Source organism: Protopterus annectens, chromosome 3.part0 (genome assembly GCF_019279795.1).
Source record: "Protopterus annectens isolate FY-2018-M chromosome 3.part0, PAN1.0, whole genome shotgun sequence".
Taxonomy (NCBI): domain Eukaryota; kingdom Metazoa; phylum Chordata; order Ceratodontiformes; family Protopteridae; genus Protopterus; species Protopterus annectens.
This window is the reverse complement of record NC_056731.1, coordinates 416413785-416485873: the sequence shown is the minus strand read 5'-3', so window position 1 is coordinate 416485873 and position 72089 is coordinate 416413785.

Below are 72089 nucleotides of genomic sequence, written 5' to 3'. Positions count from 1 at the left end.
TTGGCTGGAGCCATCAGAATCTGTGGGACCGGACTGGCCTATGGTATGAACTTGTCCACAGAGTGAACACCTTGGGCCACCATGACCGAACATATGATCAGGTCAGGCATAAAGCCACTGACCTGATATGTCGTGCCCGGCATAGGGCTGCTGCCATAGTCAGGGACCGTACTGCTACCGGTGGGGATCCAGCCACATAGGCCCCACTTACGGCAACAGAAGACCTCCTTGCCAACCTTGGGGTAGACCCCACACAACAGCAAACACGTGAAACACCAGTTGTGGAGGTGGGTGGCACCCAGGCAGCAGGCAAGGAGCGTCCAGGTCAGACCACAGTGCACATCCATTTAATCATGTAGCACTCACACTGTCTTCTATAGAGTATCTAGATGCATATGTCAGTTAAAAATGCATTAGTGGGTGGGGTTTAGTAATGCACACAAGTGCACATCTATGTTGAAGGACAGCAAATTGTGTACTATCATAGCATGTACTGTACCTGTGCAGAAATGTAGCATTCAGATTGTACCAATGCCAAATATGAGTCTGATGACAATACCTCTCCCCAACAACTGCATAGGTCCCTCTGCTCAGCACGTGGACAGCAGCCTGAAGCCAGTGAGTGTGGGATTTTCCTGTTTTGGCTCACCAGTACCCCAGGCATGTTAAGGTCATGCATGTGACTATGCACACAACTGTCACTCTCAGCTATTTGGGAATATCTGCATGTTCACTTGTGGTGGGGTTAACGGCACTGCATCACAGTGGTCATCACAGGGGCTTATTTGCAGGAGATGTCACATATCTGTAGCATACTATTGAACTACAGTCCCTTACCCAAAAAGCATTTAACACAGTAGAACAATGTTTTTTATACCACTGCCTCCTCCTGAACCCCAAAAAACTAAACTTTTACTTTTCACTCCAACCCAAAAGTCAACCCCAGCATATTTCACACTCATATCTAATAATGGCACTCTCATATCTCCTGACCCAACCACTAAAGTCTTAGGAATAACAATAGATAGCAACCTTAACTTCGATACTCATATAAACAGCACAATAAAAACAGTCAACAAGAAATTGGGGTCCTTCTATAGAATCAAACCCTTTGTTACACCATTAGCCAGGACCGCTATAGCCAGAACTCACTTAATCTCCACTCTACTCTATGCTTCACCTATATACACTAATCTTTCAAAAAACAACCTCAACAAACTGGCAATTTCCTATAATAATATTGCTAGATTTGCCACTGGCTCTCCTTTTAAAACTCATCATTGTCTTAATCTAAAGCAGCTAGGATGGCCAGAGTTTCAAAATCAGCTTCTATTTCACCAGCTTGCTATTGCCCATAAGACTCTGTATCAACCCACCAATACTCCAATACTCTCTACTCTCATTACCCCTTACAAATTTATGCTCCTCAAATAAACTACTTATTAGTACTAGCGGATCCAACAACTCAGCAGGAGACTCTCTGTTCTCTAATACTTTTGGAAAGCACTGGAACCTTCTTCCCACTGAACTCCTATCTCTGTCCTCAATAACACTTTTTAAGCAGAAACTAAAACTATTTCTTAGTACACATTGGTTATTTCCTTGTACTAACCCTGACTAACTCTTTTTCTTTATATTTATGAATACTCTTCACCTTATACTCTACTGTACTAACTACTGACTTATCCTTAATGAACCATATAGACCATGACATTGCAATTTAAATCTATGTATATAGTAACAACTTTTTATACATTACCTTTACTGTTTGTGTTATGCTCACTATGAGTATTTTACTTTTATTAACAACAGGTGTGTTAAGCTTGTACTGTTGCAATATTATTTATTATATTGTGTGTGTGTGTGTGTGTGTGTGTGTGTGTGTGTGTGTGTGTGTGTGTGTGTGTGTGTGTGTGTGTGTGTGTGTGTGTGTGTGTGTGTTGGAGCTTTTCTACCCGGGCCTCTACTGAAAATGGACATGTATCCAGTTAGACTAGCCCGGTCAACAAATGTAAAATAAATAAAATAAATAAATACTTCACAACCTGTCATTGCAAGACATCTGGACAAAGACTGTCAAAATGGGAGGACTAAGGCCCAAAACTATTGACATATTGTATAAATTAGTGTTATACAGTGCATATAAATGGTGTACACATCTGTTAGAGTGCCAGGTATTTGTGATATACAAAAATGAGAGCACAATAGACAATTTCCAAATCCTTCCAACATTTCATGTGACCCGTAACATGTACAATTCAATTGTAAAACAAACAAATCTGTTAGGGGAACAATTATGACACATAACAATCGTACAAGAATCTAGATGCATACATGTGCACAGGCTGAAGCTAATACTGTGTTGAAGCAGCTTTTGATATAACTACAGCAATATGTCTTATTGGGTACACACCTGCCATCAATTATAGAGTCCCTTTGATTAACAGCAAATAATGATTAGCTGTCCTACCAGGATTATCCTAGCATTTACTCAGTTGCCTGCTACAGCAACAGCCATGGTTTGATAAAGCTTAAGAAGCAGCAAAGGGATCTCATTTTTGAAAGGTATCAGCCCGGAGAAGGATACCAAAACATTTTCACAGCATTGCTTATGCCATGGAACACAGTGCAGACAGTCATCCAAAAGTGGTGAAAATATGGGGCAACAGTGACATTGCGAAGAAGTGGACATCCCTCCAAATTCAATGAGAATACAAGACCAAAACTGGCCAGGGAGGCTGCCAGCAGACCTACATCAACAGTAAAGGTGTTCAGGAATCTCTGGCAAGTACTGGGTGTGTACTACATGTGAAAACAATCTTCTGTAGCCTACATATGTCTTGCCTATAGGGTAGGGTTGGAAGATGGAAGCGGTTTCTCACAGCAAACAACATCCAGGCCTGGGTAAATTCTGAAAAACAATACATCAGGTCCCCAAAATGCATGTGGGAAAATGTGTTATGGTCTTATGAGACCAAGGTTGAACTCTATGGCCACATGTCTGACAGGTTTATTTGGCACAATAACAACACTGCGCATCGCCAAAACAGCACCACTCACATGGTAAAGCATGGTGATGGCAGTGTCCTGCTTTGGGGTTGCTGTTCACAAGCTGGAACTGGGGCTGTAGCCAAGTTGGAGGGTATTATGGACAGTTCGAAACACCAGCCACTTTTGGCTCCAATCCTTCTGGTGTCTGCCACATAGCTGTAGATGGAGAGGAATTCCAATTTTCCACATAACAATGACCCAAACCATGCATCCAAATCAACAAAAGGATGGCTTCACCGGAACACATTCAACATTCTACACTGGCCCAGCCAAAACCCACACCTACAGTCAATAGAAAATCAGTGGGGTGACCTGAAGAGGGCTGTGCACAGGAGATCCCCTTGCAATCTTACAGAGTTGGAGGCATTTTGCATGGGAGAGTGTGCAAATAATGCCAAGTCAAGATGTGCTATGCTGATAGACACCTTCCCAAGAGGACTGAATGCTGTGATTAAATCAAAAGGTGCTTTAACTAAGTATTAATTTAAGGGTGTGAACACTCATGCAACCAGCCTATTGTACTTATTTCATTTACCATATGTTAACCCTAACAGATGTGTACGTTCTTCAATTGGATTGCACAGGTTATATGTCACATTAAATGCAGGAAATGTTATGACATGATTTCTGAGGTCTCATGTGATATATCACACAAACCTGGCATGTTAACAGGGGTGTGTACACTTACTATATCCACTATAAGCTTAGAAAGTTGTTAGAGTAACCGGCTTTGTTTTAACATACATTTACTGCAGGTTATGAAGTCTGAAACTCAAACTATGACATTAATTAGTGGCACCAATCCACAGGTCATCCCAGTAATGTATCAGACAAATACAGGAGTTATGAGGAACAGACCAAGAATATGAGCCACACATCTAGACATTCAGCAAAACTCTGTATAGCTGGGAGGTATGTTCTGTAGGAGTTGCCACTGTGCTATACAGGTGCACATCAATAATGTTTACATGGGTGCAGTGTGTGCTAGGTGAAGGTCCCTCACCTACTAACACCACTCACGTATCCCAGAGGTGTATATTATTAGTAACAGTGAGTGGAAATGGCTGCACTGCATGATGCTGAGGCCTGCTCCAGAGTGTGCATGTTGTGGTCTTGGTCTGACTGTGTGTCATGAAAGTCACCAGTTGGCTAATGTGAGGTCTGTGTAATGCCTTTGAGCCACCTCACCTGTATGTGTGTGTGTGTGTGTGTGTGTGTGTGTGTGTGTGTGTGTGTGTGTGTGTGTGTGTATGTGTACTAGCAAACCTTCTAGTGCAGGTAATAATTTACATATGTTGTCTTCTCCTTCTCCTCACTGGTGGACATGGTGGCCATGGTACCTCCTGCTCAGAATCTGATGTCAGTGTCCCTGCAGACTTTGACCATGATGATGCTCCTATTGAGGCACAGGTGGAGTTGTCAGGGGCTGAATCTGTGCCATCAGTTGGCATCCCACTGTTAACACCATCCCCACACACAGTCACAATGCCCACACATACCCTGTCACCAGTGGCCACAGATAATGGACAGTTGGCAGGTGGTGGCATGGAACAGGCTAGTGTGGTAACTATGGCAAGTGTGAGTCCATGCACTAGTCATAGCCAGAGTGTTGGCAGATGGGCAGGGGTGCTTGGAGGAGGATGGCTGTCCATCAAGCTCGTTGCAAGTGCCACAGCAGCTGTCACCAGATGCATGTTTTGGGCCATCATGGAGGCACTGGCATGTAATGACTGCAATACCAGACGTATATGTAGGGTCTTGAATGAACATTTCTTGGTGTCTGTGGCGATATTCATCAACTCACTGAGGCTGTCTGTGAGAATACTGAGGCCATGAATAGATGGTGGGATAAGACCTTGGCAATCCTCAACCATGGCATGTCTGTGCTAGAGCATGTGGTAGGAGAATGGCATTGGTGACATGGACGTAGTTCAGTGCCAAAAACAGCTGAGAGTCTACGGAGCCATGCAACTTCACACTCCCATAGCGGCAGTGACACCAGCACTACCAAAGGGGGGTTGCTGTCCACATCACATTGGAGTAGGCCATGGGCATGTGGTCCTGGCCAGTCCCATCAGGGACACAGATCCAGCAGACAGCAGTCACCATCAGGAAGCAGTACTGCATCTGGCCTTGGGCCTGCTGGTGTCAGTGATACCCCTGGCAGGACCAGTCCCATGTCCATGGCTGGAGACGGTGAACTGGACACCCTGCCATGTATGGTCCACAGCTGTCCAACATACCCTTGTGTAGGGCAGCAACATGGTGTGACTGTGTGCATACATACATACATACACACATCTGTATCACAGGCAAGTCACCTCCAGACACACACAGCACCTCTGCACAGCCCATCTATTGGATACCCCTCCAAACACACACACATAATGTCAACCATATGGCCCAGCCTAGGCCTCTGGCAAACCCACACCACACCCTGTGGATATGATGTTACTTGTGCCACATCCCTGTCATCCATAACATCAATGCAGGGACATTCTAATATGGGTCTGATGCACAGGGTGAATATAGTACAGTGTAGCTATGTAATACTGTGTAAGGTGCTGTCGGCTTGCATTTGTTATGGGTACACATACAGGTGTATGTACCTTATTATCCAGGATGCATTATGGCTGTTAGTACCACTGACTGAATGAAGTCTGGCATGCTCTATTCTGTTTGTGTTCCAGGTGTCTGCATGTCTGCAGGCTGTGGCCCTGCAGATATTCCCAAGAGAGTGTATGGCAGAATGGGAATACAAAGATCACGTCATATGCAAGGTACATCTTTATATGTACATGTACCAGGTGTGTATGCATGCAACAGTGTGTGAGGGACACTGTTGTTAGACAGTGTAACCTTGCACACATACCCCTTGTCACAGACAGGTAGCTTTCAAACATGTCACTTCAGTGTTGTGTAGTACCACAGGCTCATACATACAGAAAAGGTTACTACAGTACTGTCAGCAGGTCCCTCACAAGAGTAGCCATTACATTAACTGCAATAGATTCACCTGTCAACACCTGTTGGCTCTGACATTTCTTTCCCATACACTCAACCCTGATGCAGTTGTTGAGGGCACGCATGATACTGTGTATGACAGGTTTATGGTATGTATTTCTGGATTCACAGGGTGGAACAGGGAGACAAAATGGTATATCCTCTGCATACACATAGTAAGGACTGACACAGGGGATGTGCACACAGTAACATAAACACAGTTGGCAATAGACAAATTAGTAAATCTACACTTCCACCATGATGTACTGTACTACTACATACACATGACATGCCCCACATAGATTATATGCATGGGGCATAACACACTACCTCTTAAAACAGGTAATGTTTTGAATGCCTTCATGGATGGTGAGATAACCCACCAGATATAGCATCTGGAATCATGTATTGCTCCTACAAACCTGTAAAAGTGATGGGGTAGCAGACATTGTATCAGCATGATGTTTCAGTCATGTATGATACCTGATGCTAGCATGTGTGTCACTACACTCACTGTGGATGATTTGGCAACAATATCACATACATGGGCATTGTTAGGGGACACAGACCACATATAGGTTGCAAACATTTGGATATTCCATAGACATCTGTACAGAGGACTGGTAATGCATACACAATGGTTTAACATACTGCATATGAGGCAGATGCTGTTAAGATGCTATATAAAGTAATGCCATCAGGAGGTGGTAAACAGGTGTAGATGGTACACACATCAAAATGGTATCAGCCAAACAGGATATGATCTTCACCCAAACACACACACACATACACACACACACACACACACACACACACACACACACACACACACACACACACACACACCAGTATTGAGATTAGAACTCCTACAGTGTTACGCAGTTATCAGATGTGCCACAGAGCTTATATAATTTCATCTAGTCCCAAAGTATGTCTGAGGTGAATGACATAAGCAGGCCTAGTAAAGTAGGGTGATGGGAAGTATGCAGGGTAGTACACAACTCAAAATGGTATAACACACACAGTATATGATTCTCACACAAACACTTGGCAGTATTGAAATTAGAACCCCTACCTATCTAGTTATATCTACTATAGTGTTACGCAGTTATCAGATGTGCCACAGAGCTTATATGATTTTACCTAGTCCCAAGGTACTTCTAAGGTGAATGACATCAGCAGGCCTAGTAAAGTAGAGTGATGGGAAGAGTACAGGGTGGTAAACAATTCACAATGGTATAACACACACAGTATATGATTCACACACAAACGCACACACTTACTTGCCAGTATTGAGATTAGAACCCCTGCCTGTCTAGTTCTTTGTACTATAGTGTTACGCAGTTATTGCATGCACTACAGAGCTTACTGGGCTGACAACTGGCCAAAGGTGCTGATAAGGGGAATGACATCAGCAGGACTGATAAAGTAGGGTAGTGGGTGGGAAACATATCAAAAGACTTCTTCCTATAAACTTACACACCCACAAACACATATGCCGGATTTGAGAGTAGAACCCTTACCTATCTAGTTATTTGTACTATAGTGTTACACAGTTACCGCATGCACTACAGAGCTTACTGGACTGACAACTGGTCAAAGGTGCTGATAACTGCACATCTGAGGTAAACTATTACAGGTGCTAGAAAGTCTGCCTTTAGTTTTTCACTTAGATCTTGCTAGTTCTTTCTCTGTTGCACTTCAAATAGCCTAATAGCTTTGCACTTCAACAGTTTTTTGTATCAATTATTCTAGCACACCATCAAAAGTAGTCATTCCTCATGGAATTAACTTCAGTACTTAATAGTTATGACCACTCCTCCTGGCATGATTAAAGTGCAGTTCTCTGTGCTTTTGCCCATTAACCTGATGCACTTGGGCATTCTGAGGCACTGTTTCAACTGCCTCATGTACACAGACAACCCTCTCCTCTAAACTCCCAACACTCAGACTTGTGAGAGATACCCCTATATCACCAAACTGGAAGATATGCACTCTCCAGCGAAGACTGGACTAGCTGGTCAAGAGAAGGGTCAACACCTTCATAACACCACATGGAACATATACCCCTCCAGAACACCAACTATCACAGCTCTGACATACAAACAAAAACCACACACCCACCATCACAGAGGCTCTCAATAGACATTTACCCAAACAGCAGAGTCCACCAAGACAGGCACCCACTCGACCACCACAACACAGCACAAACCACAGGATACATATGTCACCTACACAGTGTGCCCCTCAACCTAAGCCCCTAAGGCTAACCACATTGCACAATACAGTAATCATAGATGACTCAATAGTGAGGTACACAGATGTCCCACTCACTAGATTGAATATGGAGAAGGTAAAGTCAGCTGTCTATCAGGTGCCAGAATCCAATACATAGCACACCCAGTCAGGTCACTCCACAACGACTACAAGTATCACTCTGTCATTGTCCATGCATGTGTGAATGACCTGAGATGCTCCTCCCTGGACTACATGAAAAGAGACATGGTGGGGCTCTCAGATTATGTGGGCCAGGCAGGTATGACAGTAGACCTGAGCCGTATGCTACTGTCACCCAGAATGATACTGCAGTACAAACAAAAAATGATTGACTTCAACAATTGACTTAAGTGTCTGGTGTCATACTCAGGGCATCCAGTATCTGTCTGCTTAGGATGACATGACTGACAGACCACGATGGCTTGCCAGGGATGGCCTGCATCTGTCACCCCTGAGTTTCCAGGTACTGGCTAAGTGTTTTGCCACCCCTATAGTGCCTTTTTAGGCAGTGTTCCAAATCAAATTACCACCGTAACATCTATAAATAAATGCAACTGAGGGTCATGCTGCTCAACAGTAGACATCTAAACCTCAAGATGCAGTCATTCGAAGCACTCCTCAAAATTGAGTACATTGACATTTGTGCTGTAAAGGAGACCTGGTTTACAGCAGCAGTCACCACCCCTGCACTACCAGGCTATAACTCATTCCGCACCTGTCAGCCCCAAAACATGGAACTTGCTGAACAATAAGAACTCCTATATTGAGCCAAGAGATATTGCCAACATTCTTGCCAACACATTCAGTGCCAGCTTTACCCCACTCTTTCCCCTAGGGAACAACCATAATGCCAAAAGAATGGCAGGCACCCTGGATTACTGCAGCCCAGGTTAAACCTTCATTGTCAATGGGCAAGAATACAGCTTTCATGGGACCCAAAAATATCCCTGGCTGTGTTCTACATGAACTACAAAGATACCTGGCACCACATCTGTGTGCCCTGTTCAGTTATAGCCTCACCTCAGGCTTTGTCACTCCAAAATGGCACACTGCTACAGTCATCCCTCTCCATAAAGGGGTAGCAATTACAGATCAGGGAATTAGCCCATTAGCCTGATGAGTCTGATATGTACAGCTATGGAGCACATAATCAGGGACCTGATCAACAAAGATATAGATAATCTCCTAACTCTGGACCCCACACAGTTTGGCTTTGTGAAAGGGAGATCATGCCTGCTCAACCTGGTTGACTTCTTTGAGTCAGTTATCAGGGCTGTGTATGATGGGAAGACACTGCATACATCCTGCATCAATCTGGCCAAGGCTTTTGATACAATTCCTCAGTCAGGAATTATTGATGAACCCACCAAACTAGGTATCAACCCCTATATCACTAGGTGGCTTGCAAATTGGCTCACAGATAGAACACACAGTGTGAAAGTAGTGAGCTCCAAGTCAGACTGCCAACCAGTCATGAGCAGAGTCCTACAGGCATCACTCCTAGGTACTCTGCCATTCAGCAACTACTTCTCAGGGGTCCAGGACAACACAAAGGAACTCTGGCTGACCAAGTTCACAGATGCCTGCAACCTGGGAGCCATCATTAAATCCACAAGTGATGCAGACATCTTACAGAAAGGCCTCACTGAGACCCATGACTGGTGTGGAAACCATGGCCTGAAGCTTAACACCACGAAGTGCATCATCATCGCCTTTGGTAAAAACTCAGTTCCCACTAAGCACCACATCGATGGGAGCACACTGAACACTGTAGGTGTTATACGAGATCTGGGGACAAAGGTTGACAGCAACCTCTCCTTCAACCACCACATTGCCACTTCTATGTGGCACATCTCATTACCAAGGCTTTTGCATCCAGGAAGAAAGAGGTCATTGTCTCTGTGTACTCTTCCCTCATTAGACCAATCATCAAGTATAATGGCCCATTTGGCATGTACCTCACTAGATACCTGCAACAGCTGGACAGGCCACAGAAGTACCTCACAAAGAGGAGCATAGGCATTACACACATGTCCTTCACAGACAGACTCAAAAGATCTAGCTATTCTCTGTCTCATATAACCTACTTTGAGGCGATCTCTGCTTGACTTACAAAGCCATGTCTAACCCAGCTCTTTTAGAAATGCTACATCTAAAGACATCCCAGTCCCTCTGCACCACACACTGCAGAGACCTCAACCTCATTACCACAATCAGCACAACATGCAGGAGGGAAAGGTTCCTCACCCAGAGACTCCACATGCCCTGGAATAGACTTCCCATACATGTCAAGCAGAGCACCTAGCTGACCCAGTTCCAGAGAAATCTTGATGAGTAGATGGGTAATAGAAAGTTCACCCCAGGGATCACGCCAGTGGCTCTACTTGAAAAAGGCACTGGGAACTGTTAGGTGACACAATGGCAGTGCAGTTCTATGGGCTAGGCTTGTAAAGGCTCCAGAGCCATTAGCCTAGTACACAGCTATGACCCTATAAGGGGAATGACATCAGCATGACTGATAAAGTAGGGCAGTGGGTGGGTAACTTATCAAAATACTTTTCCCTACAAACATACACAGTCACACACACACTTATACACCCACACACACATTTGCTAGATTAGAGTAGAATCCCTGCCTATCTAGTTATTTGTACTATAGTGTTATGCAGTTATTGCATGCACTACAGAGGTTACTGGGCTGAAAACTGGCCAAAGGTGCTGATTAGGGGAATGACATCAGCAGGACAGATATAGTAGGGCAGTGGGTGTGAAATGTGTCAATAAACTTCTTCCTACAAACATACACACTTACACACCCACACACACATTTGCCAAATCTGTGGGTAGAACCCCTGCTTATCTGGTTATTTGTACTATAGTGTTACACAGTTAGTGCATGCACTACAGAGGTTACTGGGCTGACAACTGGCCAAAGGTGTTGATAAGAGAAATGACATCAGCAGGATTGATAAAGTAGGACAGTTGGTGGGAGACTTATCACTTTACTTCTTCTTATAAACATACAGACACACACACACACTCATTTTCCAAATCTGAGATTAGAACCCCTGTCTATATAGTGATTTGTACTGCAGTGTTATGCAGTTATCACACGTGCTACAGAGCTTACTAGGCAGACAATTAGCCAAAGCTGCCAATAAGTGGAATGACATCAGCAGGACTGATAAAGTGTGGCACTGGGAAAGTGCTGTGGGTGTGAATGGCCTAAAACTGTTTCACCTACGAAGAAACACACACTCCCTCACTCTCGCATACACAATTGTCTCACACACACACACACACACACACACACACACTCTTACCAGTATTGGAATTAGAACCCCTACCTATCTAGTTATTTGTACTACAGTGTTATGCAGTTATTGCATGCGCTACAGAGCTTATTGGGATGATTGGTGAATGACATAAGCAGATCTTGTGAAGTAGGGCAATGGGAAGTGTACTGAGTGGGAAGAGTCTCGTAATACTTAGACCTATGGACACACACACACACACACACACACACACACACACACACACACACACACACACACACACACACACACACACACACACACACACACACACGTGATGTGATATTATAAACCCAACCTCAGTACTGTTACACAATGGGGCTCATCTTTTATGCTGGCATGTGCAACTGTTTACAACTGGTATGCCACTGTCCACAGCAGGACATCACTCTATACCATTCAGGGAATCAGGGTATCTGTGTGTGTGACTCACTCTGTCTGTGTCCCCCTGTGTCTCTTTCTCTCTCTATCACTGGCTGTCTCTCACTTCCCCACATCTATGTGTGTGCATGCTTGACGTATGTTATCTGTTGCCCATATGTATATACATATATTTATATATATATATATATATATATATATATATATATATATATATATATATGTGTGTGTGTGTGTGTGTGTGTGTGTGTGTGTGTGTGTGCATGTATCTCATGCAACAGATGCAAATATATCACATATGGGCCACCTACAGCTAGCTGAGGGTAATCCTGTGTGTGTGTGGGGGGGGACAATTGAGGTGTACATAGCTGTCTGTATGCACAGACATATGTACACAATGCAGTCATATATTCCAATGTGAGTTACAACATGTGCTGTGATTCTCTAAGTGTAGGGGCATGCCCAGTGTGACCTTCTATAGTTAGAGTGGGTCTCTATTCCAGAGATAGGTATACTCCAGTCCAGGGTACACAGGACTTTCCTCAGGGTACTTGTTTTGTGTAGCATGTCATGTCATTTTCTGACATATCTGTATCTGACACTGCAAAGTATTGTGTCATTACCTAGTGCCAGACATCCTCAGATCATCACAGTGCTTTACCAGAGAAATACTAGTTCTATGATGCATAGACCAATATTATGAGGGCAGCTATATACATTCCTGCCCAACAAGGTCATTTGTGAGGTGTGGCTACAGCCAGTTTAGTAATGACATGGCTGTGTAAACAGTCCAGCAACCTGGTGATATACTGGCTGGGGATCTCTTGCTTGTGTGGTATCTTTCTAACTTGAAATGTCATATACTTGTGTGGGCATACCTCTGACCTGTACATTTTTTGGCAGGTTGTCCAGGTGTTTGGCTGAAGGTCTCATCCTTTCTACATAAACTTGTGTTTTTATGGCAAGTTAGTTACATATAATTGAAGAGTGACGTTACAAAATAATGACAGACATCACTGTTTCAGACTACATAACCGTCATACAATTCTTCTGCAAACCCATCATCCTACCAACTTTCTCAGTATGTAAGGGTGATATTTGCAACACATGCCTATCACTGTGCCTTTTTGTTCCACTTTTATTTATGCCCTTGTCCAGACATCTTGCTATCAGAGGTTGATAGTTATGGGTGTGGGTACAGAGTGCATTCTACTGTGCAGGCATGTCCATTATATGTAAAAGCAAACATAAGTAAAAAGGAGTATTGAAAATAACCACTAGCAACAGTATCAAAAAGCACTTATATTCACAAAAGTCTTGGCACCTCAGCTACATATCCTTCAAGATGTCACTGATATGTCTAGTATATTTCACATAGCACTGTGACTTCCAGGTATGTCAGTAGCAAAACAGTGTGTGTCACTGACATGCATAACAGATGGCACTGCAGTTACCTTCACATGGCCCTGTCAAAGACAGCACTGTACCTAGAGCACTACAAGACAACAGCAAGGAGAACATGCTGGCCAGATCCAGACAATATTAACCACACATACGCATAGCTCATTGACTCCTGCATATTGTGGACAGGCAACATGTTTTCATGTGTATTGGTACAACCCTGCCAATGTGTGCTATGCTGCTATTTCCCTGCAAACATACATGTTACTGCATTTGTGTGGGTATATGGGCGGGCACACCTGTCAACTGTACACATTTGCACAGACTGTGCTGATATTTGCTTTACATTTTGGTATTTACTATACTATTGTGCCCTGTCATGGGGACTTGAGGCATATCAGTAAAGAGAATAGGTCAGATTGTAATGGCATACATTTGAGTTTCAGACTTCTTACCCTTTGTAGCCTTACTGCAACTGTGGGTCCTGCTGTGCTATCACTGCGTGAGTCTGTAGCAGGGTAATTCAACATTGCCACCATTAGTGTGCCTTTATCAGACATTTATCTGTGGTTTTCTATAGCTGACTTACTGTGTGGGTGTGAGGGGTGGGTATGGGGCCCCCACACTGACATCCATGCCTGTGACCTATGACCCTCCAGTTAGTTGCCCCCACAAATATACTGCAGTGGGATTTGCCACCTTGGGTACTACTGCATAGTGTGTGGAGGCCAGTTTTACCCAGACATTTCCTGGTGTCCCACACAGCTGTCAGATGTGTGCTCCTATCCTAGTAGGCCACCCCATTCCCTTGCATGCATGCAGCATTACCATAGATATGCTAGCAAAACATACTAATCCATTCATTTATAGTTCAGAAGACTGACTTACCCTGTACTTGCAGCAGTTGTGAGGATGGTGCTTGAGGGCCACCTATGTTGGATGCACACAGTACACTGCCTATACATTGTAAGTTACAGGTAATGTGATGTGTGTGTCATCCATTTTACTCTGTGTGTGAGTCAGAGAGAGGTGTCAGTTCCTCAGGTCCCTACAGATTTAGTGTGTGTGCTATGTGTTGCCTCTTTGCCAAGGCCTGAGCATACTGGGCATGCCTCTGTCTGCCTACAGGAGCAGGCTCAGGGGACTCCTCCTGTGAGTCCCTCCGGTCCTGTCAGGATCTTGGCAATGATGGGGGGCTCTGTGGCCAGTCCCAATGCTGTTCCTGCTGCAGCTACTTCCCCAGGATTATATTGTGTAGCATGGCACATACTATGAACATGTGTGCACATGGGGCTAGAGTACTGCAAGGTTCCACAGGAAATGTCAAGGCAGCAGAACCATGACTTGAGCATCCTAAACACACCCTCCATAATGATCCTGGTTTGTGCTTGTGCGTCATTATGGAGTTCTTGTGTGGGTGTATGTGCATTTCCGATGGGTGTCATCATTCACGGCTCCAGTGCATAGTTGGCATCCCCCACCAGAAGGATGTATGGGATGCCCTCATTGGCAAATGCCATGTACAGCTGTGAAGAATCCCAGATGTGGGAGTTGTGATAGCTTCCAGGGCTACCAGCACACACATTCATGATAATGCCCTGGGCATTACACACGACCTGGCAGTTGATGGAGGGGAAGCCCTTGCGGTTTATGTAGACCCTACCTTATCACCAGGTGGTGCTTTGATGTGGATGTGCGTGCAGTCTATGGCAGCCAGTACCTCCAGGTATTCTGCTACATGGTGGAAGAGATGCATATTGCTGGTCCTTTCCTCACAGGTGTTGGGGAAGTAAATGTGCTCACCGGCATGTGCTAGCATGGCATCCAGGAACTGTGGAGTATCCTGGATGCAGATACCTGTGAGAACCCCCCATCATGTCCCCAGTAGATCTTTGGAAAGTACCTGTAGCTAGTATTCTTATGGCTACACATACCTTGGTATCCACTGGGATGGGTTCCCCTCTGTTGGCTCTGGGTCTGAGTTGAGGCCAGCACAGCTCGATGATTTGCTGAAGGATGTCTCTATCCACTCTGTAGTGCTCTATCTCCAGATCATATAGCCCCTGATAGGTAACCCTGGGTCAGAACACTCTTCTCCTCCTCCTGAGTCTGGGGCGATTGTCAGCATTATCCTCCTCAGCGCCCTCAGCTTCTAGCACATACTGGTGTATCAAAGCAACTGCAGCCAACAACATCTTTGTTAGTTTGTCAGTTAAAAATCCCCCGTGTGTACACACCCATGGTGTAGAGTTTGTGGGAAAAAACAGACTGAAAGGTGTTTGCATAGTTTATAGTGGTGTGCTGCTGATGCTGCCCATGTGATTGGCTGAGTATGATACGTTCCAGCTGCTTGCTATTTTATTTGTGCTTGATTGCTTTTATTCTACTATTTCCCTTTTTTTTCCTTTTTCCCCTTCCTATTTCCTCCCCTTATAAGCCCCAAGGCGTGCAGCGCAAACCCAGTGCCCATATGTAAACAGTCCTGCTATTTCTGGGGGGGAGGTTGTTTTGTTTGTTTCTTTTTGTTGTTGTTGTTGTTTTGGCCCCGGTATGTGCCATGCAAACTTATTCAGACAAGGTAAACAATGAGAAATGGCCCTCCCCTGGACACGAACATGCTCTTCATTTCATGGAATAAGTCAATACAGCCTCAGACACACACCCTTGCTTAGCTAAGCTTATCTCTGTGCCGTAAGAGCAGCTACACTGTTCTTGCACAGAAATTTTCATTTATTGAATCCCAAGGTATAACTCTTGCTGTAAGACCTGTGCAGACATGGCAGAAGCAAGAAAGGAAAGTGACTAATTTAGGGCTCAAAGATGGGGTTCAGAGAAGTCCAGAAAATTCACTGATCTCCTTGTAAAGCGCCACAGCTGTAGGCTATTGCAGAAGGCTATACCAGGTCTCAATATAAATCAGAGTCTTGGAATAGTTTTGCCAAGGTTGTCTCCAGTGTAACTGGCATTCCACACACTGAAGGGCAATGCAGGTACTACTTCAATGACCTGAAAAGGCTGGATGAGTTTAGGACTGCTGACATCCATCAGTTACGTAAGTATAAAGAATACTTTAAATTAAAACTGGTATGCATAATGCTCTTCTCTTTTTCTCTTCTCTGTATTTTACAGCTGCCCAGGAGATTGCAGCAAACATGCTGAATGTTTAGAAAGGAAAAGCAAGATGTATGTATGCAGCACAAAATAATTATATGAAAAGTCTTGCTCCTCTATACGTTAGTAGCAAATTAAGCATGCATATCTTAACTGTAAAATCAAGCATGAGTTCTTCATTCTGTAGCTCAAAGGAATTGTAGGAGTCAATTGTAATAGTGTATTCAGATGTTGTGGGTTCAATTCCCACAAGTAACAAATACATACTTAAGTAATTAAAAATATTAAATATTACAACACAATTGGCATAAATGTCATGTTGTTAACTTAATCTGTGTTATTTTAAAAAGCATATATGCATATTGCAAGGATTACTTGAAGCAATTATCAGTCCTAGTTTGTAGTTTTAACAAATATAACTAATGTGAAAACAAACTTATATTTATATTGTATTTTATTGTATGTGTTGTTTCATAGTTCTAATCATCTTTTTCTTTTTTTGCCTCCTACCCCACCCATTATCTTTCTTTTCTATATTTATATGTATGGTCACAGCATTCTGATGTCATTCATTTCTGACAACTGGAAAATGATTTCCAGTAGAGGGAGACAGGCTAACTGACACCCAGTACATGTGGGACCCAACATGGTAGTACTACCTCTGCAGTCCTTACACTACTTGAGCCCACAACATCAGGTAGCACTACCCTGGGAGCTGGTGCACTGGTACCCTCTGGGAGTATTGGTGGAGGTGGTGATTTTGTCACCCACCAGGAGATGCCAGGTATGGTGCATGGGATTGTGGAGAGTGCCATTGGTGCATGCTGAATGGAGAAGATGCTGGCTCGGATGCTGGGAAAAAAATATCAAGCACTCCAACAGCAAGCTGAGGAAGACGAGAGTGATGACAGTTCTGAGGTTTGGACTAGATTCTCACTGTCCCCCATACTTGATGGGCAAGGGCGTCCAGTGTCCCTCCCTATCCCCAATCATGGTGTCCCCCAACCTTCTATGTCCCTCACCATCCCTGCCTCTATGTTGTCATGTTTATCTGCAACCGCCTCCTCACCTACCCAGCTTACCTGACCCTGGCATACCTATATCTCTTACCCAACATTTCTCTCTTACCGAAATTAAATAAATAAAATGGGCACCTCTCACACAAAAAAATATTGTCCCATACATATCTCTCCAGTTCACACGTGGCTTCTTAATACACTTGATTTGGTCCAATTGGCTATACAATGTGATTGTGTTGTTCTTGTCACCTATCTTTGTTGCAGTGACAGTCTAAATTCATCCAATGTTCTATTCATGTTCATTTTACACTGTTGAAGAAGTGGATAGCTATTTTTTCCTAATTCCTTCCCGCATATTCCTATATTGCTTCCACTTTGTTCTTCCCTCTGCTTGCCTCCCATTTCGCTACTTTTCTATCTACCCCATTTTCCTACCTTTAATCTGGTCAAAAAATAGAATCACACACCACATTTGACAGAAAGCAACTTTGATTGTGTATACATTCAAATATTATTTCTGAGACAATTTTGCACAGAGATGTGACTCCATGTCAGACACTCCTTCCAACATGTTTTTCTCAGCATACAATGATGTTATCTTACTCCATAAAGTGCAATGTGACACTGATAAAGTCAGATATATGAGGTGATGCTGCTATTACATTGTATGGAATTCAGCTTCTATACATCTACTGGTGTAATGCTCATATCACACACAGTCTTCTGTTGTGTGTGTGGTTGGCAGTACATTACAATTATTGTATGATCTTTTGAATCACTTTTCATTTCACTACCACTTATGAGAACCTTTACTGTAGCTCCTTGCACCCAACAGCCTCTTTTTCTCTCTAGCCACATAGCATCCTTCCTACAGCAGAGTGTATGTCAAAGATGCATGCATTCATCATGAAGCAGAGTCCTTCCATGAGCCTCTGCAAGCCATCTCCAGACCACTGGATGTGTGATTGATAATTCTTTCATGGGGTGGTACACACGTTGCATACGGAGAGAGGCACTATGTAATACAATGAAACAAATACACACATATGCACATAGCCTTACTAACCTCCAGCATATAGATATATGGAGTTAGGTTTAAATGTTATAGTAATGGCTAAAATGTTATATGTTGTTGTCTGTTAGCTTAATAATGTCCTATGACCCTATGTACATTTCACATCTCAATGTTGCTGTTATCTACATGTACTATGTTGAGGTTTATATGTACAGGAGGTCCACAAGAGGGTATAACAAGCTGTGATGGGAGGTAATGTATTGATGGCCACTGCTGCTATTTCATTACAAGTTCCTTCCATAATAACTGTAGTACTAACCCTCTTGAGAATTGTTGGCATGGGATGACACTATGTATACTGTTAGCTTAGGAAGACATGCATTTTGTAGTGGAACAGATCAACATTCTAAGCTGTTCTCAGTCAACCATCACAGTAACACTTGCAGTATGACAAAGGTGTGCATGTTTCTACCTACCATCATTAAATGTTCTGTGACATACACCAGTATAAATTCATACTGATTATGTGGGCACATAAGTCTTGTTTCATCCACATGGTGTAATGCTGGTATAATGCTGTGATATACACAAAATATCACATGTTTTGATTCAGTTTCAACCTTGTGGAATTCAATGCATGCATAAATGTGTTGCTCTTCCTAAGGATTACTGAGGTGGTCAACCGCACCATTGTGTGACTATCAGCATTTGTGTCAGTAAATATTCTACCTGAGGCACACCCCTCTCATTTGTTATGTGTCTTTATATGGTATCAGGCCACTCAATCCCAGCTTTCCAATGAAAAACATACAGGTATATGTTGTGTAATTACATGACATAGGTATAGTTGCATATCTGTGTGAACAGTACTACTGTGTGACATGTGATACGTAACCAAGGCTGTATTTGGAGGTGTTGTCACAAATCATTTATTTAAGTAAGTATGAAATATTAAGGGGACTGCACAGCTAAGTGCAAAGCTGTTTGTGGGTGCCACCAGCCATACTCAATGAGAGAAAATAGATAATGTGCTAGATGACAGTTTGTCTCATACTTCACCGCCCTGTCACCACTGGCCAGCAGCCAAAGTATACATGCAAACATTACTCAGTTATTTTATCAAGTGAGGAGCTCATCTGTGTGCCGTCTAAGGCTAAAAATGCAGAATCAGTGGGCCCTGACAACATCCCAAGTTGTCTATAACGTGACTTAAAACCTGACCCAGCAGACACAGTTGGATCCCTACTTAAACACAGCCTATGTTCTTACAGAAGGGTATACACCCAGCTGAACATGAGGGATCATCATCTGATGGAGGGACTTATAGATTCATAATCCTGATTCTCCTCATTCATGAGGCAGATCAATGACTCATCGTGGACATTATCAAAAAGGGCACAGGTAATCTCCCAACTATGTACCAAACCCATCTTTGATTTGTTAAGGCTTCTTTCTGTCTATCAAATCTGTTTAATGTCTTCAAGAAGGTCACCAAGGGCATGCATGATGGAAAGACTGTCATCCTGCATAACCTGACCTGGCCATGGCATTTGACACAATTCCACAGTCAGGCATTACAGAAAAACTGTTTCATGTGGGCATTAACCCCAACATCACCAAGTGGGTAGACAGATGGATCACAGACAAGATATGTAATGTCGAAGTGTGCAAAGTCACCCCGAGCTAGACTACAGTTACTAGGTCCATAACTCAGGTTCTTTACTAGGCCCTTTCCTGTTCGGTATTTAAGTCTCATAAGTCATGGCAAAATTACACACCCTTTGCTAACCAGCTTTGTGAATGGCTGTAAATTGTGGACAATAATTTACTCGAAGAATGCTACTGATATACTGAAGAATGCATTAACACACATACAGGATTGTTGCCAGAGTCATGGAGACACAGTATATGAACAAAATCATGATTAGTTCCTTTATGAAAGCAAATAGACAAGCTAATTACAATATAGACTGCACACACCTATGAGCAGACCAAGTGGTATGTGACCTGGATACTCAGGTAGATAGTAAGTGGAACTTCCACCAGTATGTGACCACAGTGGTGACAAATCCCTAGTATGTAGCACATATCCTGAGTATGGACAGGCCATCTACATCATCATAATATTATGAGAGTGAATAGATGTGTTATGAGAATATGCATACTGTAATTTTCATTCTAGGGCATTTTTGCACTGTGATAGTATTTCTGATTTGAAGAAACTTATTGGATGTGAAAACTGTATTAAATACTGTAAATGCCATGTGTTCCTTCAACTTATCTGAGTGATTTTAATGTTACTTCAGGTCAGTATAAATATATTTTATTCCTTTAGCTTTCAAGGAAGATGTACAGCTGTTGCAGTACTATGCAAGCAATATTTCTTTCCTCAACTTAATTCTGTGAAATTATTCTATTAAACAAAATATTTTATGGTATGGCAATCAGAATTTAGAACAGATATAAAAAAGATGAATTTACTCTGAGCTACACCATTTTTCTGCACCTTAAAATCATCTTTGTTGCTAAAGGGAGGGTGAGGGTGGCCTAATGGTTAAGGTGTTTGCCTTACAAACACAAGGTGCAGGGTTTGGGTCTCACAAGGGATAACTGGCTAGGCTTAAAATGGCTTGCAAGAGCAGTTAGCTTAGTACTAATCTATGAACCTATGAACCTATGAAGTTCCACATTTGTTCTCAGAAGATGATTTAGTGTTTTCCTAAACATTTTTATCACTTTGTAGTTAATCTTCCTGGAAATCCTCTTTATACACTTTCTGTCTCATGTCTGTCGCTTGTAAAATTATTTCGATGGTGAATGTAACTGTGTACTCTCTTTCAGATCAGAAGTGCGTTAAATCTGGATTATTTCAATGAAAATCTTTTCAAATCATAGTATCAGTAAATTACAGTTTTTTAGTTTTATGTAATTTGTCAGATTAGACTGGGAGAATGTAATTTAAAAACGGAATTATGTTGCTTCATTTATAGCATATGAAATTACCACAACACTGATGTTACATTGATGTTAAAAGTTTAAAGGTCCCCATCTTGCTTCATAAGAGTTTTTCCCTGAATTGAGAAACAAAAGTTAAACATACAAACGCACACACACACACACACACACACACACACACACACACACACACAAACACACACTCTCACACTCGCATGCATATAGACAGATAGACACACACAGATAAATACATAGATAGATAGGCAGACAGATGCATAGATAAAATAACCAAGGATTTTCCTTTGGGGAACTTTAATATGCAGTTTTAAAAACCCTAGATGTTCTACTGCATTTTTTGTAAGATTTAACCAAGTTTAACAGATGTAAACAAAAGTTTAACAGAAATGAAAATATCCAACTGAGACCAAGAACAGACACCTAATCAGACCTCTTAGAAAGTAGAACTTTAAAAACTAAACTAGGACTAATACTCAGAACCTAGGTATGGAAAAACATTATTTCCAAAACCGCTAAAATATCCACTCCAAATCAGCCAGTAGCAATATAAAAGAATGTTTGATGTTTTAAATAATAAAAGAAGCTGTCAGGCAAACAATGTTTATTGTTAAAAAGTATTTTGGGTTCTTTTTTGTTTTTTCATTGTTTGATTAAAAGTCGGTATTCATAGTCACTTGTGCAGATGCAATAGGGGTATCCTAATGTTTACGAATGAGGGTAGCAAAGACAAGATTCACAGGGCCATTTACGCTAATGCAAAATGCATAATGAGATGCAAATTAGAATTTTTGTAAAGCAGTGTATGTTAATGAGGTGTTCTTGCGATTCATAGTCCAATATCCGTGCAGTGCACACATCCCCTGTTAAAAGCATTGCTTTACCTTTCATATCTCAGTTGCAATTTATGAACTTGCTCCCAGTCATCCCTTCAGTAGTTGGTCCAGGAATGCACAAGCACTTCACTGACACACAAATTAATTATTTCCCCAGCAACTCCTTGTCTAAGGATGCCCAAACACTAAAATGATGCAAAATAAATTATTTTTACCAGCAATCACTTCAGCAGGAAGACCATGTATGCACAAGCACTTCACTGAAACCAAATGAAGCACACCCCCAATGATCCCTTCAGTAGTTTGACCAAGTCTGCGCAAGCACCAAAATTAAACATTTCCCCAAGCAATCCTTTCAGTACTATGTCCTAGTATGCATAAGCACCAAAATGAAAGATTTATCCCACCAATCCATTTAACAGTATGTCCAAGAATGTACAACCACCTAAATGAAACATATACCCCACCGACCCCTTCAGTAGTTTGTCCATATGTCCACGAGCACTTCACTATCACCAAATTAAACATTTTCCCAATGATCCCTTCAGTAGTTTGTTTATGTATGCAAAAGCACTAAAACACAATATTTTTTTTCTTAAAGTAAAGAAAATAATTGTACCTTAAAATGTATGGCAGTAAATATTCATATTTTCCCTTCCCTTGCAACTCCTTATTCTCATGGTAAATTGTTGTTTACAGGCATATGTTCAGGGCCATTTACACATTTAGAATGCAGATGAGTTCCTTTTAGTTTAATCTCTGATTCACAAACATATAATGCCTCCTATCTGCATATTAGCTGTCCCCCTATTGCTTACTCCTTATGGCTTTTACAATAGGGAGGCATGTTTACCAAAACACCTCTGCATTTTCATAGCCATCCTGAAAGACGTGATTTGCATAAGCACATAACACCACTCTTCACAGATTAACACTATGAAAATGTGAAGGGCTGGACTATGAATACTGCCCAAAGTATGAAGACTTTTCTTGATGGTGCTGCCTAGTGTTTTAGTGTTATACTTTTTAGCAGTTTTGTAAGTAATGTTTTCTGTTTTTATTCCAGTTTTGAATCAGTCTTCACTAAAATAAAAAATGTCCATTAATTACTTAGTTCATATGCATTAGCAAGTACCAGAAATGTAATGAACATCACGGGTACTCTGATTATTAATTGTCCCCTCTATTAATCTCCTCCATTTTAGACAGTACTCCAGTTAAACTGAATCTCACATGCTCAGATTATCTCCACACAAATAAGACCTTTTTAGTGAAAACATTTTCACTGATTTTGAGCTTCTTCATCATCCAGTATTATGACTTTTAGTGTGATAAAGTATAGCACTTGAAATGACATGGAGGCGATGAACGTGTCTTTATTTCTGGGTGCTTCTTTCACTGTTTATGCCTTAATACTTGTGGTTTTCATCTTCTGTAGATATGAAGGTCATACCAGTTTTGAAATCTTAGGTCATAAATCATGATTTAGAGATTACTTCTTAAATCATGATAATAATCCAAGAACTGACAATCACAGAAAATTTAGCAAAAATGCATAAAACATCTGTAGAGATTATTCGAGAATGCCAGGCTCCAATGATTTTCCTTTTGGGGTTACCTTAATGTGAAGTTTTGAAAACCCAAGCAGTGTGTCTGCTCATTAGGCTAACATCACTGGAATTCCTGCTAGTTCTGTGATTCTAAGGCTAAATTACTGAGTCGCCTGAGAACCCATTAATGAGCAGAGGCAGAGGTTATCCATGAAATGGTACTCTCTAAAAAAACCTCCACTGATCTACATATACTGCATTACACAGTCCCACTGGGCTCTAATATCAAGATAAGACAGTGTTGGCCAGAATTTTGTCCTTTGAGATTAGTGGTCTGAAATTAGTCCATTAGTTTAGTAATCTGACCATGAGGTATCCCCTTAAAAACAGAAGATAAGTCAGCCAAGGTTAATTTTTATCGTAACTGTTGGCTCTTCACTAGTGGGACAGTTTGTTCTGTGTTATATGCAATATATCTAGCATGCCCTGTTCTACTCAAAACACTAGAAAGAAAATGTGCAAGGCAGGGCAGTTATTGCTATAAATGGTAAGAGTCTCAATTTCATTGTATAGGGTCACTAGGCATTCCTGGGAAGATGAGACATGTAATCCCTCTAGAAAATAGTAAGTCATCCATTTGGTCTAGTTCCAATGGACCTTTCCTGGTACAGATGACAAAGGAGACACCAAGAGGTTATACTCCAAAATACTAGAGAGATGCATACACTCTCAGGTCTCAGACTACCTCCTTACTAACAACCTCCTTTCCAGTACGCAGCATGGTTTCCGACCAAACCATAGCACCATCACTGCCTTACTCTCCTTTACTAACACTATCCTTCAGCATAAAAACAATGGCTATCTCTCCTCTGCTACTTTCCTAGACCTATCTAAAGCATTTGACATGGTCCCACACAAACAACTCATCTCTGTCCTCTATAACCTATCCTTCTCTCAATCAGTCACCAACTGGTTTCAGAGTTACCTGTCTGACCGCCAACAATCCGTTGTATGGCAGAATGACATATCTCCCCAACTACCTGTCTCCATAGGGGATCCCCAAGGATCCATCCTTGGACCCCTACTCTTCTCTGTTTTCACCAATAATCTAGCCTCTGCCACCAAACATGGCACACTCATACAATACGCAAATGACTCAACCATCATCTGCTCATCCCAGTCCCTTACCCAAACTGCAAAAAGTCACACAGGAAGCCTTTTCCTCTGTTGAAACTTGGTTATCCGATGCCCAATTAATACTCAACCCAAACAAAACTAAACTACTCATCTTCCAACCCACCAAACATACTTAAAACAACTCTCACTTTAACATCACAGAGCAAAAGACAACACCACTATATACCCAACTGAACACATCAAATTGCTAGGAGTGGAAATAGATAGTAAACTAAAATTAGACATTCACATATCCATGACCATAAAAAATGTCCACAAAAAACAAGGAGCATTATACAGAAATAAGTAACTTCTCACCAAAGCAGCAAAGATTTCAATAGCAAATTCCCACATTATCTCCACCCTACTTTATGCCTCTCCAATATATACTAACCTAAGGCAATGTGATCTAAACAAGCTAGAGACCTGCTACAACAAAATTGCCAAATTCACCACAGGGGCATCTTACCGTAGTCACCACTGTCTCTCATTTGCTGAACTGGGCTGGCTTGAACTGCTTCACCTCCTTCAATGGTAACAACTCTCACTCACCCACAAACTAGTAAAACATCCACTAAATGTCCCATCCCTCCAGAATCTACTCCAACCCTATCGCACCACCAGACCACTAAGATCCAGCAATAAAAATCACTTGCAGATCATTAAAGCCAATAACTGTGTTGTGAAGCACTATTCTCTTGCGCCATAGCCAAATTATGGAACTCCCTCCCACCCACAATTACCTCCATACCATCATGCACCCACTTCAAAACTTTACTAAAAGCGCACCTAAAAACATGCTGGCTATGCCCTTGCAACTCCCACTCTAATATCACCCACCCCATCCAACCACTACCTTTCTTTCCACCCCACTAACTACCTTGATTATAACAAGCTCAGATGCTCATAAGCCTAGTAGTTATTATACAGCAGGAACTTCTTATTTTAACATTTGTTAATGTCTGTTATGTACTTTACAGATAAAGATTCTAGTTGTCTACTGATGTACTATGTTCTTCATCTGTAACTATGTTTGTAATTAAATGCTATGTTAATCAAATTGTTAATCGCTATGTAATCCAATGGAACTACTGTCTGTTTATTTTAACTGTGGAGCCTTTTTCCCCAGGCCTCCATTGAAAATGGACCTACGTCCAGTCAGACACTCCCGGTCAACAAATGTAAATAAATAAATAAATACTCACTAGGTGTGCACAACACTTCAGCTGTCTCCTCTGAATCCAGTACAGCAGCAGCAGTGTTATTCAGGAGTCATCTCAGATTAGAAGCATGAACCTACCAGCTCTATCAAAGACATTGTTTCTATTGCCTGTAACTTATATGTAATTAATATGATAACTCTCCAAAGCTCACAGTCATAGATAGGTAGGAGAACATAGCCTAAGTTGTAAACAAACAGCTTTATACTGTGAATCAGCTCTCACTTTACAATTACAGCTCTGCACAATGCCTGCTGTAAAATCACTGCAGCAAGTTTGAAACAATCAATTCACTGATCTCCTGTACCTTCACTGATAAACAAGACACCAAGATATTTGCATTCCACCACATAAGATAAACATTTCTTCCCCTTTAACTGCAGAGAGTAGCCCATTATTTTTCAACAGGAAATCATGACTCCTTAATTTGAAAGGGTTAGTTTATGCCCCAACCACTTCACATTCAAAAGTGAACTGCCCCATTGCACACTGCAGATCAGTCATTTTGCAAAAGCATTTGTAAACAAGAAAGATGCAGCCCTCAGATCACAAGTCTGGGTAATTTCTAAAACCCAGCTACAGAATGACATCCTGTCTGTGAAAAAAAAATGAATGAGGGGTACAAGACAAATCTTGAAGGAATTCTACTCCCGTTGAGTTTGTCCAATGTAACAGAGACAAATCTCTTACTACACAAATACAGGGGACAAATGACAGAGTTATAGCCCTAGGATCCTGCACTGTTGCCGCATGTCCTATAAGATGTTGTAGAGGACACAGTCTTATGCCTTCTCAAGGCCCATGATCTGGCAAAGTCCCGTAATCCTCCACTATCTGTGAAATGACAAAGAGTTGATATACTCTTCTATGGCATGAATGGAAGCTACCTTGTTCCTCCTGAGTCAGACCCTCAGCTTTTGTTTGGACAAAAATTCCAGCACTTATACCCACAATCACATTCCTTCACTCACTGCCCACAGCTCATGGCCATAGGTGAGGATAGGAATGTATTATAAGAGAGATGCAGCTTCAGCAGCACAAAAGGTTCAACAACCACAAACCCTTGGCCACTATCCCTGTCCACTTGTCAGTCTCTATCTTCAGTTTTCCATCTTTTGTGAGCAAGATAGTAAAACACTAAGAGCAGCTATCTAGAGATGTCTACTCTTTTCTAAGAGTGCAACAGGTCTAAGATCTGGGACTTCTGGCTTTCCTTCTGAATTCTTCAACTGTGAATCATTTATTGCATGACACAGCCAAGAAAGGTGCCATCTTTGTATTCCCTGACTGGACACTGCCTCCCTCAGTAATGACATCATGTCCATGAAAATCATGAACAGGAAAGAGGCGATAAGATGAAATTTGCAAGGCACTTGCACTCATCATGAACAAATAGAAGTTAAAACCAAGAAAGTGGGAACAATTCCCACTGTATTTATACAGGCACAGCAACTGCAATACATTATATTCTCACAGGAGCATAACAGCCTATGGAAGGTCACATGTTTTACGCCTTCTTTGAATACATAGAAGCGATAGCTTCCCAAAGGACTTGTGAGGACCAAATCTGCAGTCCTTAGAACAGCAAGAAAGAAATTGCAAAAGGGAAATGTATATTATGTTTAAGACTGTATTACCTAAAATCATTCCATATTTTGAGAAACAGCATTCTTTCAGCAAGAATAAACAAGAAATGTATGGAGCGGGGACAGCCCCAAACACTAGGAATGTGGAGGGCAGAGCGTATGTGTGTGTGTGTGTGTATTCTCTGCCCCACACACCCCCCGTAAATTAAATATACTAACTCCAAGATCGCATTACAGTGAAAAAAAGTTAATTTCCTAACCTCACAAATTAACTTTTTTCCACTGCAGTGCTTTCTTGGAGTTGGTATATTTAATTTACAGGGGGGGGGCAGAGCCCCCCCCCCTACGTGGGGTGTGCAGAGGGGCTTTCCTCCTGCAGAAACATAGTAGAAAGTGTGTTTGTTAGTTAGGTGTTGTTGTAGGTGGAGAGGATGTTATTTACATATGCATTGTAGTTTTCAATGTTACGAAGCACACTTTCAGTGTTTTGAGTTTTCAATGTTTTGGGTTTTCAGTGTTTTGGGATTTAGATGTTTTGGTCTCAATGTTATGAAATTCAACGTTGTTCAACGTTATGAAATTTCAATGTTATGAAGTAGACCCATATATATGTATATATATATATATATATATATATATATATATATATATATATATACACATATATAATAAAATATAATAGCTAGCCAAGCTAGAGTTTTCACAGTATTTCAGCTGCATGACTTCTGAATGCCCATAACTATTTAACTTTTTAAGTCTTTATGATTACATTCAGTCCAAACTATCCACTTATGCTGTGCTGATGAGGTCAATAAAAAAGCAAAACATGCATGTCCACAGCTAGTGACGTTTGGCTTTATTTGCCTGAATCTTACCATCATCATCATCTTCTTCTTTTGGCTGTTCCCATTAGGGGTCACCACAGCGGATAATTTATTTATTTATTTATTTATTTATTGCATTTGTTTACCTGGATAAGTCCACTGGGCCTAAAAGAGCCCATTTTCAGTGGAGGCCTGGGAAGAAAAGCTCCAACGAGATACAGAAAAAAATATAAACATTAATTAGTACAGAAGCAGAAACAGTGTTGCAGACAGTAAATATAGTAACATATACAGAATATATACATAAAAACAGGAATCTAGTTTGATTACAGCAGTATATACAGAAAATATACATTAAAGCAGAATTCAATGAATTCAATCAGATTGGTATAAACAGAGATCAGTATTATTGTACCAGAATCAACAAGTGAAGATAAAAATAAATATGGAGAAAATATCATCAGTCACTAGTAGCAAAAGACATAGGAGTTTAGTAATCATATAAGGAGAGTGAAGAGGTTAGGTTATAGAGCAGGAACATAGCCAGGAAGAGCTGAGATGATTTTTCAGCATTTGTTTGAAGGTGGTGGTGCTGCCTGTGTTTCTTATAGAAGGTGGAAGTGAATTCCATAGTTTGGCAATGGTGAAGGCATAGAGGAGTTGACCAGCAGGTAAGGTGGGCTTATCTACTTTTAGAAGTAGATGATTTTCAGATCTTAGATGCCTACTGGAATGGTATTTGGCAAGTAGAGTTGAGATCGCAGGACAGTCTGTGGGTTTGTAGATTATTTTGTGCACAGTAATAATGTGTTTCCATTTCTTCCTGTCCTCTGGATCTTGGTCTGTCACACCGACCACCTGCATGTCCTCTCTCACCACATCCATAAACCTTATCTTAGGCCTTTAGGCCTTCCTCTTTTCCTGTTACCTGGTAGCTTCATCCTTAGCATCTTTTTCGCAATATACTCAGCATCCCTCCTCAGCACATGTCCAAACCAACGTAATCCTGCCTCTCTGGCTTTGTCTCCAAACCTTCCAACCTGGGCTGAACCTCTAATATACTTATTCCTAATCCTGTCCACCTTCGTCACACCCAGTGCAAATCTTAACATTTTTAACTCTGCCACATCCAGCTCTAACTCCTGCCTGTTTGTCAATGCCATTGTCTCCAACCCATATAACATAGCTAGTCTCACTACCCTCTTGTAGACCTTCCCTTTCACTCTTACTGGTACTCGTCTGTCACAAATCACTCCTGACACTCTTCTCCACCCACTCTATCCTGCCTGTACTCTCTTCTTCACCTCTCTTCCACACTCACCATTACTCTGAACTATTGATCCCAAGTATTTAAACTCATCCACCTTCGCCACCTCTACTCCTTGCATCCTCACCATTCCTCTATCCTCCCTCTCATTCACACACATATAATCTTACCATAAAGACTTGAAAAGTAAAAAAAAGTCATGGGCATTCAGAAGCCATGTAGCTGAAACTTAATATCCTTAAGGAGTAATTTGCATATATCCTATGGGTCTCTATCGCAGGAGCTTTGAGGTATCATCACAGTGAAAACTCTAGCTTGGCTGGGTTTTTCTTGTCATTTTTACATAGTTTGTTTTTCATATATAGTATACATACACACACATGCACACTCACACAAATAAAGTAGAGATAATAAATATATAGTTCCCTTATGGTTGCAGGAAATATAACTGCTTGAAAAATATGTCCTTGAGCTTGCATTTATAACAGCATGTTAGTTTAATATGCATAATGCAATGTATTTCACTAAACAGCTACTAGAGTTCCTGTAAGTGTTTATACTTAGAAACTAACAGGAAATAAAGAAACTTCTGTAAAGTAAGAAACTTGTTCCCCTGTTTAGAATACTGCAACAACTTTTGGATGCAATATGTTCAAAAGCATGGAATGTGACAAACTGGTCAGTGCTTTAAGTGAGTAGTTTCTTTATGTCAGAAAGACATACTTTAGTATGCATCAGAGGTTCAAAGGTTACAGTTTCATCACGTGGATACTTATCCAAAATGTGTTTTAGCAGCACACTGTAAATATGGATGAACATTTCATCAGTACCTTTTCTATCCAGCTTCTACGTGAACATTTTAAAGAGTAATATTTATTAGATATGTTCTGCATTATTTAATTAACTCTTTTTAGTTAAATACTCAATTTAAACATGCTAACATAACTTAAAATGTCAGAAAATATATGTGTAAACATTTTTACCTAATAAGAATGAATCAGTTATAGCTGGGAGCGGCTATAATTTTATAATCATCACATTAAAACTGCACACATATACATACATTTCTGTGAAGACCTCTGCATCTCAGTGTGGGAGCCTTTCCCTTCAGACCTCCTTATACCCAAATATTTTCACTCAATGACTTCAACATTTTGAAGAAGAGAAAAAATATGTTTCTGTTTTCTTTTTCTAAGTTGAGGCAGTCTTAAAGTGGGAATAATTATGTTTGGGGAAGTAACACTACCGACATGTTTGTCACCCAGCTAATAAATGTTATTAAAATATATTCAGTGTTACATTTCCATATAAAAGGGGAGTAGATCCATAGTAGTATGGCTACAATCCTATCTTTTTGTCCCCATTTCAGGTGTTCTGTATTAAAGGAAAATATGCTCCATTTTATCTGCATTTTAAGAAAGTAATCAGATATTTTTACATCATTTAATTTGTGCTTCCTCCAAACCTATGAGTGTTTATATATAGATGCTATTATTGGTCCATGCTTAAACCTTTTTTTTTAAGAAACATCTTTACTGAATTATCACTTATGACATAGGCAATCATACATTTATATAAATGAAAACAAACCAGACTGACATATTTTCAGTTGAAAACATTATGCATCACATATAATCTTCTATACTGTCATTGTCAATTAAACATTACCAAAGCTCATTACATTCCTGGCTTCCCTTAAACCCCATTCCTCCTCCAAAACATTATTCTGCATGTCCCTGCTTAAACTTTGGCCAGAAATTAATATGATGCCACTTGAAGCCACTAAGAAGGGCATGGAGGGATAATTAAAACTTGTATTCTTTGTCTATGACAGCAACTTGAATCAGTTGTATAGAAACTTTTCTCTATGCCAGTTTACACATAGTTTGGACTTAAAATATTGCAACCAGCCAACTAAGTGAAATCATGTGTTTCTATCCTTTACGATTTGTATTTTGTCAGCTGACAAAGCAAAGGTGCTATGAATAAATTTATAGAAACAAAACACTGAGTGCCAGCACTGTCTTCTCTTGACTTGTGCACATTCTGCTTATGAAAGAGATACAGAGAAGCAAATACACTCTCTTACTGTTGTTTAGTTTCTGAAATGAAGTTAGCAGTTGAGCAGTTCTTCCTGTACTGTAGACAGTAAATGAACAGTTCACCCTGTATAGTACTACAGCGTCTCTCCAACAGTACTAAGGCTCATAAACTCTAACATCAACTTGGACGTCTCCTACCTCCAAACGTGATCTCACTAGTAATATTTTACTGAAAGTGATACATTATTTAATTGACTATAGTTAATATAGTCTTACAGAAGTGCAGTGTCTTTCTCGTAAAAGTACAATTGCAATAATTCCTCATGTGCAATATTAACAAACTCCCTTTTCTTCTTTTTTTCTGTGTACAGTATTATTTGCTCATATGTTTAGGTTTATATGTATGGGTAGCTTTACCTGACTATAAATAAGTTATAAGGAGTATTTTTATGTGTATTAGTCATTAGAATAATTGTGTATACATCATGTCTTATTCTTTTTATACTTAAATTCCCTCTGTTCTCTGATGATGAGCTAATACACAAAATTTTGTTCAAGTTGCACTTGTGTTTCCTAAATGACAATAAAGTTTTCTTTGAATTTTTGAATCTTTTGTAAGGAAAGGAACAGTTTCCCAAGTCCCATGTACTGTAGCTAGAAAATGAACAGTTTCCTCCTGTGGTGTAGTTAGTAAATGAATAATTTACTTTGTAGTGTAATTAGTAAATTTGCAGTTCAACTACACTGTAGTTAATAAATGAACAACTCCCCATTGTACTGTAGTTAGGAAATGAACAGTTCCCCCTGTACTGTTGTTAGCAGATGAGCAGTTCCTGCTATAGTGAATGTTGGTAAATGAAGTGCTCCCTCTCCCCCTGCACATTAGTCAGTAAATGAACAGTTCTCCACTGTACTATACTTAGTGAAGGAGAAGTACCCACGGTACTGTAACCAAGAAATGAACAGTTTCCCCATGATTTTAGACAAATACTAGGCTATCAGTCTGTAGACTATTAGTAGGCTAGCCAGTAACCAGAGTTCATAATCAAACATTGTACCTGGTATCTCTGAGGTAAAGAATTTAACCATTATGGCCACCCATCACTACACTGCAGTGTAGTTAGTAAATAAACAGGTCCCCCCTACTATAGTTAGTAAATTAACAGATGTCCCATGTTCTGTAGGTGCTAAATGAGCAGTACCCAGTATTATAGTCAGTAAATGAGGATTTCCTAGTGTAGTGTACTTAGTAAGCGAACAGTTCCTCCTGTACTGTAGTCAGTAAATAGTTACCCCTGCAGTGTAGTTACTAAATGAACAGTTCCCCCATGAGTGCCAGAACCATACAGCCATGGGGAGCAGGATCCCCCCCACTTTTACAGCTGCAAGACCTGTCGGGAAAATTAATGAAGTGCAGTTTTCACTCTAACATGGATTCGCGTGGGGAAGTTAAACTAACTAAACTAGCTGTTCGTGTTCTCTTATTGCTCTGTGTTACAGGAGTTATGCTGCTGCTGTTCCACTGGGGCTGCCAGAGTCATACCGGTAAGGAAAGTTTTGTTCTTTTATTTGCAGGAGCTATGTTGCTCCTGTGCGCGAACATGCGTGTGTGTTTGTGTGTGTGTGTGTGTGTGTGTGTGTGTGTGTGTGTGTGTGTGTGTGTGTGTGTGTGTGTGTGTGTGTGTGTGTGTGTGTGTGTGTGTGTGTGTGTGTGTGTGTGTGTGTGTGTGTGTGTGTGTGTAAAATGTCCCAGTTAGGTATACCTGGTGGTTAGTGTTACTTAGGCTCAAACAAGAGTCTGAATTCTCCACCTATACCACCACTTGTGATTCAGGGAGTTGAGTCCATAGCTCTCCACTGTCCAGATTTTCACAGAATATTTGGCTCATACTTTTGGTCTGTTCCTCTTAAAATTTGTGTTTTACTGGGAAATCAGTGAGAACTGAATTCACTAAATAATGATATATCTTTAAGTTTCAGTCTTCCTATTTTATTTATTGTTTATTTATTTTCATTTATCCTGCGGTGGTGGTGCTGCAGTAGAGTTGTCACCTCACAGTAAGACACTGTCCGATTCGATTCTCAGCTAGAGCATCTTCTGCGTGGAAACATGCGCAAATGGGCATACCTTCGTTGAAGGGTGTGCATCAGAGCTGGTAACTCGGCACGTAAAAATCAACTACCAATCATTAGCGGACCGGAGTTCCGCTGTGGCGACCCCTAACTGGGAAAAGCCGAAAGACACAACATTTATTTATTTTACATTTGTTGACTGGGATAGTCCGACTGGATACATGTCCATTTTCAGCAGAAGCCTGGGGAGAAAAGCTCCAAACTTGCAAATGGATAAAGACAAGCAAGTTACAGTATATGCACAAACATATTGTATTAACATACAAGTTACAGTCTCACATTTCAAGCCTATGAAGAACACAGTTTATATTCAGAAATATATGTTACAGTTTCTCTTGTCAAATCTATAGGTGCAGCTATATACAGAGAATCTGCAGAGATGTTACAGTTTCTCTTTTCAAACCTTTTAGTGTAAGAGGTAAGTCGCTGCGAATAAAAAATTGCAGGGATATGGAAGTAGATTAGGCTTTAGTCAGGGTTAGAGCAAGGATATAACCGGTGAGTTTTAAAATACTGGGTTAGATTTTTTTTTGAACTGATTAAGGGAGGGGTTCAGAGTAAGGTCAGATGGGAACAAATTCCAGGTTTTGCCTACTGAAATTGCAAACAAAGATTCTCCAGATAGTTTGCTAGCTTTAACATATTGAAACAAAAGTTTTGTAGTGGAACAAAGTAGCCTAATGTTTTTGTAGGGATGGATAATGTTTTTAAGGGAGGGTGTTTTTTTCTGGATGGTTAATAACCTTAAATGCTACAGTAAGTTGATTATATTGAATTAGCCTGGAGAGTTCTAGCCATCCTAAGAGGTTTAGGTTTTGACAATGGCGTGTCCTGTAGGGAGTTCCTGTGGCAAACCTGGTAATTTGATTGTAGCAGATAGAGAGTTTGCCAAGATCAGTTTTGTTCAAGTTAGTGAGTATTGGTGAGGCATAGAGTAGAGTTGAAAGCAGATGGGCATGGGCAATGACAGTCCTAGCTAAAGGGGTGAGAAAAGGTTTGTTTTTGTATAGGAAGCCAAGTTTTTTATTAACGGTTTTAATAGCTTGGTTTATGTACATATCATATTTGAGGTTGTTGCCTATTATAACACCCAGGAGTCTGGTATGCATATCTCGTGAGATTATGGCCCCATTGTTAGATATTATAGTAAACAAAGGCTGAGAGGATTTGTGAGTAGGGGAGAGGAGCAATAGCTTTGTTTTATTAGGGTTTAATATCAGCTGTTGATTAGAGATCCAGTTTTCCACTGTATTAAAGGTTTTCTGAGTTAAACTACAGAGATCTGTAGGGGTAGAGGCTGAGCAAATCAGGGTGTAGTCATCGACATATTGTATACAGGTTGCATCTGGGATTACAGTGAGGAGGTCAGTGATAAAGAGGGAGAAAAGAAGAGGACCTAATATGGAGCCTTCCAATGGTAATGGGGAGAAGGGTGGAGAGTTTGTCCTGCCAAAGGACAGCCTGCTGTCTTCCACTAAGATAAGATTGAAACCATTGTATGGTATGGTTGTTTATGGATATTTTATTTAGGGTAAGTAAGAGTAGCTGGTGGTTAACCATGTTGAAGACCTTGAAAAGATCGAGAAACAGGGCAGATGATAGTTTGTTGTTGTTACAGCTGGAATTTATGACATTAGAAAAGGAGAGGAGGGCTGAGGTGGTACTGTGTTGTGGTCTAAATCCATCTATCTTTCAGGAAACACATGGTAGCACAAATCACTTTATTTTAGCAACTTTCTAAGATTATACAAGCAATATTTAAAATGTGTCCCTGGTTGTGGGCCTTTGCCCCCCCCCCAAATAAATTTTGGCTTTTTCCACATTTCTTGTGCTGAGAAGTTGAGAGATTTAGTTGATCGTCAAGCGGATTTTACAAGGAGCTGAGAGCTTCAGGGGAAGAGAAGTTTAATGTTACTTATGCTATGTCATTTGCATTGTTAGTAGTGCAACGGGTAGTACACTTGCTTTTGATGCAGAAGACTGTGGGTTCTACTCCCACAGTATGCAGATGGATTGCTGATACTGTACTGTGTTGTACATTAATGGGAATGGATGCTGCAGTCCTGAGAATATCCTCCTTCGGAAGAGTTACTTAGTAACTATGAACCCATTATCAGTTTAACATCCATTCCCCACTGCATAATTAATAGCTTATCCTTTTTTAATGTAACATAGGCAATTTATTCTTCAAGTGCAACAGGCACTTTATTTGTAGATAAAACAATGAAATATAAAGTTGTTTGCTAGCAGCAACTTCTTCATTAGTTACAGATCCCTTTAATATGGAATTATTTAGATGACTTACTTCTGCAGAGATTTTGCATATTTACTGATATTGGTGGATTGTAATGACAGAAGTTTGAGTGGCCTTTCATGGTTGAAATTTTCTGAAATGGGTAGTTTTGTTATTATTGGTTCATACATTTTGTTTCATTGCTCACTAGAAGACTATTCCAAGCTACAAATTTAAAACATTCTAACAAGTGGTGCTGTATCATAGAAGGAAAATAATTTAATACGATCAGGTTAATACAATCAGGAAGGTGAATCAAAGAACATATACATGTATGCTTGCTCACAGGATGCAGGAGATCAAGATAGGGAAAGAGACCAGTCACCAATGGTGTCCCCCAGGGCAGCCCAAAGGGCTTTGGTTGACTAAGTCTGAGATGACTGCAAGCTAGGAGACAGTTATTGAATCCCCAGATGACTTAACCATCATGCAGGAAGGATTGTCTCAAACAATAACTGGTGCCAGATTCATGAATTGAAACTAAACTCCAATAAATACATTATTGTATCCTTTGGGAAGTCATCTACTCCAAGGAACTGCCAAATTGATAATGCCCAAATGACCCAGTTGTTTGGCATTTGGAAACTTGTGTACAGTGACCTAACTTTTGACCAACATATGCCCAGAGTCATAAGAAAGTCTTTCTATATTGCACAGCTTATAAACAAATTGATTGCGACTAGATCTAGAGATGTCATTGTCCCCCTTTACAAAGCCCTCATTAGGTCAGTCATTTTGTATAATGCCCACTTTGGCATGTATCTGTCCAGACCCATACAACAATTGAAATACCCACAGAGATACCTTACTAAAAGGATACATGTTCATAGGTTCATAGGTTCATACTAGGCTATCTGACCTTGGGCATTTATAAGCCTAGCCAGAATGTGTTTGGCTTTTGCCACCCATTTTAAATTTATTTTGCTATGCCCTTTTTCGAGGTTAGTATACTGTGCCTCTGTCTAACAGTGACACAGAAGTAATACCCGGGGTAAACCTACGATCTCCCATCCACTCATCAAGATTCCTCTTGAAGAGAGTCAATGAGGGACTCTGCCTAACCTGGACTGGGATTTTATTCCAGAGTGAAGGGAGCCTCTGGGTTATGAATATGTCCCTCCAGCATATCCTATTTATTTCAGTGCTGAGGTTCAAGTCTCTCGAGCGCGTAGCTCGATGGGATTTGGATTTTCTGAGGTGCAGCATGTCCATTAATTCTGGGATGGACATGGCTTTATACGTCAGGCACAGATCGCCTCTGAACAGGCGGTATGCCACTGAGTAGAGCTGGAGTTTCTTTAACCGGGCAGCATATGGCATCTGTTTGAGCCCTTTGATCCTCTTGATGAGGTACTTTTGGGGTCTTTCCAGTTGCTGCAGGTGTCTGGTAAGGTACATCCCAAAAGGGGCATTGTACTCAATTATGGGCCTGATGAGGGATGAGTAAAGAGGCACGATGACCTCCCTGATCTAGATGTGAATCCCTTCATGATTAGGTGGGCTATATAAAATGTTTTTCTAACCACTTTGGCCACGTGGTTGTCAAATGAGAGATTGCTATCAACTTGGGTCCCCAGGTCCCTAATTACTTCTTCTGTACTTAATGGATTACCACCTATGTGGTAATTTGTGGGCACTTTGCTTTTGCCAAAGGGATGACTATACACTTTTGGCATTTAGCTTGAGGCCATGGCTCTGGCACCAGTTGTCTGTTTCTATGAGGCCCTTTTGGAGGATGCTTGTGTCGGCTGGAGAGTCGATTATGGCGCCCAGTTTGCAGTCATCTGTGAACTTGGTCAGCCACAGTCCTTCCATGTTGGCCTGTACCTCTGAGAAATATATACCGAACAAGAGAGGTCCCAGGACTTAGCCTTGTGGGACACCACTTGTAACTGGTTTGGAGTTTGACATGGCTCCAGCAATTCTAACCATGTGGGTTCTGTCCTTGAGCCAGTTTGCAATCCATCTAGTGACATAGGGGTTTATATTTAAGCTGGTGAGCTTATCTATAATGCCCAAGTGGGGTATTGTATCGAAGGCTTTTGCGAGGTCCAGGTAGGCTGTGTGGACCACCTTCCCCTCGCCAATGGCCCTGGTGACTGTTTCAAAGAAATCAACCAGGTTTAAGAGGCAGGATCTGCCCTTAACAAAGCCGAACTGGGTAGGATCCAGTGTCTGTAGGTTCCCAATATCTTTATTTATGAGGTCCATGATGATCCTTTCCATAGCTTTGCAGATCAAGCTAGTCAGGCTTATGGGGTGATAGTTTCCAGGATCCGTTGAGGCACCACCTTTATGGAGAGGGACCACTGTTGCTGTACGCCACTCTTTGGGCACATATCCTGTAGTAAGGCTGAGATTGAACAGTAGTTTTATGTTTGGGTTTAGCTCTTTTTGGAGTTCGTGTAGGACGCAGCCCGGGACACCGTCTGGTCCCATTGCTGTTGTGTTTTTTGCTTTGGAGAGGGCGGCTCTTACCTGAGCATCTGAGATGTCAGGGGGGCAGCACTCTGCTGGGATAGATATTTGCCCTTTTGGTGGGAGAAGTTTGCGCTGAACCTGTCAACTAGGATGTTGGCAATGTCTGTGGATTCGGTGTATTTTTTGTCATTTTGGACTAATTCTGAGCATATCTGGGAATTACCACCCAGGTTCCTAACATAACTAAAGAAAGCCTTGTGATTATCCTTAGTGTCCTGTGCAATTTTTCTCTCGAAGCTGGCCTTAGACAATTTTATGAGTGCCCGTAGTTTTTTGCTAATACTGATCAGTGATGCCTTCCCTTTTCGGGATTTTGCTCTATCATTTAGTAGCTTTCTCCTTCTATTGTATAGTTTGTTTATGGCTGAGGTCCACCAGACAGGACGTCTGCCTTTGGAGGATTGTGTCTTGGTTTTATTTGGGATCGCATGATCCATGCATTCCTGAAGGTGCTCATAGAATGCATTTATAAAGGATTCTGTGGTCTGGGCCGTATTTTCCACAGGCTTGGGGGCTTTGAAGGATTCCACCTCTGTTTTGAGGAGTGTGAAATTTGTTTTAGAGAAGTTTTTCACTGTGGTTTTCTGGGCAGGGGGTGGGGTCGGGATGTGAATATCCAGTGAGATTAGTTTATGGTCTGATCTTACCAGTGAGGGATACACTTCTGGTCTGGAGCATAGAGTCCCCATGTTGGTGATGATCAGGTCCAGTATGTTTTACCCTCTTGTGGGAGTGGTAACAAGTTGTTCCATAGCATTTGAGTTTATAAATTCTAGGAACCTTTAGGCTAGGGTGTTGGAGCTAGAGTAATGCTCACAGTCTATGTTTGGGTAGTTGAAGTCGCCCAATATAATGGTGTTTGGAGAGACCTTCATATTTTCCAGTGTTCTCAGGAAGGCCGAGTGGGGTTCCTGGGTTTGGGAGGGTGGTCTGTAGCAGGCTATAAACTGGAAGGCAGTTTTACCCACTGTTAGTTGCACATGGATAGTCTCTGATGCTTCATGCTTTGCCACCAACCTGGAGGTGTGGGTATCTTTGATGAATATCGATACTCCCCCTCCTTTTGTGGTTCGGTCCAAGTTTTGGGGCCGAAAAGCATGGTATGAGGTATAACCTGGTAGTGCTGGGGTGTCTTGGGAGCCCTGAACCAGGTTTCTTTACTGCACAGATATCGATGTTCTCCATGCTAAGGAGAGTTTCGAGTGCGTGCATCTTGAGGTTTAGACTTCTGGCATTGAGTAGCATTACTCTTAGTTTCTTATCCCTTGTGATACCTATGGAGGTGGGTTTGTCTTTTGAGCCTTGCCTAAAAAAGGCACTATGGGGGTAGCAAGAGCCTTTGCCAATATCCAAAAGTCCAGGGGTGACAGGTGCAAGCCGTCCCTAGCGAAGCATCGTGGCTTGTCAAGCATATCATCCCAAGCTGACAGGCATTGGATCCCCTTTGAATGACACCAGTACTTAAGCCAATTGTTGAAATTGATCATCTTGTCTTCATATTGTGGCATCATTCTTGGTGAGGGTAAGATGCTACTCAAGGTCAGGGTCATACCGGCCTGGGCTACATGCTCAGAGAGCTCCTCTATGTCTCTTTTCATGTAGTCCAGGGAGGTACGTCTCAGGTCATTCACACCAGCATGGACAATGACTGAGTCATATTTGTACTTGCCTTGGAGTGACCTGAGTGCTTGTGTTATGTGGCGGATCCTAGCGCCTGACAGGCTGCTCACCATGACCATCTCCTTGTTCAGCCTGATGAGTGGGACGGCAGTGTGCCTGACGATAGAGTCACCTATTACAAGTGTATCAGGTGTGTTGTTTAGTCTTAAGGGCTGTGACTGTTCGGCACACTGGCTTTGTGAGATATGTGTTGCACGTGTTTTGTTTTGGGGTAGCGGTTGCTTGGGTGTCTGCTTTGGAGGTCTCTGCTGCTTAGGCAGATCTTTATTTAGAGCCTCTGAGTATGTTTTTGTGTGATTATGTGTTTGGTTTGCTGTCGTGGTAGGTCTTTGTGAGACTGGAATTGTAGTGAGTGTGGTTTCCTTCTCCTCCTGACTGCATCTCTCACATGTGTTGGAATTTGATTATGCCAGTACTGAGTTGAGAGAGCTTAGCCTCCAGATTGGCTATATGGTTGCATCTCTCACATGTGTTGGAATTTGTTGGGAGGAGGAGAGGGTTGTCTGTGTACATGAGGCAGTTGTAACATTGCCTCAAGATTCCCAGATTCACCAGCTGGACCGGAGAGGAGATTGACAACTGACCTTTGGACATGCTAGAATAATATTGGGAATTCCTTTATAATTGAAAACAAGGGCCAGTGGGGAGTGAGGGTGTAGTGCTTTTAATTTTTAGTGCTGACTTATATAATTGCTTTAGTGAGCAAGTGCCAGGTAACTTAAGTGCAATGTGTTACAGGTAACTTAAATGCAAAAATGACAAACAGTAACTTTCTTTCAAGTGAAACAAGGAAATAAGTACAGTAAGCAATGCAGATATCATTAGTGATCCACAAAAGTGCTGAGAAGCCGCGTATTAGGTGAAATTAGCGTTCCAGGGAAATAGCAAGCAAACAAACAACAAGCATATAAACAAAGCTAGATTCAGCAGGCCTGGATCTAGTCTATGCTACAGCAAACAAGGTGTACCAATTTCAGTAAGATACAGTTCAAATATTCAGGCACTATAAACCTTTAACCAGAAATTCCCAGCTCAGAAGGGCAGAGTCCAGCCTCTTCTCCCACAAGAGTGCAGACCATGAACCTTCTTAATGTAAAATAACTGGCCTGAAGCCCAAGTGCTTAAACCAGAACTAATACACTTTAAGAATAACAGACACTGGGCTCTCAATCAGCAGTTCCCAATTTAGAAGGATGAAAGCTACCTGTCCTGCCACCACAGTGCATGCCACAAACCTTCCTAATGTAAAACAACTGGTCTGAAGCCCAAGTGCTTAATCCAAAAGACTTAGAATGATAGATACACTTTAATCAAGTTACTACCAAGCAGTAATAAATACAATTGAATACTTTAGAGAATGCCTGGATTAGTGCTCAAGTTACACAAACAAAGCTAGATCCAGCAGGCCCAATCCAGTCTATGCCACAGCAAACAAGGCGCACCAACTTCAGTAAGAAGCAGTTCAGATATGCATGCACTATAAGCCTTTAACCAGAAATTCCCAGCTCAGAAGGGCAGAGTCCAGCCTCTCCTCCCACAAGAGTGCAGACCACAAACCCTCTTAATGTAAAATAACTGGCCTGAAAGCCCAAGTGCTTAAACCAGAATTAATACACTTTTAGAATAACAGACACTGAGCCCTCAATCAGCAGTTGTCCTAAGCAATAGGTCTTACATGTACTACCTCAAAGATGTATCACTATACTCAGTATCCTACAGAGTGCTTAGAGGTGACGTGTCTGGCATACATGGCATCCTCTGACCTAATACAGATGGACCTGCTGAACATCAGCAAGTCAAATGGCATCAGAAATACTCAGTCCAAGTTTCTAAACTGAATGCTGTAGAGAGATGGATATATATCCAGAACAGACTATCCATTCAAGTAAAACAAAGCTCATCTCTGTCCATATTTAAATGCAACTTGGATCTAAGGATGGGTAATAGAAAATGTACTCCAGGATTACCTTTCGTGCCACTAATGGATAGAGGCAGTTCCTAAATGCAGCATGCCTTATATGGGTCCCCTCAAATTATGTACAGTGTGATCACATTTATTCTCACTAGGGCTAATATACAATTATCAGCCATGGGATAGGTAAGACCAATCAAGAAATGTTAATTCAAGCACCAAAATGGAAATTGGCTAAGCTTAAAATGTCCTCCAAGTGAACCTATGTTGTGGTAGTAAATAGTTTTAAAAAATTGCCCTTTTTAGATCACTAAGTGCCCCTGTCACCCTCAGTCGTCAACAGCTTCCGGCGCATCTGAGTTCCACTGAACTATAGTAGTAAGTGAACAGTTCACCTATAGTGTACTCAGTAAATTAACAGTTTTCCCACTGTAGTTAGTAAATGAGCAGTTCCCTTTTTAATGTTGTTAGTAAATAAAAATGTTCCTCTGGAGTTTAGTCAGTAAATGAGCAGTCCCCCCACCCCCATACTGTAGTCAGGAAATGAACAGTCCCCCCTGTACTGTAGTCAGTAAATGAACATTTCACATGTAGTCTGTTAAGCTCCTGCCTGTACTGTACTCACTGAATCTGCAGTTCTGTCTGTGGTGTAGTCAGTAAATGAGATAGTCCCTCCGTACGGTAGTCAGTAAATGAACAGTTCCCTCTGTAGTGCAGTCAATAAATGATATATTCTTTCTGTACCATAGTAAGTAAATGAGCAGTTCCTCACTGCATTGTAGTCACTAAATAAACAGCTCCCCTGTAGTACAGACAGCAAAAGAACAGTTCCCCACTGTACTGTAAGTAGCAGATAAACAGTCCCCATGCAGTGTACTCAGTAAATGAGCTGTTCACCTTGTAGTGTAATTAGTAAATTAACAAGGCTCCTCTGTACTGTAGTCAGAAAATGAATAGCTCCCCCTGTACTGTAGTCAATAAATGAGCTGTCCTCCCACCCCAGTGCAATCAGTTGAATAGTTCTCATAACATCCTGATATCTTCAACTGCTGCGACTGCTGATTCCCATTCAGCGAACTACTCTCCATGGGTAAGGGTATACTATGGTTCTAACTAGATGTTGGGGGTTCTACTTAATTTCCACATGATTTTGCTGATCTTTTACTGAAGGGCTTCAAACTGCAGTGTTCATCTCAATTGTCCAGAATTTCACAAAATATGCACATTTTGCCTGTTGCTTTTGCTCTCTTCCTTGTAAAATGTATGCTTTTCTGTTAAATGTGAAACAACTAAAGTCATTAAATAAACATTTGACTTTCAGATGTCGTGCTCTTCAGAAAATGTGGGCTGATGTAAAATCTTTCATTCTCTCAAGTTTCTAAGTGTTGTTGTTGTTCTTTCGGCTTTTCCCGGTTAGGGGTCACCACAGCGGTCTGCTAATGACTGGCAGTTGGTTTTTGTGGTGTCGAGCTGCCAGCCCGACTCCCAACCTTCAACGAAGGCACGCCCATTCAACGCATGTCTATGTGACCAATATTTAAAATCTGTCAGATTTCAGGATTTTGTCATTATATTTGGTTTATTCAAAATTCTTGTGCTAAGAGGTTGAGAGGTATGGCGTATACTGCTTAAATGGGAAATGAGCAAATGAGTGTTTCAATTTTTCTTTTTTTTTCTGTTTTTTGGGGGTGGGGAGGGGGGATTGTGCTCTATGAGAAGGGGGTTCCACCAGAAAGCAGGAATTCAGAATAAAAAAAACGCACACACACCAGACACTCAGAAAATGCTAATATTTAATGAATACAGTTGTATTCATTAAATATTACCATTTTAAGAAGTCCAGTCTTTGATTTTTTTTCAACATCTCAGAAGCGGACATGAAATCACCTTTACCACCAGAAGTGATGACATACGTCAAAGCAGGCATACCAGTGGTGCATAAAAAAGTGAAATTCATGAAGGAATTATAGTTAAAATTTGTTAAACTGTTTTTGTTAGGTTTTCCAGGTCCACTGGGCAGTTTGTGACTCTACCAGGGTAGCACAGATTTCCTATGCCCAGGTAAGGTTTCTGGTTGCACATGATCTTTAAGTACACATTTGTAACCACTATGATAGTAGAAGATAATAGTGGTGAAAAAGCGCTTGTTGTACATTTCAGCACCCTTCTCCTAACCCTCTGTTTCCCATTGGTAAAGTAAGCTGAGGAGGTGCCAATAAATGATGATGACTGTGTGCTGTTTGTGAGTAAGGTGAAGTCTGATGCACAGCCCTGCATAGCCTGAGTGTGACCACATACATCATTTTATTCTGTGTTGTTTGTATTGTGGCCCATAGCTGTGAACTGGGCAATGCCGCCTTGTTGGTGTTGAAATGAACTGCATGCTCCTCTGCTTTGACTGTGGTACTTCTGCCAATCATGCCTCCTCTGACTCTTCTTCCTGCTCTTTTGCTGCTGCTGCTATTACTGGTATGGAAGGCCCTGTGACGATTTGCACCTGCAGCTCTAGTTGTGTGCACAATGCCATATTGTGTACCATGGTGCACACAGCAAATAACATGCTAGATATGTCAGCACTCTATTGCAGTGCCTCCCTTGAGGTGTCTAGATACTGGAAGGATGACTTCAGTAGTCCAAATAATGTCCCATTACATATAACATTTCTGCATGGGCAGTGTTATAGGCCATTTCCTGAATGGTCTGGGTGCTGTACATCAGGGTCATCTACAAGAGTTAAAGGGCATATCTGATATTGCATGCAACACACAACATATTATACGCAATGTGCTTTCTGCTAGCATTGTACCTGTGTGTATAGACCTGTTTATCTAACATCTGTGCAAAAACTCCACAGAAGCTGTACTGCCCCAAATACAGCACTAAGGAAAATAAAGTCAGGGAAAACAGCAGGCTCAGAAGAGGTCACAGCAGATATGATCAAGACATTGAGTGAGATAGTGGAAAATGGCTCCTGAGGGTACTCATAGCAGTATGAAGAGAAAACTGAGCGGAGAATAAATATACTCTTTCCAGTGTTCAAGAATAAAGGGGACATTCACAACTGTGGGCAGTTTAGAGGTATCGAACTCCTATCAAACTGCATGAAAGTTCTGCAGATGGTGAGTGATAAATCAAAAGGCAAAGTAGTAGAAAGTAAGATGGGAAATTAGTTCAGATTCAAATCAGGATACAGTACAACCAACCCAATGTTTACAGTGAGACAGATACTTGAGAAGAACATAGAAATGAGGAGAGAGTCCAACTGGGCATTCCTAGAGTTGGAGAATGCATACAACAAGGTCCCAGGAAAGCTGATTTGGGCAGTTCTGCAGTGGTTTGAAGTCCCAGTGCAAGCTATGTACAAGGACCCAGAGACTGAAGTACAAACAGTATTTGGTCTTACAGAGGGGTTCCCAGTGGGTATGGATGTTCATCAGGATTCAGCTCTGAGCCTATTGCTATTCACACTGGTGATGGACTACATTAGCAAACAGGTCAGAGGGGACATGTCAGCAAAGCTGCTGTATGCAGATGATGTGGCATTACATGCAGGCTCTGAGCATGAGCTTCAGAAAAGGGTAGGTGAGTATAATGTAAAACTGAAGGCACTTGGGATGAAACTGAGTACAGTGTAGTAAGACCACTGTAAATACAGAAAATGGGGGGGGGGGCAGAAGAACCTGAAAACTGAGATAGAAGGGAAAACAGTGGAACAGTTTAACAGCTTCGGGTATCTGGGAGGTGTGGTTGAGGAGAAGGGAAGTCTGAATAAGGAGGTGAAAGCTAGAATCAGAGGGTCTGCAGCCAACTGGCACAGAATGTCAGGTGTAGTGTATGATAGAAGAATGCCCAAGAAGATGAAAAGTAAGGTGTACAAAACAGTGGTGCAGCCAGTACTACTGTATGATACAGAAACCTGGGCAGTAAAGGCAGAGCAGCTGAGGAAGCTAAATGTGATGGAAGTGAAGTGCCTGAGTTGGGTGGTAGAATGCATGCTGTGGGACAGACAAAGAAATAAGGACATAAGAGCAGAAGCCAGAGTAGCTCCAATTGCAGTAAAAGTCAAAGAGAACAGATTATGGTGGTTCAGACATGTTCAGAAAAGCAGACGACAATCTGGTGAAGAAGATTTGGGGTAGACAAGAAGAAGGCAAGAGGAAACAAGGGAATCCAGCAAAGGGATGGGTGAATTGTGTGAGAGAAGAACTGCAACAGTCAGGCATGAGTGTCAAAGAAGGTAGGAGAGTGGCACTTGAATAGGGAGAGATGGTGACAAGTGACATGACTCCCTGACCCCATGTAGAAAATGGGAAAAAATGCATTTGATGATGATGATGATGATGATGATGTGATGCGCACCTACTAATCAGGTGATCCTGTGGAACATCCCTTCACATGAGCTCTTGGTATAATTTGGATGTGTGTTAGATATGTAAATCATGAGAACTTCATGAGTGTTGCATGCACACATTAACTATAATGTGCTAGGTATTACAGACCATCTGGCTAGACCAGGTAGTAGAAGCCTTTCCTATTGATGTACCTCTTGCCCTCTAAACCAGATGGGCCTTTGAAAGCAACATGTGTGAAATCTAGAGCTCAAAGCACCTTAGAAAAAGGAGTTATATCATACAAGGCTTCTGTAGTGTTGGTTTTCTCCCCTGCTGTCCCAAGAAACCACATAAGCTCCTCCACATGTTGCAACGTCAAATGAGGAGATGGTTTAGGTTTCAAGAGGCTGGTACCTGCACTATCCCTGAAGGTCTCCCATAGGTCACTAGAAGATCCCTGTAGCTCAGATGGTTAAGGCTACACATATATTTGTAGCCACAGGAATAGGCAAACCATGCATCTTCCTCAGTTCCACTTGTGGGTGACACAGTTTGATGAGTTCCCTCATAATAGTTATGTGATATAGGCAGGACAGCACATTCAGTCTGCAAACTGTCTAATTTTATTGTTTAACAATTACAATCCATATTATGTACTGTTGAGCTTTCAACATTGCTTTGTGTTTTCTAATCTGTTAGTAAAAACATCATGAAATAAGGCCATGTGTTTTTCATTCATGATACTATACCATTTACAAATGCTCATGACTTAACTTGGAAAATCAGTTCCTCTATATTTTTGTCTTGGTTCTTAGTAGGTGATTCCCCGGTTGCTTGGCATTTCATACTGGTTCTTAGCAGATGGTATGGATTTAAGCATGGAGTTCGTATTCCTCGAGCACTGCTCCCAAATTATTATTGTATTTCCCTTAATTTTTTTTATCTTTTAGCAGAAGGAAAATCATGTTCTACAGGCTCCTCTTACTTGCAAAGTCCATATTATGATGCTAAGAATTCTAACTTCTGGCTAAACCATCTAAAACAGTGCAGGGAAGTGTAATGAATACCATACAGCAAAATAAAAATGCAGTATATGCTCTTAATTATACTGCTTTTACATTTTTATGTTGAGCAGACTTTTACTAGCAGTCTGTGTTCAGACTAATCTGTGACTGTTCACGGTCAGTGATGAACGTTATCTTCAGAATGGCGTTAGTGGGTGGAGACATGACACAAGATTATTGCATTAGCACAATGTTTACCATGGTATGGGGTCTAAAAGCAAGGAATACTACTGTAGACCATGTGCAATACCTCTGTGAGTGCAGAAGGGCACAATACTCCAGTCAATGATGAACTGAGATGTGACTGGTTTGTGATTGTATGAAACCTGGGAGGAGGGGACTGTATACCAGCACATGATGTCTGACTGCATTTGTTGAACATTGAAAGTCTTAACAAAAAATTCATAACAGCAGAGCAAAAAGTTGTTGCAAATAAAGGAAACAAAGAACACCAGTACAGGCAGTCTCCAAAGTACCAAGTTCAAGGTAGGCTCAGTTAGAATCAGCATGGTGGATAAACAGATAAACAACCCGTCAGCTGCTAAGGAACAAGAAAAAAAAATCATATGATTGTTAGTTTATTTTTATGGTAAGAGGGTTGATCCAGTGTGGCAATGATTTTTTTTTATTTTAATGACCACACTCATATGATGCCAAATAGAATCTACTCTCTCAGAGCATCATCTGTGGAATTTCAAAGATCAACCACTGCTTGCATAGTATAAGATTGTGAGGAAGTCATCTGACCAGATTAAAATAATCGTGCCAATTATTAAATAGGGCATTTTATTTAGTGGATGCCATTTCCTTTTTAATAATTAAAAATAGATATGACTTGATTAAAGTTACCTGGCAGTACAAGCACAGCTGAAGGCTGCACAAAGTTAACCCACATATGCAAAATGTGACTTTCCTAGACTTAATACTGAGCCCCCTCAGCAACACCACCAGTGACCAGCCCATTTGCATAATCGGATAGACATATGCTAGTTCTTCTTACCCTTTTGTATCAAACAGTCTGCACTGCAGTTAATTAACTCTTATCAGTACAAAAGGGTCTGAGCTGTATAGATAGATGAGATTTGTGTGATGCTGTCACATGTTATAGGGGTGGGGCTGATTAAGCACTACATGTTTGGCTGGCTCCGAATATTATCACTATACTGGTGTCTCAGCACCATTTGTCTCTGTAGGATGTCTCTGGCAGCAACTGTTGTGGCTGGTGTTTAAGTAGACAGAAAGGATGACAGGAAGACATAAAAATTCTAGTGTGCATGTTTAGTATGATTTCATCAAAAAGTATAGAGATGTACATGAATTTAGTAGGCTACAAAATCAGTGGTAACATCGACACAACATAGCTGAAGTAAATGGTCACAGAAAAAATATGTGAACAGTGGATATTGACACACTTTGCTTATAAACCTTTTCCAAACTGTCAAGTCTTACTGAGCACTTTCAAAAAGATATTAGAGAAACTCAGTACGTAACCACAACTACTCATGGTTGTTATTTATTTATTTATTTGACATTTGTCGATTTGTTATTGTAAATGATCTCTTCTGGTGAAACATTTCTTAGCTTGTCAGTGGCTTTACATAGTATGGTTTCTTCATGAGTGTATTAGTGAATGTCAGCTATTAGTATTAATACAAAGTGTGACAGTTATTTCCTCCCATCTATCCTAAAAGCGTTTCTTGTTGTCTTTCATATTTAGGTCACATCTTCCAGATTTTTTATTACATCCAAATCCCTCTCATTCACAGATGTCAGGAATTACTATACATATATATATATATATATATATATATATATATATATATATATATATATATAGTCCATTTCTGCAGTCCTGTTCCTATGGGTAACATTGCATTTCCATAGAGCAACTCTTCCATGTAATTGAACACCAGTCCTACAATTCCAGATGTTTTCATGTATTTGCCCACTGAAAAGAATCAGTCCTGTTGTAGATTCTGACTATCATTTACAAATAGGCAAATCTTTCCCTCCAGTCTCTTTCTGCAGTGTGTCCAAATACAAAATATCCCCAAAACTGACCCTTGATATAGTTCTGGTCACTGTCCCTTCACTTGACTGAAATCCATTCAACATTTCTTTATTTTGTTAGTCCCTGAGAAGGAGTCTTCTCATTCCTTCATCTTACATACCAACACTGAGATGATTACCTTGTTGATATGTCTTCTGTGGAGGGCAGCACAAAAGAATTCACTAAAGGTTATCTCAGAATAAATGGCCTTCTTTTGTTCTAAAACTCTGCTGAAACCAAGTGTCTCCATATCCAAACCCATAAATAAAACAAACCAGAGTCAAATTTAAACATGCAGATTATGATATTTTTGCAATAACTTAGTCTGCTTTGTGAAACCCACAGAAAACATGGGGTGCTGGAAACTTTAGCTCTAATGGTGTCATACAGAAAAAGCTATTATATTTATTTTTTAATTGATTTGTTAAATCAGTAAGCTCACAGAAGATGAAAGATAAGGAAAAGAATTGTGATTTGGCTGGCTGATGTAGAAGTGTCTCAAAATTTACAGCACAAAATTAATCTGTCTTTAGAAAATGCAATAGAAATTACCAGCAATGTGAAATCAGTAAAAAGCATAATGTTAACTTAACAATGCAAATGATGCATGTGAGGTAAAATGCAAAGTTAATGCCAAGTTTCATATTCTGATTAGTCTAAGCAAATGTTGGAGAAGCAGAGTGAGAGTAACCCTGAACATGCATGAGGTGTGACCATTACCCTAATGAGTTAGAGCAGTGCTCTGCACCTGATACAAGGTGAGACAGATGTTAGAGACTAAGGTGAAACAGGTATAAGGGACTAAGGTGAAACAGGTATAAGGGACTAAGGTGAAACAGGTATAAGAGACTAAGGTGAAACAGGTATAAGGGACTAAGGTGAAACAGGTATAAGGGACTAAGGTGAAACAGGTGTAAGAGACTAAGGTGAAACAGGTATAAGAGACTAAGGTGAAACAGGTATAAGAGACTAAGGTGAAACAGGTATAAGGGACTAAGGTGAAACAGGTGTAAGAGACTAAGGTGAAACAGGTATAAGAGACTAAGGTGAAACAGGTATAAGGGACTAAGGTGAAACAGGTATAAGGGACTAAGGTGAAACAGGTGTAAGAGACTAAGGTGAAACAGGTATAAGAGACTAAGGTGAAACAGGTATAAGGGACTAAGGTGAAACAGGTGTAAGAGACTAAGGTGAAACAGGTATAAGAGACTAAGGTGAAACAGGTATAAGGGACTAAGGTGAAACAGGTGTAAGAGACTAAGGTGAAACAGGTATAAGAAACTAAGGTGAAAGGTATAAGGGACTAAGGTGAAACAGGTATAAGGGACTAAGGTGAAACAGGTGTAAGAGACTAAGGTGAAACAGGTATAAGAGACTAAGGTGAAACAGGTATAAGAGACTAAGGTGAAACAGGTATAAGGAACTAAGGTGAAACAGGTATAAGGGACTAAGGTGAAACAGGTATAAGGGACTGGGTCATTTTGTTCTCATTTGTAAAACAAAGCTAATTAAAGAGGTTACTTCTGAAAATGAAAATTAAAAACTAAAAATACTGTACAGAAAGCATTTTTCATGCATTCAGTTATTACTGCGTTAGATGTAGAAACAGATTGGCAGGTTAAAATGTATTTATTTATTTATTTATGTGTCTGTCTTTGTTTATTAGGAAAGTCCGACTGGCCTGAGGAGAAAAGATCCACTTGCTTACATTACATTATACTAAGTTACATTTCTGTTTACATTTATACACAAACAGTAGTTACTCTAAGATTTTACAGAGTTTGAAGTTACTAAAGAGAAAGTCCACATGCAATTCGTACTCCTGGAACTACTGATGGAATGAAACCCTACTCAAGGAACTCCTGTGAGTTTCAAGATTAATGTACAAGCGAATGCTACTGTGATATCACATGCTACATGCTCAAAGTTTCTTGAAGTATCCATAGTTGTATGAGCAGACACTGAAATTTATAGCCCTGCAGGCAAACTGTAGTGCATTAGTAGTTTTCCAACAATGCTGAAGGAAAACAAGTCTGAGTTTTGTATTTGTGTACTGAATGGTCTGTACATAAATAACCTGCTCAGCAGAGCTGTGACATACAAAATGGGCTTAAGTTTTAAAATAAATGAAATTAATGTAGACATATTTAGTGAAGATGATCTTCTTCATTGGGAGCCAGTAATAATTAAACTAAAACAGAAATCTGTCTCACATGCCTTGACAACATCCAGGAGGGTACTATTTCCTATGATATCCAAAACAGATGCTGAACTTAAGAAATACAAACCGTTAACATTATTGAAAGTGTAACTGAACTGACTGTGTTGTGTGCTCCCATGGCCCAAGAAATTAAAAAGAATGGTTGCGTCCAGATATGAGCATATTTAAAAAAGCTTAGTGATGCAGTTGTGAGTGAAAGGTTTATGCAAGAAGAGATAGCACTTCAGTAGCACCCAAAAACTTTCAGCATAAGGTGCTCCATTTAAGAACCAGTCAAATAAAACCAGACTCAAGCATGGTCTGAGGAATAGCTGAGTTGATACATCCATCTTATGTTAACGGAGTTGATACAAGCACTATGCATGATTAATTATTTGGGCAAGAATGTCACAAGCCTTTCCTGTTAAAGAAAAATGTGGCATTGCATTGGGGACATGCTCAAGTCCAAGTATTCAGCAAAGTCAATGCTGACAACAGCTATGATGTCACAAAACAAACAAGACCTGCACATACTAAAAGGCTGGTGAAGCTTATATAAAAATGATACCGAGTTACAAGCTGTTATTCAGTAGCTGCATAATGGATAGCCAAATCACTAGAACAAACCAAGCAATTTATGCATCCATGTTATACAGTCAGAACGCTGTTATCAGAGCATGATTGCATCTTGTTGTATCAGGACAGAATCAGACTACATCAAACACATTAGGGTCATCAAAGGCTCACCAAATTCTGAGAAAGAGTTAAAATGTCAGTGTACTGCCCAAACATCAACCAAACTGTTATCAGCCAGTGTCCAGGTGTCATTTCTGTGTTATGCATAAACTATCACAAAGATGCGAGCCACTAATCCTAACATTGTTACTACAGGGTTCTTGGCAAATGAGAGGTATGGACTAATGAGAGTCTGACTGTCATTGACTATTATACTTGTGACATAGAAATAATTCATGTGCCAACCATGAATAGCCAGCAAGCCTACAAATAATAGCCAGATTCAAGTTTATGTTCTCACAGTATGGTTTACTTATGGAAGTCGTTTATAGACAGTGGTATACAGTGGCATATACTGCTTATATCCGCTAAGTTTCAAAAGTTTCTTTCTGACTATAGTTTCACCCACACTACATCAAGTCCTCATTACACACAGAGGATGAAGAAGAGAGAGAGAGAGAGAGAGAGAGAGAGTGCTACAGACATCCAAAAAGATACTAAACCAGACAGATCCTCATAAACCTCTAAAGGCATATTGGGCTATTCCCCATAGTGCCATCAGAGTAAGGCCTTCACAGATGTTGTTTGGAAGACAAATAGGAACGCATATGCAAATGTTAGCGTTAAAAGTTGAGCCAACACTTATTCCATATCATCTAGTCAAATGTATAGTTCAAAAAACTAAAGTTCCATACAAAACATTTTACAAATGAAGTCATTCTGTACTAGCCACTACCTGCCCTGCTACCAGGTCAAGCTGCCCCCTTAAAATTAGAGGGGGAGGACACAAGTGAAACTTTTCAGAAAAAGCACAGAACCACATTTCAATGTGGTGCAAACTAAAGATGACACCATAATTTGATGAACTACACACCATACCCAACCGGTTCCAGATAACTGTCAACCTGAGTGTAGTGTGCCAGATGATTAGTCAAACCAATCCAAGACAAGAATAACCAGCTCAATAACTTGTAAATATATTGCATGTCTGACAACATATCTACCTCAAATAAATATTTAAGACATAGATTAAACTTTGAGTTTGACTAATCATAGTGGCAGACTATTTGCAAACAGCATAGTTGTGTGTGTGTGTGTGTGTGTGTGTGTGTGTGTGTGTGTGTGTGTGTGTGTGTGTGTGTGTGTGACTATTCCTGATCCAGATGACTTTTTTGCCTATGTGCTATAAAAGTTCTAATGCATGTGATAAACATTATGTCTCAAAGTTTTCTTTTTTCAGGTTCCCAATCTGTTTCTACCTTTAATCTGAATAGTTCTCACATTTTGAGAAGCAGAAGAATCATTCATACTCCACAGTGTTACCAAGATTGTGACATGAATGTATGATGAAGTGATTGTGTACCATCATACCTCATAATTTTTAAACATTAGATTTTTCTTGTAAAGGGAGAAGATGAGATAATAAGTGCTATAAAGCTGCTAAAATGTTTGTGTATATATTCCATATCTGTACATTGTCATTGCCCTTTTAATAGGAATGTGCATCTCTTTTAAGAGATGACCTGGTCCATAATGCACTTTGATTTCTCAGCTGTAGTTAGCTGGGAGTGAGATAGTTAGCATTGTTTATGCTGCGCTGTGTTGGTGATTGTAATAAAATTTACCTGTTTGCTGAAACTAAAAGAGAATCAGCCAATGAAGGATACAGAGCAGTAATCAGAAACAACCTATGATACAAATACAGGGGTAGCTGAGATAGCTACTAAAAGGGCAAGAACTCACAACAGCTTGACTGCAAAATAATTAAATGTAAACCAGCAAGTTAACTCTTTACTAGCTAAGACAGTACAGCCATCTAAAAAAAGCCCTGTATAACTGTTTAACAGCAGCAACTCCTTGGTTCAGCAGCATATATTTTGAAGGGTTCAGGCTACACATTTTCTCTATAAAACATTCAAAAGCAATAAGACATTAATTTAATATTTAAAGTTTCAGTGTTATATACTAAGAAGTCTAGGTAGACTAGAGGACAAGCTTGGTATTTTCACCACTATATAAGAGTGTGGAGGACAAGACTATCTGAGTTATGTTACTGTAGGAGCAGGTACAGGGTTCTCATTACTGTCTTTGGGCAGCCAGAGGGCTTTCAACCCCATCTCAGAAGTATCTGATTGTAAACATACTAGAACCACTGTATTTTTCATTGAGTCTTCAGTATTTTCAAAGTGCACAGATTATCTCCATACATCATATTTCATTTGTTTTACATGTCCTCTCAGAGACAAACCATTACCAATTAGCACAGTATAAAACACAACTTTTAAACAACTGTCTTTTATACAAAGAGTCATTTTACCCTTTAGGAACAGAACTGCAGTTTCTCACATAACCTACATCTCCAGATAAAATAAACATCACCTTATGCTACAGAGTTTCTTAGCATTCCATATTTCCTGCAAATTTGTGTCTAAGCACATTGTTTTCCTTTGATGTCTGATTTCAGATCTAGCCAAAACAAGTCAAAGATAAGTATAATCATAAGTCTTCCTTACATAAGCATTTCTGCTTCAGATATGCCAATCAGCATTAATACCCTGGAAGAGATGTTAACCCAACATCCAATCTGCTTGTGTTGGTGCTACCTCAAGTGGATGTAAAAAATCCAAAAGCAACTATCAAAAAGAGTAGGGGTCCCTTATTTATATACAAAAGGAACTCTTATTTACAACATATTTACAACATATTTACATATTTACAAATATTTACATATGTACAAATATATGGATATACACATTTATTTACACATATTCATAATTTCATTTATTCTTTCATTCCACATAAAATAGGTTTTATCTAGTCTTTTAACATATTCTTTACTCTATTATTATAATATCCATATTTAATCATATCCATGTTTATTTTAGCCACTTCTTTTATGTCTTTGAAAAAACTCTTGTTTATATAGTTTTCCCCATAACTTTTTTACTTCTTTACATTTCAAAAACACATGTTCTGTAGTTTCTTCTTCTTGACCATGTAAACATATTCTCTCACTTTTTTATATGGCATATTTCCTTTTACTGGCAATTTATCTATTCTTAATCTCCACAAAAAATCTTGACAGTCTATTTTCTAATTACACCATGCGCTTCTTATTTTTATAATTTTTTCATCTGTTAGATATTCCCATGGTTTTACATAGCAATGTGTTATCAATATGCTCTTATACCACACTTTTCTTTTTCTGTATCATCAGTTTTTATTTTCCACAAAAATATTTTTTCTTGGTAACATATTCTTTCTTCATTTATACACTCCTTTTATCTTTTACTCTTTTTCACCACACACAAAAGTTATCAAATTTAATGAAGCAGCAAACACCACTGGGTTAATTAACCCTAAACTTCTTTCCTTATTATTTACATGCAAAACTCCTATTTTTACATCTAGAACCCCATTTAACTGAAAACAGTTATCTACAATATTTTCTTTTCAAATGCTGTTGGCACATAAATACATTTGCTAAGTATGCTATTTTTTCATCAAACAAGCCTTATTTATGAATAATAATTTATATGTTCTCCAGAAAAGACAAGTTTGTTTTATTTCTTCTATTGTTTTTCCCCATTGAATTCTACTTACATTTGCATTCCCAAAATGTTATACCTGACACACAAATTTCATTCATTGTACAATATATACCCTCTATCTTTACATCACCTAAGCATTTACTTTTTTCTTTATTTAAAACCATTCCTATCACCTCTAGGCACTCATTTGTCCAAATTACTTTTTTATCCAAATTATATTATTAGTATAATGTCATACTAACAAAACTGAAATTTTTAACCCTTCAGGTGTTATCTGCCCTGCCTCTTTCATTTCATGATTTATTTCATATACTATCACATTCATAACTAATGCAAAGAGTATACAACTCATTGGACATCCCTGTCTTACAACACTCTTTATATGTACCTCTTGGCTTAACCAGCAATTTACAAGTATTTTTACTTTATTCCTAACTTTCTCAGTTATATTACATTCTTAGATTATTACTCATATGATTTCATGTCCAGTTGTATCAAATGCCTTATTAAGGTCTCCTATAATAATGTTTGCTTCTTCTTTTCCATTCATAATATCATCCGATGATTCTCTGTCATTAATAATTCTTCACAACCCTTCTCCCTTATACTATGTATAACAACTTCTGTAATGTTTTCCATTTTAGTTTTTTTTAGTTTCAAATCTCTTTTGTATTGTTTTCATAAAAATCTTATAATAATTATTATTTAATACTATCAGCCTCCAGATTTTTTACTGTCTATCTGCTTTCTTGCATATGAATTTAAGTATTCCACTGCATAATTCTTTACACATAAAACCTTCATTTAACCATTCATTCAAAATCTTTAAAAAACATTTTTGCCAATCCCTTAGATTTTTATACATTTCATACCATATTCCTAGTGTTTCTACAGCCAAATCTATATTTAATTTTCCTAATGCTTTATCTAGCTCATTTAAATAAATCTTTTCATCTCTTTATTCTCTATTCTCTTTTAATGATAACTTCTTTTTTTATTTAAACTTTTCTTGTATGTATTGTACTACATTATTCTTAATCTTTTCCTGAGTTATTTCTATTTCTCCATTTATTTATCTCATTAAACTACCATCTTCCTTTTCTAATCTTCTTAAGTAACTCAACAATACATCTCTTTTCCCTTGTAAAAATATATTTACTCATGTAACAGCTCTTCTATTTTTCTTTATTTCTTTCAAATAATTAATTTTCTTTGTCAAAGTACCTCTATCATTATGTTCTAAATTTACCAATGCATCATTATATGTTCTTTTATATTTTTCTTTCTCTACCTTTCTCACTTCATAGTGTGACTATAAAACATTTTTTATATTTTTTCCTTATATATGATCCACCATTCAGAGCATTTTTTATAAATAATTTTCATAGTAATATACATACATCCATACATTCATACAAATAGTTCAAGCATGTATATTAATGTCATTCTGGCTGGCCAATACACCAAAACAGTTGCTCCCATAAAAAGTGTCCAGGCTGTTCTTAAAAATATCTAAACAACTGCTTGCTTTAATGTAGTTTTGTAGTCTGTTCCATGCATCAGCTGCTGTCTCAGAGAGCCAATTAGTGCATTTCTCATCCCTATAGAATCTTCTACATAGCTTGTCTGATGATTCTGTACTACCTTTTGATAACACCAAACATTCACATAGATAGTTGTCTCTAAATGCCCTATATACCTAAATAAGATCTCATAAATATCAAAAAGAGACACTGTACAAGTTCAGATATTTTAGTCTTTCATAATATCTTAAATTTTCACATCCACAGATGCTCTTGGTATATTTCCACTGCACTTTTTCCAGTTTGTTCATGTTTGTTTTCTTATAAGGTTTCCATATTGTTATTCCATACTCATGTTTGGGTCTAATATAATAAGCAAACAGTGACTTCATCATTTCTGATTTCCTAGACGGTATAAATCTTTTTATACAACCTATAGTTCTACAACTATCATTAACTAATTGGTTGACATGATTTAAAAAACTAAAGCTGGATTCCCCATATACCCATGTCCTTAAATGAATCTATAGTTTCAGTCACCGTGTGCTGTGTTAAATATTGACCTTTCAATTTATGTCTTCCAAAACTTGTATGCTTAGTTTTTGATGCATTTATCTGCATAGTATGCTCACATGCCCAAATGGTGAATTTAATCATGTTCTTTTGCAGACATGCCCTATATGCATGTAATCACTTTACCCAATTTTAGGTCATCTGCATACAGACTGTAGTACGCCTCAGATGAAAAGGATAGGTCTGAAATATACAATCCAAACAAGTAAGGGCTTAGGATAAAGCCCTGTGGGACACCCTGGCTGTAACCAAGAATTTCACCTGTCCAATTGCTGTATGATGCTTGCCATGTCCTATTTGTAAACCATGCAGCTATCTGTCTTATCAAGAGTAAATCAGTACCTTGTTGCTGCAATTTATAGATCAGTGATTTGTTTATGTCAAATGCTGAAGTTAAATCTATATAAATTACATCACAGCACATTTTTTCATTCATAGCTGTTAGCATATTGTTATAGAATATCATCTTACAGGTGGTAAAAGATCTATTTTCAAAATATGCATGCTGATATATGGTTTTGAGTCCCAACTTTTCTAGTTCTGACAGTAACTTATCCAATATTACCTTCTCTATTATTTTTCCACACCATAAACATAGACTTAAGGGTCTGTATGACTCAGGGTTTGTCCTACTCCCTTTCCCTTAAAGACAAGTTTAATAAGCTCATGTCTCCAATCTTGATGAATATTGCATATTTATATGACCTAGTAAATAATAGATATAATGGTACTATAAGTTCTTGCTGAAGTGTTCTCAGGTCATTATTACTTATTCCATCTCCTCTCTGTGCTTTGTTTGGATCCAGTTTGCATAGTTCTTTTTCATTATAATCTATTCTGATTCTAGTTTCTGCGGTTACCTGGATGTCACAGTACAACTTATCACCCTCTTTGTGGAACCAAATGGTTTTACATAAGATTTTGTAAATTTATCTATAATCTGTTGTGGCTGAGAATAAATTTTAGAATCTACACACATTTTGTCAGTTTGTATGTCTTTACTCCTTCCTCACCTTATGTATTTATAAAATGGTTTCTTATTATGCTCAATTTCTTTCTATAAATTTTCTTTAATTTTTTCTTGATCTTGTCTCACACAGTGCTTACTTTGTTTGTCTGTTTTTTTTTTTATTTCAGTTTTCAAAGTTGTACTTCAACCTCTTTTCCACCTCTGATATTTTTTTGTCTCTCACCTTACTCAGGTATATTGTTCTTATGGAAATATAATGTTGTATGCATAGATCCTGATATTAAACATATTTAGATTGTTTGCACTCAAACAATTTCTCTTTCAAAATGTTCTACATTTCTTCTACAGTTTTTTTCCTCTGAATGCATCACTCCAGTTAGATTTACATAGTAACTGTTTTGCTTCCATATAATCTGTAATTAATCTATATAATCTGTAATTAATCTTCTGTGCATTGGTTTAGATTTTAGTTTGGCAGAATTATCCAGCAACAAATTAATCTTTATAACCCATGCTCACTGTACATCAACTGTGGTAAAACCTGGCATGAAGTAACAATAAATTCTTTAGGAGCACAAACAATGTCTAATATGTTCCTTTCCCTGGGATGTTTTTTTTTTTACAGTCTGAAGCAATTGCTGTTCATGAGCATACGTTGTAGATCATTTACTTACTAATGTTGTTGAATCAATGTTATTCCGGTCTGTTTCTGGTAAATTTAAGTCCCCAGCCACTATTATTCTTCCCTCCTGAGTTTCATGCAAGAAATGTATGAATTCTTCTAGGTCATCAGCACTTGACTTTGGTGGTCTATACACTCCAACAATTGTTATATGCTCCAGGGTTGTTTTTATTGTCACAGTTAAACAATCTATAGTACTGGTGTTATAACTGAACATGTAATAATCACAGGTCTCATAACTATTTTATTCCCTATCATAACACCTCCACCTGATTTGTTGTTAGAATGTCTGTTATAATAAAATCATTTATACCCTGACAGAACTGGTTTCCAATCATTGCTCTTTAACCATGTTTCGCAAATAATAACAACATCAGTCTTATGGAAACATAGCAAATTTTCCATTTTCAGAGATTTGTCAAATGTTGCTATCTGTGAACTGTTAAATTTTCAAAATTCCTGCCTTGTGTTTGTCAAATACTGCAAAATATCTGCTGCAAAAATGATCTTCCCTGATCTTGACAAAGGTATGCCATCCTGTCTGAACATGTGTGCCCAAAATTAGGCTTGGATGCGCTACACATTTTCATTTTTTTGTTAAATTGGACATTTTTTCATGTAGGTATTTACCAAAAAAATCTTATCATTCACAGTGACCCGACTCTCCTTTCTATATGTGATTTGTAAAAAAATATGTTCTAACACCAGTACAAGCTATACTATCTAAGAGGGCTGTAAGTTCCCCACTAACAGTCGAGAATCCTTGAAGATGAGATCATTTTTACCAACATGAATAAAAACAGATCCATACTTCCTTACATTAAGCCATTCTAAGGCTTGCTCACATCCTCTATTTTTGCTTCTGGCAAGCATAACATGATTTTAAGTTAATTATCTTCTCTGCAAATGTAAGTATCATTTCATCTAATAGTTGAATCTCCAATTATAAGAATATATTTTCTGACCAGATCTGAATAGTCTTAGTCCTAATTCAGTAATATCTGCTCTATCAATTGTTACAAAGGAATGATCTTCATCACCATTAGTCTTATTGATCTCACTGTTTTCAGTGTGTATTACATTTGTAAGCATACAATTCTCATCCAGCTGGCTTTGTACATCCATAGCTTGAGCCATGTTGCCAGTGTCTAACTTTCTCCTCTTTTTTCTTACAGTAATGTTCTTCAATCTTTCCATGTTCAGTTTTGATTTCTTCTTTTTTGCCTGCCTCTTTTTTCTACCTTCTCTTTTGGAAACATGCTGCCTTTTTCTGTAGACTGAAGATTTTCTGATAGAAAAAGTTTATCATTCCGACAAGTGCTGATTGAGGTTTCTTTTTTGGGGACAAACTCTTGGCTAGGCTTGTAAGGGGCCCAGGACTAGTAATTTCCTATGGTCTCCTATGATCCTATGATTCCCTATAATCTGTGTTTTATATAACAAAGCCGTGCCCTTTTTAGTATATATTCTCTTTACTTTACAGTTCCTTTTTCTCCTGCATTATTTTTTGTGAACTTTCTCTTTTCTTTCTTTTTTTCTTTATTTTCTTCTAACCACTCTGAATCCTTTGATTGCTGAATACTTGGATACAGAATTCCAAAGTTGTCATGGGAATTATCTTGTTTTATAGGAGTTGAGTGATCTTTACAGACAATAGACATATCCTTTCCTAAATGTGTTCTATTTGTTCTTTATTTATTTAATGTATTTATCGATTGATTGACATTTGGTGACCGAGAGAGGGTCAGAAACCTATTTTCAGTGGAGGCCTGAAGAGAAAAGCTCCAAACAGTAACTTAAAGACAATAGCAGTAAATGGAGTTAATACCTCATCATAAATTCAAGACATCATTACATAGTTTTAGAGGCAACATCAGGTAGTAGAGAATATACATAAGTTTACATTTGGATAATTTTACACTGTATATAATAGTCATTAAAATAGAAACACAGAACATTTTTGTGGATTTGAAGATGAAACGGTAATAAAATAAAACACATAAAAATTGCTGTGGGTAATAGTAGTAGTAAAAATTAAAGGGGTATGCTACAAGGTAGATTATATGATGTATTGTTAAGTAGTTTAGAAGAGAAAGGGCAGATAGCTGTTAGTGGATAGTATACTTATAAGTTGAAGGGATTTGAGGGATGAGCAAAGAAGAATGAAGTATGTAGGATGTTGGGGGGCAGGTGGAATGATGAGAGGAGAGAGAGGAAAGAAGACATCCTAGTGGGAAAAGATGTTAAATTGGGCAAAGGCAGGTCCAGGAATTATAGAGGTACTTTTTTTAGTGTGAGTTTGAACTTTTTGGGGTTGTCTACACTGGTAATATGATAGGTTGTTCCATTATTTAGCTATGACATAGGAATAGAGACATTTGCCTGCTCTTTTGTTGGGTTTGTGTACATCTATCAGTTGCCTATTGTTTGAACAAAGGTTTCTGGTGTGAATGTAAGTGTGGAGGATACCTTTTAGGGCTGGACAGCTATCAGGTTTATATATTAGCTTTTGTGCAATTGTCAGTTGTCAGTTGTAGGTAGTCAAGATAGTGGGGTAATTCAAGCCAGTTCAGCTCCCTGAGGGCATTGCAGTGGTGGGTTCAGTAGGATGAGCCAGTGGCAAAGCTAGCAAATTTATAGTAACAAGACTGGAGTTTTGTTTTGAGAAAAACATCTAGATTAGTGAATATGGGAGCATCGTAGAGTAGAGAGGGGATCAGGTAGGTGTTTGCTAGTGTTTTCTTAGTGTTTGGATCCATAACGTTTTCATGTCTGTAGAGTGTTCCTAGTTTGAAATGAGTTTTTTAATGGGATTAAGGATGTGTTGGTCAAATGTGAGTTTGCTGTCTATGGTGATTCCCAGTAGTTCTGAACTTTTTTCTGTTTTTTTTTTTTTTTGTTCTTTGTCTAACATTGTTTATCTCACCAGTCCAGTCATTAATATTTGTAACAACAGTTGTACAACCCATGCCAATTGCACAAGTGCAATCTTCACCAGTAAGTCTAGATTTATTTCTAATAATGGTAAGCAAATCATCCAATTTTTGACACAAGGAGCACAGATTACCAGTGTTATCAGGTGTTATCTTTAAATATGCATACATTTATTACACTGTACAAGATATTTGTGCTTTAGTAAATCATTAATGACATACTCATTTAAGGAATCCATATTCAGCTTCAAATGAATAAAAAAATTATAAAAGAAAAGAATAACCAAAATCAGTAACCACAGAATTCAAAGAGAACTTAAATCAACTTATATGACAAAAATCACACAAACAATATATAACTGAATACTTAAGTAAGTATATTAAAGTTCTTGTGCTGACCGTACAAGTTCTGAAAGTCAGACAAAAGTTGAAATTTCTTTACATCGTGCATGAATGCTCACAGAAACTTCTGCTCACTATTGCTCACAGTAGCACCTCTTTAACCAATGAGTTCAATAAATCACAAACCAAGACAAGATTGTTTAGATAAGCACTGGATTGTCCTCTCTGCAGTCTGTATGAGTTCATAGCTGAGTCAGTTCATCATGTTGCCTAGAGTTTGCCTGTCTAAAACTTATCCCTTTCTAACAACAAACAGTGAAAATAAAGGTAAAACAAAAACTATAAATCAAAGTAAACCTTCTTGTCTACAAGCTATCCATTCTTTCCTTCCAATAAACAGTGAAAAACACTGGTAAGAAATACAATATAAATTCAAATAAAACTTCTCTTACCAGGCAACTCCATAGTAAATCATAAACCAAGACAGGATTGTTAGGACGAGCTCTGGATTCAATATGATATTTCCATAGCTGTATTACTAATCTCTTTCCTTCTTCATCCCATGCTTTCTTTTATATCCTTTGTATTCCTTTGCATATTTTTTATATATTCTTTGTGTTTTCTTTATCTCTAACTATATTACAAGATGATCAGAACATCCTTTATCAACTTCATCACTTTCTCCTATAACTAAACCTGCTATCAGTATAAAATAATCTATTTCAGTTTTATACTTAGCCCTTTTCTAAATCCATGATTTTTTGTCCCAGAGTTTTAATTTTCCACATCTTATAACTTCTAACAGTTTCCTTATATTATTTCCCTTCTTTTTATACTTGTCTCTTAAATCACAGTTAAAGTATCCTGTCATTATAATATTCATACTTATCACTACATAGCCTAAAATCTGATGAAATAAGCTTTCCTTTTCTTTGCAATTAGTATAAGCATATAATGTTACAATTCTATATAGTTATTTCCATTTTAAATCTACAAGTGTTACTCTTCCCATTTTTGCTAAAATTACATCTAACATCTTTACGGTATTACTACATAATGTGGTTATTCGACATCTCTCATTTTCCAAATTCCAGATTATCTTTCATCCCCATACTTTCTGTTTGTAACCTTTCTTAATTTGGTAAATTATTGTATCTTCTAAGTACATCTACATCACATGTATTACACCACTCCAAAATCTCTAGTCTTCTTACTATATTCTTAATACTATTCACATTTACAGAAAGCACTCTAAAAGTTCCATTTTCCCTTTAATTCATGGCTTTACAAATTTGTAGCCCATTCTAAGTCTAGCCAATTTCCCCCACAAAGCACTTTGTGTTTGTGAGTCAAATACCTTAATCATTACACTAACCTGCAGTCATTAGTTTTATACAGATATATACATATATCATCCATTTCCTTTCTTTTTCTTTGCACTTATTCCTTTAAACTTTCTTTTTTTTCTGTATTTTACCCTTTTACCTATATATTTTTTTTTCTTTTACTACAACCCAATGAATGTTTTCTTCATCACTTATTTCAGAACCTCCTTCTATGGCCTCTTTGTTATTTTTTCTCTTCTATTTTTTTCTATTTCTACTTCTAAAATTTCTTCTCTTTGTTCATTTTCTTCTTTTTCTCTTTCTTTTTCCTTACTCTTATTTTCATTTTTACAATCCATTTGTAAATGTCCACTTCTGTTACATTTATAACATTTCAATTCATATGTTTTAGCAGCATGCCCCATTTCCCACAATCACATTTTCTTTTGTCACAGTTACTTATCAAATGTCCTTCCTTTCCACAAAAAAGAAATGTCTGGGTTGTCCCCAGTCTTTTACAACACCCCTATTCTCCTCCACATTTATCATGCTTGGTATATGTATAATTTTTTCTCTTTCTATTTTGAACACAATGTTACAATCCTAGCCACCAGTCCATAAACTCCTTTTCATCAGTGTTTGTAATGTCCAATAATTCTTTACATAAAGTTTTCCAATCTCCTTTTAAAGGACCGGATTCATGAAGGTTTGCACGGAGTCTAAGAGTAGAGTAAGACTCCATGCAGCCAACGTGTCCGCCGAGCGATCCAGGAACAGCCGGTAGGGGCATGCAACTGAGCTCTCCAAACTAGTCCTACACGGACAGGGCTTGGATATGCAAATTATCTCAATTGCAGGCTAAAGCTATGCAAATGAGGTAAATTTGCGATCCAGGAAACCCAAACCTGTCTTTGTAGGAGTAGTGTTATTTGTAGAAATGTACTCAGTTGATAACTGAGTACGGTTCTGCAAATAGCAAAATGGAGCCATGACAGCTGCAAAAAAAGCATGCATTTACAGGAGGAAGCATGCCAATGGCCAAAAATACGGCCATTGGCAATGGGAAGTGATGCAAAATAGAAATAAAATAACTTTTTTTTTTCATCCCGATCTCCGGGGTTTAACCGTAGCACAGCGCCACACAAACGCGCTGCGCCCTAAAAACCAGAAAATTAATAATTAAGATCCAAAAATGTGGATTTTATAGCTAAAATGAATTTACAATGCAAGTGAAAGGCAGACTGAAGACAACATGGCCACTGAGTAGAGGTTGCTAAGGGGGGAAGCTCAGTCTAAGAGATGTAACCAAGCATTAGTAGGCAATCCTATGCAAATGAGAGTTAGGATAGTGAATCGCAAGTTTACATAGGAAATGAGCACTGTCAGTGGAGTGTAGGAGTAGGATAAGGGGAGTAACAGAGTAGAAGATAGGTGACATCACAAGGGGGGTATGTATGAAAGGAGTGAAGCTCATTGGAGCAGAGTGTCATGTGTCAGCTGACAATTACATATTATTGAAAGAGGTGTGTCAACACGTAGGCTAGGTAAAGTCAAGAAATTGAAGGTGTATGCTGTGGATAACACCAATATTTCTTGATGAGCATGCATGCGCGTGTGTGCACCAGTAAACCCGAGTAAGACAGTGTGTACGCGTGTTAGCGTGTGTGCACATGTTAGCGTGTGTGCGCACGTGTAAGCTTGAGTAAGCATATGTAAAGCTGTGTAAACAGTTGTAAGCACGTTTGCACCAGTGTGCATGTGTTTTAACAAGAATAAGCAAGTTTTAGTCCATGTAAGCATGTGTGCGCACGTGTTAGCTGCTGTGCGCGTGTTTGCGCTTGTGTGCGTGGTGCTCCCCCTGAGGAAACAGAAAGGAAAAAGGAAGTACACCAAATAGTAGGGAAGTTACCAGGGAGTACTAGCAGAGCTACCAGGTGAAAACAATCAGAATCAGGCAATTACCCAGCAGAACACTAGCCCAGCCCAGCACTTAAAACTCTGCAAACAACAGTCCATTATGTTTCTCTCAAGAGACACTGCAACAGTGCAGTAAGCTAATAGAAGTGAAAACTGAAAAAGCTTTACTGAGACAAAAAAATGTTAGGGGCTGCCATTGCTGTTATAAGGTGACATATGCAACATGCTGAGGGTGGTGATAATGCAAATGCTGCTGGACAACCCACAGTGAGGAGACGGAGAAGAGTGTACAGGCCCAGGGTAACCTACCAGGGCCTACATGAGCTGGAGATAATGGAGCACTATAGAGTGGATAGAGACCTCTTACAGCAAATTGTTGAGCTGTGCAGGCCACGCCTCACACACAGAACCAACAGAGAGGAACCCATCCCAGTGGAAATTAAGGTATGTGTTGGCCTAAGAATATTAGCAACAGGTAGCTTCCAGAGACCAACTGGTGATATGATGGGGATATCACAGGCATCAGCATCCAGGGTACTGCACCAGTTCCTGGATGCCATGTCAGCACATGTCGGTGATCTTGTATACTTCCCCAATTCCCGTGAGGTATTGGCCATCAATATGAGTCTCTTCCAGCAAATAGTGGAATACCCTGAGGTAGTGGGTGCAATAGACTGCACGCACATATGCATCAAAGCACCAGCCGGTGAGTGGGGTAGGGTCTACTTCAACTGTAAGGGCTTTCCCCTCCATCAACTGCTAGGTCGTGTGTGATGCCCAGGGCATAATACTGAATGTGTGTGCTGGCTGCTCTGGAAGCTACCATGATTGCCATATCTGGCATCTGACGCAGCTGTACCAGACATTTGCCAATGGGGACATCCCACATGGACACCTAGTGGGGGATGTTGGCTATGCACTGGAGCCATGGCTGATGACACCCATCAGAAATGCACACACACCTGAACAGGAATGCCATAATGAGGCACACGCACAAACATGAAATGTAATTGAGCGTGTGTTTGGGCTGCTCAAGTCATGGTTCCGGTGCCTGGACACATCTGGTGGAGCCTTGCAGTACTCACCAACTACATGTACCCAAATTGTCATGGTATGTGCTATGCTACATAATATGATCCTGCAAAAACAGCTGCAGCAGGACCAGCATATGCCCGGGCCAAACAGCCCCCCACCACTGCCAAGGCCATCACAGGCAGAGCGTGACTCGGAGGAGGAACAACCTGAGCCTGCCCCAGTAGGCAGAAGGAGGCATGCCCAGTATGCTTTGGCCTTGGCAAAGAGGCAACGCATAGCACATACACTGGCTCAGTAGGAACTCTGGAAATGATACCTCTCTCTGACCCGCACATATAGTAAAAGGGATGCCTACGTTGACACTACCTGCTTTCAAACAGGTATAGGGAGTGTAGTATGTGCATCTGACATAGGCATGATTGCCATGTGTTAAGCAATATAAGGCAGTACTAAACAGCATTTAACACCATGTAGTATATGTAAACAAAATCGCACACACCAACTAGTACAAATGTGGTCAATGTTGAGTAATATTGGCCAACGTCCAGCAATGATGGTTAATATTGAGCAATGTTGGACAAGCTGGGTCTAAGTAGGGCATAGCTAAACAAAAGCCAACATGCTCATAGTTCCTCTACTGGCCCTTAAGCAGTCTGGTCTGCTCAGTATGAAAATATAAGGGGTGATGGGCCTCGAACCCAGGATACTGTGCACTATAGTTATAGTACTGAACAACTAAACCATGACAGTATTACAGTGGTTATCCTGTATGAAGAAATGTTGATAAGTCTATGCAAAGTATTCCATGGAAACCCTGCAGGCACAACATAATCTCTGTTGAGTTATGACACAAAGGTGAGTCCTGCAGTAAGAATAGAACCTGACTTTCAACAGACACAGTAGAAATGTTAATATTGGACATGTACACATACATCAACAAATGTAGTGGACCTCAGACAGCAATATACTGAAAGGTCACACTGGGCATGCTCACACACTTGAATACATGAGAAAAATGTCAGGCAACAGAACACTGACAGTCTGACCTTTGCATACTCACACACTTAGGCCATGTTGGAGTACAGCAGTGGGCCACACATATCAGGCAGTTGCATGTGTTAACCCAGGAACCTCTCACTATCCAGCAATCTGCCCTGTGCACACACTTATATGACAACAGACATGTATATAATATAGTGGAACCCTGTCATAATCAAATATGTTCTGCAGATACCTAAGCGGTTCATAGAAAGTGGGAAAGCAAAGATGATAAAAACCTGCAAACAGTATCAGCAATAAACATTGTACATCATGAACATTATCATAGGTTCAGAGGTTGATACTAGGCTATCTGCCCTAGGGCATGTGCAAGCATAGCCAAAGTGTGTTTGGCATCTGCAACACAGTCAAATCAGAACACTGTGCCTGTGAATAGTAGGTCACACAAGATAGCCCATTTACATTTAGTGTATTGTGCCTCTGTCTAGCAGGGACCCAGAAGATATCCCATGGGTAAACATACGATCACCCATCCACTTGTCAAGATGTCACCTGGAGGTGGTCAGAGGGTGGCACTGCCTATGCAAAACTGGGACTACACTCCGCAGTGAGTGGAGCCTTTCGGATAATAATCTGTCCCCCCAGTATGTCCTATTAACATCTGTGCTGAGGTATATGTTCCTGGAGTGTGTAGCTCCAAGGGAGTTGGATATCCTGAGGTGGAGCATGTCCATTAATTCTGGGTCAGATATTGCCTTAAACTACAGGCACACAACACATCTGTGTAGGTGGTAAGTGACTGAGTAGAGCTGGAGTTATTGTATCTGAACTGTGCAAGGCATCCATGTGAGTCTGTACATCTGCTTGATGAGTAACATTTGTGGCCATTACAGTTGCTGCAGGTGTCGGGTAAGGTACATCCCAAATGTGGCATAGTAACCAAGCATGGTCGTGATGAGTATAGGGGCACAATGACCACACGTGATTAACATGTGAAACCATGTGGGATGTGGTGGGCTATGTAGAAGTACTGTCTAACCACTTTGGCAATGTGATTGTCAAAGGCGAGAGTACGAACAGGTCATGTCCCCAAACCCGTAACAACTACTACCGTATGTAATGGATTACTACCTATGTGGTAATGTGTGGGCATGTTGTCATTCTCAAAGGGGATGACTATGCAACTAATGGCATGTAGTCAGAGGCCATGGCTCAGGCACCAGTCATCCTATCTCTGTGAGACCCTGTATGAGTATGCATGTGCCAGCTGGAGAGTTGATTATGGCACCCAGTTTGCAGTCATCTGCGAACACAGGCAGCCATATCCCTCCTGTGATAGCCTGTATGTCACACAAATATATACTGAACAAGAGAGGTCCCAGGACTGAGCCTTGTGGGATGCCATGTGTAACTGGTGTATAGTCAGACATGGCACCTGCAACACTGAGCATGTGGGTGCTATCCCTGATCCAGGTAGCAATCCATCGTGTGAGATATGTGTCGATATTGATGCCGGTGAGCCTATGCATAATGGCTGAGTGGGGTATTGTGTTGAAGGGTTGTGCAAGGTCCAGGCAGGCTGTGTGGACAACTGTCCCAACTCTGATGGACCTGGTAACTGTTTAAAGAATACAAACAGGTCCAACAGGCAAGATCTGCCCACAACAATGCTGTAATGTTTAGGACCCAGTGTCTGTAGGTTTCCCATGTCTATGTGCATGAGTCCCATTACAATACAATAGCTTTGCAGAACAGGCTAGTTAGCCTTATAGGCCGATATTGTCAGTGGTCTGTTGTGGTAGTATTCAGTGGAGCAGAAACACTATCACTGCATGCCATTCCGTGGGTACAAATCCTGCAGTAACTCTGATATCAAACAGTGACGTAATGTGAGGGTTACGTCTGTCATGAAGGCCGTGTATGACACAGGCCAGGATACCGTCTGGTCCCATTGATGCTATGTTGTCCGCTGTGGGGAGGGCAGCACTCACCTGTTTATTTGTGATGTCAGGGAGGTTACACTCTGTTGGGATGGACAGTACCTCCTTAGGGGGGATGGGGGAGAGACATCTGCACTGAACCTATTTGCCAGGATGTTGGCAATGTCTGTGGGTTCAGGGTATGTTCAGTCAGTATGCAGTATCACACAGCATATCAGTGAGTGTCCAGCCAGGTACCTGAATTAACTGAAGAAGGCCTTGTGAGTGTCCGATGTGTCTGGTGCAATTGTCCGTTAGAAGCGGGCCTGACATAAAAACACGAGTGATTGTAGCTGTCTACTAGTACAGATCACAGATGCCTTCCCTGTCTGGGATTGTGCTCTATCATGTAGTAGCTTCCTCCTTTTGTTGTATAGCGTATTAATGGCCAGGGTCTACTAGACAGGTCTCCTGCCATTGAAGGAGTGAGTCCAGGTGTTATTTTGGATAGCATGATCCATGCAGTCCACTAGGTGTCCATAGAATGTGTATGCAAAGGATTCAGCAGTCTGAGCCATACTTACCACTGACCCAGGGTCTCTGAAGGATACCACCGTGGTATGGAGAAGTGTGACGTTTGCTTTTGGGAAGTTCACCAAGATTACCCAGGATGGGTGTGGGGACGGGATATGGATGTCCAGTGAGATAAAGTATGTTCTGACCTTACCAATGAGGGGTATATCGCAGGTGTGGAACATAGAGTCCCCATGTTGGTGATGATCATGTCCAATATGTTGTCCCCTCTTGTGGGTGTGGTGACTGGTTGTGCCAAAGCATATGAGTTTATAAATAATAGCAACTGTTGGGCAAGGGTGTTGGGCCCTGAGTACTATCCCCAGTCAATGTGTGGGTATTTGACGTCACCCAATATAATGGTGTTTGGGGAGACTGTCATATTGTCCAGTGTTCCCCGGAAAGCTGAGTGTGGTTGCTGAGTTTGTGAGTGTGGTCTGTAGCAGGCAACAAACCAAAAGGCAGATTTGCACAATGTTAGGTGCATATGTATGGTCTGTGATGCTTTGTGCAGTGCTACCAACCCGGAGGTATGTGTATCTGTGATGTATATGGATACTCCCCCTATTTGTGTTGGCCATTCCGAGTTATGTGGTCAGAAAGCATGGTAGTGCTGGTGTCCATGTGGGAGCCTGAACCATGTGTCTGTTAGTGCACAGATATTGCTATTCTCCATACTGAGGAGATTCCTGAGTGTGCACAATTTGAGGGTAATACATCGGGTGTTGAGCAGCATTACCCTCAGTGTCATGTACTCTGTAATGTCTATGGAGGTGGGTCTGTCTTTTCAGCCCCACTTAAATAAGGCAGTATGGTGGCAGCAAG